Source organism: Ambystoma mexicanum, chromosome 14 (genome assembly GCF_040938575.1).
Source record: "Ambystoma mexicanum isolate Mex_15411 chromosome 14, UKY_AmexF1_1, whole genome shotgun sequence".
In the NCBI taxonomy this organism is placed as follows: domain Eukaryota; kingdom Metazoa; phylum Chordata; class Amphibia; order Caudata; family Ambystomatidae; genus Ambystoma; species Ambystoma mexicanum.
In genome coordinates, this window is record NC_090940.1 from 566,024,796 (window position 1) to 566,096,714 (window position 71,919).

Here is a 71,919-nt window from a genome sequence, read left to right on the forward strand (position 1 = left end):
GTAAGATGCATTTTCCGTGCCCAAAATATTTTTGGGAAATTCAGTCGTCTAGGATGCGGGTTAATGCCCCTTTCAGGCTGCAAATGTTTTTGGGACATTCAGAGCTCTCTGACACAGTTCTTGGGCCACCAACATTTTCTGGACTTTACGGGGTCTAGGATATCTGTAAACCCCTTTTTTGGGCCTCCAAAGTTATCAACCTTTTTGCAGGCCTAAGATGCATTTTAAGGCCTTTTTTGCCTGCTAACATATTCTGAACGTTCACGGGTGTAGGATGCATTTTCCGTGCCCAAAATATTTTTGGGAAATTCAGTCGTCTAGGATGCGGGTTAATGCCCCTTTCAGGCTGCAAATGTTTTTGGAACATTCAGAGCTCTCTGACACAGTTTTTGGGCCACAAATATTTTCTGGACTTTACGGGATCTAGGATGTCTGTAAACCCCTTTTTTAGGCCTCCAAAGTTATGAACCTTTTTGCAGGCCTAAGAAGCATTTTAAGGCCTTTTTTGGGCTGCTAACATATACTGAACTTTCAGGGGTGTAGGATGCATTTTTCGTGCCCAATATATTTTTGGGAATTACAGTGGTCTAGGGTGCGGGTTAATGCTCCTTTCAAGCTGCAAATGTTTTTGGGTCATTCAGAGCTCTCTGACACAGTTTTTGGGCCACCAACATTTTCTGGACTTTAGGGGGTGTAGGATACCTGTAAACCACTTTTTTGGGCCTTCAAAGTTTTCAACCTTTTTGCAGGCCTAAGATGCATTTTAAGGCCTTTTTTGCCTGCTAACATATTCTGAACGTTCACGGGTGTAGGATGCATTTTCCGTGCCCAAAATATTTTTGGGAAATTCAGTCTAGGATGCTGGTTAATGCCCCTTTCAGGCTGCAAATGTTTTTGGGACATTCAGAGCTCTCTGACACAGTTTTTCGGCCACCAACATTTTCTGGACTTTAGGGGGTCTAGGATGCCTGTAAACCCCTTCTTTGGGCATCCAAAGTTTTCAACATTTTTGCAGGGCTAAGATGCATTTTAAGGCCTTTTTTGGGATGCCAACATATTCTGAACTTTCAGGGGTGTAGGATGCATTTTTCATGCCCAAAATATCTTTGGGAATTTCAGTGGTCTAGGATGCGGGTTAATGCCCCTTTCAGGTCATAAATGTTTTTGGGACATTCAGAGCTCTCTGACACAGTTTTTGGACCACCAACATTTTCTAGACTTTAGGTGGTCTAGGATGCCTGTAAACCCCTTCTTTGGGCATCCAAAGTTTTCAATATTTTTTCAGGCCTTAGATGCATTTTAAGGCCTCAGACCCCCATCGACGTGGAGAGGGCAGGAGCCCCCCACCACCGTCCAGGACCGCAGGACGTCCAGGATCTCAGCGGAGCCCTCCCGACTCGACGGAGGCAGCGTGTTCCCCTCACAGGATCCGCAGAAGATTTCTGCCATCTGCCCCCCCTGGGCACCCCCCTGCATGTGGCCATCTGCTCCCCCTGGGCACCTCAGCACAGAAGCCCCTACCGCCTCCTGCGCCCCTAGAAACACGCGCGCCGACATTTTTAAAAAAAACAAAATGTCCGGCGCGATGCGGCCCGAAAGCGAGGCTTGGCATTACACGTTGCCTAGCAACGGTGTGTAGGCTGCTTTTAAGCCCACACATCCGCCGGCAGGCGGAAGCCGGCGGCCACCCAAGGCCAACATAAGGCCGTCTGCCCTGTTTGCCCCCCTCAGACCCCCATCGACGTGGAGAGGGCAGGAGCCCCCCACCACCATCCAGGACCGCAGGACGTCCAGGATCTCAGTGGAGACCTCCCGACTCGACGGAGGCGGCGTGTTCCCCTCACAGGATCCGCAGAAGATTTCTGCCATCTGCCCCCCCTGGGTACCCCCCTGCATCTGGCCATCTGCTCCCCCTGGGCACCTCAGCACAGAAGCCCCTACCGCCTCCTGCGCCCCTAGAAACATGCGCGCCGACATTTTTTTTAAAAACAAAATGTCGGGCGCGATGCGGCCCGAAAGCGAGGCTTGGCATTACACGTTGCCTAGCAACGGTGTGTAGGCTGCTTTTAAGCCCACACATCTGCCGGCAGGCGGAAGCCGGCGGCCACCCAAGGCCAACATAAGGCCGTCTGCCCTGTTTGCCCCTGTTCGCTCCGGGGAGCTACTGTTACTGATAGACCCCTGATTCCCCACGCAAAGTTCACAGGCAAACTCCGCATTAAGGAAAAACTTTTTTAATGCACTGAACGTGGATGATCGTATATATACTGGACATTAATCCACGTGAGTACTGTTACTGTTAAACTGCTATGCTATAACTAGCTACAGTAGTGCTCACCTGTTACCCCTGTCACGTGCTATGCCCCATGCCCTGGATCAGACACCCATTGTCCTATATTGTGCTTTTTGATCGTTACATGGTTCATGCTATGCCTGGTGTTGTGCCTCACGGTAACCCACAAGTGAATTGTGCCCCATGGTCGCCCACAGACCAGTTTAGAATTGTATTGTGCCCTATGGTCGCCCACAGACCACATTTCAGTTGTGTTGTGCCCCATGGTCGCCTACAGACCAGTTTAGAATTGTATTGTGCCCTATGGTCGCCCACAGACCACATTTCAGTTGTGTTGTGCCCCATGGTCGCATACAGACCAGTTTAGAATTGTATTGTGCCCTATGGTCGCCCACAGACCACATTTCAGTTGTGTTGTGCCCCATGGTCGCCTACAGACCAGTTTAGAATTGTATTGTGCCCTATGGTCGCCCACAGACCACATATCAGTTGTGTTGTGCCCCATGGTCAAAATGCTCTTTTGTGATATTGACTGCCCCAAACTGCCCTGATTTACTTTGTGACCTGACCAACAGCGTTTTTGCCCACCTACCTGTACATCTCTTGTTTACCAATGCAGCCCCCTAGCCCACACCCCAAAGCGCCTACATACCTCCCTTCCACTTTTTCCATCTTTCTCACATCCCTCTCCTTTCTGGCCACCTGCAACATGTTGCATGCGCACCCAGACCAACATGCCCACCTTTGCCCTACCCCACCATCTGATCTCATACACAACACACCGTCATATGCACTCCATCCCACACTCAACTTCCTTACCGATCTGGTCGGACACCACCCACTCCACCTCAGGCTCTGTAGACTAAGAACTCGCACCAAACACCTCCTTACTCTCCGCAGTACTCCACACTCCACACTCCTTAGGAACTACAGACTCAGCTCTCTACAGACAAACACCCCTTTTTGCCTTCAGAGAAGTCTCAGAGACGGAAGTCAAGGACCTCCTTAAAAAAATCAAACCCTCCACATGCAAAGGGGATATCTGCCCACCCTCCGTAATCAAAGAGTGCGCAGAATACCTCACCCCCATCATCACAGCTTTTATCAATGCCTCTTTCGCATCTGGAAGTGTACCACAATGCCTAAAAGAAGCTTGGGTCCGCCCGCTCCTAAAAAAACCCTCTCTCGATCCTTCCTCCCCTAACAACTATCGCCCCATCACCACCATCCCCTTTCTCCTTAAAATCCTAGACAAAGCCGCACACAATCAAATCCAACACTACCTGGAAACCAACACCATCCTAGGCAAAAGACAGTCAGGTTTCCGCAAAGGCAATGGGACTGAATCTGCTCTTCTAGATTTAAAAAATCAAATTACTAAAATAATGGACACAGGCACACCTGACCTCCTCCTCCTACTCGACCTTTCTGCAGCATTCGATCTGGTCGACCACAGCATTCTCACATCGCACCTCTCCAATGCTGCACACTTCTCTCACAAGGCTACCACTTGGATCACATCCTTCCTTGAAGGCAGGGCCATGAAAGTGTACTCTGACCAGAATAGCGCCCCCCCCCCCCACCACTATCAATTGTGGAGTCCCACAAGGGTCCTGCACCGCACCGACCCTCTACAACCTATTCACCAAACCCCTCTTTGACTTACTGGACTCCCGCAACATAGCGTACACCAACTACGCTGATGACACGCAAGTCCTCCTCCCCCTCTCTGGAGACTACGACCTTGACTCAGAAGCCCTCCTCAAAATCTACTCGACTATCCAAACATGGATCAATGGTCTCTGCCTAAACGGAGACAAAACCGAAATCATCATCCTAGCCCCTAACGAAACTCTAACCAAACTCAGCCCCGATTATTCGCACATGATCATCGACAGTATTAGCATACCTGTCTACTCTGCCGTCAAGACCTTAGGAGTCTACATTGACGCGACACTCTCAATGACAAGACAAACCAGCGCCATTGCCTCAGCTTCTGCTCTGACCACCAAACTCATCTACGCCATAAAACCCTACCTCACCACGCCCAACTGCCTCTCCATAGCCAGAGCTACGATAGGAGCCAGATTGGACTACTGTAACGCCCTCCTGGCAGGCACTTCGTCAAAAACCTAAACAGGCTCCAAATAGTGCAAAACAATGCCCTCCGTGCTGCACTACACATTCCCAAAACTGAATATATCTCACAGGCCAGAAGACGCGTCCACTGGCTCCCAGTCAAGGAAAGGATCAACTTTAAAATCCTTACCCTCACACACAAATGCATCAACCACACAGCACCCCCCTACCTATCTGAAACTATAACCAAGAACTCCTCCATCCGCCCCAGAAGAAGTCATCACGCCAACCAACTCCAAGTACCCACTGTAAAAAGAGCCAAAGCCGGCGGCATTGGCTTCCCTCGCATAGCACCTAAGCTCTGGAAGGCCCTCCCCAACTCGCTCAGAGCAGAACCATCTCTGTATCTCTTTCGCAAATCCCTCAAAACCACGCTATTCAACTAACTCCACCTTCCCTTCACCCACTTCAGCTCGCACACATCTGATACGAAAAGTGTTCGATACGAAATGTTTCCTGTAATGAAAATTGCTTTGTAACCATCTTCCTTCCATTGCAGCGAGACTATGTATGTATTCATGTAACAGCGCCACGATGCCCCCGGGCTGACGTGCGCTTTAAATAAATCCGAATAAAAATAAATAAATAAATAAATAAAGGTCTTTTTTGGCTGCTAACATATTCTGAACTTTCAGGGGTGTAGGATCATTTTTTGTGCCCAAAATATTTTTGGGAATTTCAGTGGTCTAGGATGCGGGTTAATGCCCCTTTCAGGTTGGAAATGTTTTTGGGACATTCAGAGCTCTCTGACACAGTTTTTCGGCCACCAACATTTTCTGGACTTTAGGGGGTCTAGGATGCCTGTAAACCCCTTCTTTGGGCATCCAAAGTTTTCAACATTTTTATCAGGGCTAAGATGCATTTTAAGGCCTTTTTTTGCCTGCTAACATATACTGAACTTTCAGGGGTGTAGGATGCATTTTTCGTGCCCAATATATTTTTGGGAATTTCAGTGGTCTAGGGTGCGGGTTCATGCTCCTTTCAAGCTGCAAATGTTTTTGGGACATTCAGAGCTCTCTGACAGTTTTTGGTCCAACAACATTTTCTGGACTTTAGGGGGTCTAGGATGTCTGTAAACCCCTTTTTTGGGCCTCCAATGTTTTCAACCTTATTCCAGCCTTAGATGCATTTTAAGGGCTTTTTTGGCTGCTAACATATTCTGAACGTTCATGGGTGTAGGATGCATTTTCCGTGCCCAAAATATTTTTGGGAAATTCAGTGGTCTAGGATGCGGGTTAATGCCCCTTTCAGGCTGCAAATGTTTTTGGGACATTCAGAGCTCTCTGACACAGTTTTTCGGCCACCAACATTTTCTGGACTTTAGGGGGTCTTGGATGCCTGTAAACCCCTTCTTTGGGCATCCAAAGTTTCAACATTTTCGCAGGCGTAAGATGCATTTTAAGGCCTTTTTTGGGCTGCTAACATATTCTGAACGTTCACGGGTGTAGGATGCATTTTCCGTGCCCAAAATATTTTTGGGAAATTCAGTCGTCTAGGATGCGGGTTAATGCCCCTTTCAGGCTGCAAATGTTTTTGGAACATTCAGAGCTCTCTGACACAGTTTTTGGGCCACAAATATTTTCTGGATTTTAGGGGGTCTAGGATGTCTGTAAAGCCCTTTTTTGGGCCTCCAAAGTTTTCAACCTTTTTGCAGGCCTAAGAAGCATTTTAAGGCCTTTTTTGGGCTGCTAAAATATACTGAACTTTCAGGGGTGTAGGATGCATTTTTCGTGCCCAATATATTTTTGGGAATTACAGTGGTCTAGGATGCGGGTTAATGCCCCTTTCAAGCTGCAAATGTTTTTGGGTCATTCAGAGCTCTCTGACACAGTTTTTGGGCCACCAACATTTTCTGGACTTTAGGGGGTGTAGGATACCTGTAAACCACTTTTTTGGGCCTTCAAAGTTTTCAACCTTTTTGCAGGCCTAAGATGCATTGTAAGGCCTTTTTTGCCTGCTAACATATTCTGAACGTTCACGGGTGTAGGATGCATTTTCCGTGCCCAAAATATTTTTGGGAAATTCAGTCTAGGATGCTGGTTAATGCCCCTTTCAGGCTGCAAATGTTTTTGGGCCATTCAGAGCTCTCTGACACAGTGTTGGACCACCAACATTTTCTAGACTTTAGGTGGTCTAGGATGCCTGTAAACCCCTTCTTTGGGCATCCAAAGTTTTCAACATTTTTGCAGGGCTAAGATGCATTTTAAGGCCTTTTTTGGGATGCCAACATATTCTGAACTTTCAGGGGTGTAGGATGCGGGTTAATGCCCCTTTCGGGCTTCAAATGTTTTTGGGACATTCAGAGCTCTCTGGCACAGTTTTTGGGCCACCAACATTTACTGGACTTTAGGGGGGTCTAGGATGCCTGTAAACCCCTTTTTTGGGCCTCCAAAGTTTTCAACCTTTTTGCAGGCCTAAAATGCATTTTAAGGCCTTTTTTGCCAGCTAACATATTCTGAACGTTCATGGGTGTAGAATGCATTTTCCGTGCCCAAAATATTTTTGGGAAATTCAGTCGTTTAGGATGCGGGTTAATGCCCCTATCAGGCTGCAAATGTTTCTGGGACATTCAGCTCTCTCTGGCACAGTTTTTGGGCCACCAACATTTTCTGGACTTTAGGGGGTCTAGGATGCCTGTGAACCCCTTTTTTGGGCCTCTAAAGTTTTCAATATTTTTGCAGGCCTAAGATGCATTTTAAGGCCTTTTTTGGGCTGCTAACACATTCTGAACTTTCAGGGGTGTAGGATCATTTTTTGTGCCCAAAATATTTTTGGGAAATTCAGTGGTCTAGGATGCGCGTTAATGCCCCTTTCAGGTTGGAAATGTTTTTGGGACATTCAGAGCTCTCTGACACCTTTTTTGGGCCACCAACAGTTTCTGGACTTTACGGGGTGTAGGATGCCTGTAAACCTCTTTTTTGGGCCTCCAAAGTTTTCAACAGTTTTGCAGGCCTAAAATGCATTCTAAGGCCTTTTTTGGGCTGATAACATATTCTAAACTGTCAGGGGTGTAGGATACATTTTTTTCGTGCCAAAAATATTTTTGGGAATTTCAGTGTTCTAGAATGCGGGTTAATGCCCCTTTCAGGCTGCAAATGTTTTTGGGACATTCAGAGCTCTATGGCTCAGTTTTTGGGCCACCAACATTTTCTGGACTTCAGGGGTCTAGGATGCCTATAAACCCCTTTTTTCGGCCTCTAATGTTTTCAATATTTTTGCTGGTCTAAGAAGCATTTTAAGGCCTTTTTTGGGCTGCTAACACATTCTGAACTTTCAGGGGTTTAGGATGCATTTTTCGTGCCTAAAATATTTTTGGGAATTTCAGTGGTTTAGGGTGTGGGTTAATGCCCCTTTCACGTTGCAAATGTTTTTGGGACATTCAGAGCTCTCTGACACAGTTTTTGGGCCACCAACATTTTCTGGACTTTAGGGGGTCTACGATGCCTGTAAACCCCTTTTTTGGGCATCCACAGTTTTCAACATTTTTGCAGGGCTAAGATGCATTTTAAGGCCTTTTTTGGGATGCCAAAATATTCTGAACTTTCAGTTGTGTAGGATGCATTTTTCGTGCCCAAAATATTTTTGGGAATTTCAGTGGTCTAGGATGCGGGTTAATGCCCCTTTCGGGCTGCAAATGTTTTTGGGACATTCAGAGCTCTCTGGCACAGTTTTTGGCCACCAACATTTTCTGGACTTAAGGGGGTCTAGGATGCCCATAAACCCCTTTTTTGGGCCTCCAAAGTTTTCAACCTTTTTGCAGGCCTAAGATGCATTTTAAGGCCTTTTTTGCCTGCTAACATATTCTGAACGTTCACGGGTGTAGGATGCATTTTCCGTGCCCAAAATGTTTTTGGGAAATTCAGTCGTCTAGGATGCGGGTTAATGTCCCTTTCAGGCTGCAAATGTTTTTTGGGACATTCAGAGCTCTCTGACACAGTTTTCGGGCCACAAACACTTTCCGGACTTTAGGGGGTCTAGGATGTCTGTAAAGCCCTTTTTTGGGCCTCCAAAGTTTTCAACCTTTTTGCAGGCCTAAGATGCATTTTAAGGCCTTTTTTGCCTGCTAACATATTCTGAAAGTTCACAGGTGTAGGATGCATTTTCCGTGCCCAAAATATTTTTGGGAAATTCAGTTGTCTAGGATGCGGGTTAATGCCCCTTTCAGGCTGCAAATGTTTTTGGGACATTCAGAACTCTCTGACACAGTTTTTGGGCCACCAACATTTTCTGGACTTTACGGGGTCTAGGATGTCTGTAAACCCCTTTTTTGGGCCTCCGAAGTTTTCAACCTTTTTGCAGGCCTAAGATGCATTTTAAGGCCTTTTTTGGGCTGCTAACATATACTGAACTTTCAGGGGTGTAGGATGCATTTTTTGTGCCCAATATATTTTTGGGAATTTCAGTGGTCTAGGGTGCGGGTTAATGCTCCTTTCAGGCTGCAAATGTTTTTGGGACATTCAGAGCTCTCTGACACAGTGTTTGGGCCACAAACATTTTCTGGACTTTAGGGGGTCTAGGATGTCTGTAAAGCCCTTTTTTGGGCCTCCAAAGTTTTCAACCTTTTTGCAGGCCTAAGATGCATGTTAAGGCCTTTTTTGGGCTGCTAACATATACTGAACTTTCAGGGGTGTAGGATGCATTTTTCGTGCACAATATAATGTTGGGAATTTCGGTGGTCTGGGGTGCGGGTTAATGCTCCTTTCAAGCTGCAAATGTTTTTGGGTCATTCAGAGCTCTCTGACAGTTTTTGGGCCACCAACATTTTCTGGACTTTACGGGGTCTAGGATGTCTGTAAACCCCTTTTTTGGGCCTCCAAAGTTTTCAACCTTTTTGCAGGCCTAAGTTGCATTTTAAGACCTTTTTTGCCTGCTAACATATTCTGAATGTTCACGGGTGTAAGATGCATTTTCCGTGCCCAAAATATTTTTGGGAAATTCAGTCGTCTAGGATGCGGGTTAATGCCCCTTTCAGGCTGCAAATGTTTTTGGGACATTCAGAGCTCTCTGACACAGTTCTTGGGCCACCAACATTTTCTGGACTTTACGGGGTCTAGGATATCTGTAAACCCCTTTTTTGGGCCTCCAAAGTTATCAACCTTTTTGCAGGCCTAAGATGCATTTTAAGGCCTTTTTTGCCTGCTAACATATTCTGAACGTTCACGGGTGTAGGATGCATTTTCCGTGCCCAAAATATTTTTGGGAAATTCAGTCGTCTAGGATGCGGGTTAATGCCCCTTTCAGGCTGCAAATGTTTTTGGAACATTCAGAGCTCTCTGACACAGTTTTTGGGCCACAAATATTTTCTGGATTTTAGGGGGTCTAGGATGTCTGTAAAGCCCTTTTTTGGGCCTCCAAAGTTTTCAACCTTTTTGCAGGCCTAAGATGCATGTTAAGGCCTTTTTTGGGCTGCTAACATATACTGAACTTTCAGGGGTGTAGGATGCATTTTTCGTGCCCAATATATTGCTGGGAATTTCAGTAGTCTAGGGTGTGGGTTAATGCTCCTTTCAAGCTGCAAATGTTTTTGGGTCATTCAGAACTCTCTGACAGTTTTTGGGCCACCAACATTTTCTGGACTTTACGGGATCTAGGATGTCTGTAAACCCCTTTTTTAGGCCTCCAAAGTTATGAACCTTTTTGCAGGCCTAAGAAGCATTTTAAGGCCTTTTTTGGGCTGCTAACATATACTGAACTTTCAGGGGTGTAGGATGCATTTTTCGTGCCCAATATATTTTTGGGAATTACAGTGGTCTAGGGTGCGGGTTAATGCCCCTTTCAAGCTGCAAATGTTTTTGGGTCATTCAGAGCTCTCTGTCAGTTTTTGGGCCATCAACATTTTCTGGACTTTAGGGGGTCTAGGATGTCTGTAAACCCCTTTTTTGGGCCTCCAAAGTTTTCAACCTTTTTGCAGGCCTAAGATGCATTTTAAGGCATTTTTTTGGGCTGCTAACATATACTGAACTTTCAGGGGTGTAGGATGCATTTTTCGTGCCCAATATATTTTTGGGAATTTCAGTGGTCTAGGGTGCGGGTTAATGCTCCTTTCAAGCTGCAAATGTTTTTGGGTCATTCAGAGCTCTCTGACACAGTTTTTGGGCCACCAACATTTTCTGGACTTTAGGGGGTGTAGGATACCTGTAAACCACTTTTTTGGGCCTTCAAAGTTTTCAACCTTTTTGCAGGCCTAAGATGCATTTTAAGGCCTTTTTTGCCTGCTAACATATTCTGAACGTTCACGGGTGTAGGATGCATTTTCCGTGCCCAAAATATTTTTGGGAAATTCAGTCTAGGATGCTGGTTAATGCCCCTTTCAGGCTGCAAATGTTTTTGGGACATTCAGAGCTCTCTGACACAGTTTTTCGGCCACCAACATTTTCTGGACTTTAGGGGGTCTAGGATGCCTGTAAACCCCTTCTTTGGGCATCCAAAGTTTTCAACATTTTTGCAGGGCTAAGATGCATTTTAAGGCCTTTTTTGGGATGCCAACATATTCTGAACTTTCAGGGGTGTAGGATGCATTTTTCATGCCCAAAATATCTTTGGGAATTTCAGTGGTCTAGGATGCGGGTTAATGCCCCTTTCAGGTCATAAATGTTTTTGGGACATTCAGAGCTCTCTGACACAGTTTTTGGACCACCAACATTTTCTAGACTTTAGGTGGTCTAGGATGCCTGTAAACCCCTTCTTTGGGCATCCAAAGTTTTCAACATTTTTGCAGGGCTAAGATGCATTTTAAGGCCTTTTTTGGGATGCCAACATATTCTGAACTTTCAGGGGTGTAGGATGCGGGTTAATGCCCCTTTCGGGCTTCAAATGTTTTTGGGACATTCAGAGCTCTCTGGCACAGTTTTTGGGCCACCAACATTTTCTGGACTTTAGGGGGTCTAGGATGCTTGTAAGCCCCTTTTTTGGGCCTCTAAAGTTTTCAATATTTTTGCAGGCCTAAGATGCATTTTAATGTCTTTATTGGCTGCTAACATATTCTGAACGTTCATGGGTGTAGGATGCATTTTCCGTGCCCAAAATATTTTTGGGAAATTCAGTCGTCTAGGATGCGGGATAATGCCCCGATCAGGCTGCAAATGTTTCTGGGACATTCAGCTCTCTCTGGCACAGTTTTTGGGCCACCAACATTTTCTGGACTTTAGGGGGGTCTAGGATGCCTGTAAACCCCTTTTTTGGGCCTCTAAAGTTTTCAATATTTTTTCAGGCCTTAGATGCATTTAAGGCCTCAGACCCCCATCGACGTGGAGAGGGCAGGAGCCCCCCACCACCGTCCAGTTAAAAAAAACAAAATGTCCGGCGCGATGCGGCCCGAAAGCGAGGCTTGGCATTACACGTTGCCTAGCAACGGTGTGTAGGCTGCTTTTAAGCCCACACATCCGCCGGCAGGCGGAAGCCGGCAGCCACCCAAGGCCAACATAAGGCCGTCTGCCCTGTTTGCCCCCCTCAGACCCCCATCGACGTGGAGAGGGCAGGAGCCCCCCACCACCATCCAGGACCGCAGGACGTCCAGGATCTCAGTGGAGACCTCCCGACTCGACGGAGGCGGCGTGTTCCCCTCACAGGATCCGCAGAAGATTTCTGCCATCTGCCCCCCCTGGGTACCCCCCTGCATCTGGCCATCTGCTCCCCCTGGGCACCTCAGCACAGAAGCCCCTACCGCCTCCTGCGCCCCTAGAAACATGCGCGCCGACATTTTTTTAAAAAACAAAATGTCGGGCGCGATGCGGCCCGAAAGCGAGGCTTGGCATTACACGTTGCCTAGCAACGGTGTGTAGGCTGCTTTTAAGCCCACACATCTGCCGGCAGGCGGAAGCCGGCGGCCACCCAAGGCCAACATAAGGCCGTCTGCCCTGTTTGCCCCTGTTCGCTCCGGGGAGCTACTGTTACTGATAGACCCCTGATTCCCCACGCAAAGTTCACAGGCAAACTCCGCATTAAGGAAAAACTTTTTTAATGCACTGAACTCGGATGATCGTATATATACTGGACATTAATCCACGTGAGTACTGTTACTGTTAAACTGCTATGCTATAACTAGCTACAGTAGTGCTCACCTGTTACCCCTGTCACGTGCTATGCCCCATGCCCTGGATCAGACACCCATTGTCCTATATTGTGCTTTTTGATCGTTACATGGTTCATGCTATGCCTGGTGTTGTGCCTCACGGTAACCCACAAGTGAATTGTGCCCCATGGTCGCCCACAGACCAGTTTAGAATTGTATTGTGCCCTATGGTCGCCCACAGACCACATTTCAGTTGTGTTGTGCCCCATGGTCGCCTACAGACCAGTTTAGAATTGTATTGTGCCCTATGGTCGCCCACAGACCACATTTCAGTTGTGTTGTGCCCCATGGTCGCATACAGACCAGTTTAGAATTGTATTGTGCCCTATGGTCGCCCACAGACCACATTTCAGTTGTGTTGTGCCCCATGGTCGCCTACAGACCAGTTTAGAATTGTATTGTGCCCTATGGTCGCCCACAGACCACATATCAGTTGTGTTGTGCCCCATGGTCAAAATGCTCTTTTGTGATATTGACTGCCCCAAACTGCCCTGATTTACTTTGTGACCTGACCAACAGCGTTTTTGCCCACCTACCTGTACATCTCTTGTTTACCAATGCAGCCCCCTAGCCCACACCCCAAAGCGCCTACATACCTCCCTTCCACTTTTTCCATCTTTCTCACATCCCTCTCCTTTCTGGCCACCTGCAACATGTTGCATGCGCACCCAGACCAACATGCCCACCTTTGCCCTACCCCACCATCTGATCTCATACACAACACACCGTCATATGCACTCCATCCCACACTCAACTTCCTTACCGATCTGGTCGGACACCACCCACTCCACCTCAGGCTCTGTAGACTAAGAACTCGCACCAAACACCTCCTTACTCTCCGCAGTACTCCACACTCCACACTCCTTAGGAACTACAGACTCAGCTCTCTACAGACAAACACCCCTTTTTGCCTTCAGAGAAGTCTCAGAGACGGAAGTCAAGGACCTCCTTAAAAAAATCAAACCCTCCACATGCAAAGGGGATATCTGCCCACCCTCCGTAATCAAAGAGTGCGCAGAATACCTCACCCCCATCATCACGGCTTTTATCAATGCCTCTTTCGCATCTGGAAGTGTACCACAATGCCTAAAAGAAGCTTGGGTCCGCCCGCTCCTAAAAAAACCCTCTCTCGATCCTTCCTCCCCTAACAACTATCGCCCCATCACCACCATCCCCTTTCTCCTTAAAATCCTAGACAAAGCCGCACACAATCAAATCCAACACTACCTGGAAACCAACACCATCCTAGGCAAAAGACAGTCAGGTTTCCGCAAAGGCAATGGGACTGAATCTGCTCTTCTAGATTTAAAAAATAAAATTACTAAAATAATGGACACAGGCACACCTGACCTCCTCCTCCTACTCGACCTTTCTGCAGCATTCGATCTGGTCGACCACAGCATTCTCACATCGCACCTCTCCAATGCTGCACACTTCTCTCACAAGGCTACCACTTGGATCACATCCTTCCTTGAAGGCAGGGCCATGAAAGTGTACTCTGACCAGAATAGCGCCCCCCCCCCCCACCACTATCAATTGTGGAGTCCCACAAGGGTCCTGCACCGCACCGACCCTCTACAACCTATTCACCAAACCCCTCTTTGACTTACTGGACTCCCGCAACATAGCGTACACCAACTACGCTGATGACACGCAAGTCCTCCTCCCCCTCTCTGGAGACTACGACCTTGACTCAGAAGCCCTCCTCAAAATCTACTCGACTATCCAAACATGGATCAATGGTCTCTGCCTAAACGGAGACAAAACCGAAATCATCATCCTAGCCCCTAACGAAACTCTAACCAAACTCAGCCCCGATTATTCGCACATGATCATCGACAGTATTAGCATACCTGTCTACTCTGCCGTCAAGACCTTAGGAGTCTACATTGACGCGACACTCTCAATGACAAGACAAACCAGCGCCATTGCCTCAGCTTCTGCTCTGACCACCAAACTCATCTACGCCATAAAACCCTACCTCACCACGCCCAACTGCCTCTCCATAGCCAGAGCTACGATAGGAGCCAGATTGGACTACTGTAACGCCCTCCTGGCAGGCACTTCGTCAAAAACCTAAACAGGCTCCAAATAGTGCAAAACAATGCCCTCCGTGCTGCACTACACATTCCCAAAACTGAATATATCTCACAGGCCAGAAGACGCGTCCACTGGCTCCCAGTCAAGGAAAGGATCAACTTTAAAATCCTTACCCTCACACACAAATGCATCAACCACACAGCACCCCCCTACCTATCTGAAACTATAACCAAGAACTCCTCCATCCGCCCCAGAAGAAGTCATCACGCCAACCAACTCCAAGTACCCACTGTAAAAAGAGCCAAAGCCGGCGGCATTGGCTTCCCTCGCATAGCACCTAAGCTCTGGAAGGCCCTCCCCAACTCGCTCAGAGCAGAACCATCTCTGTATCTCTTTCGCAAATCCCTCAAAACCACGCTATTCAACTAACTCCACCTTCCCTTCACCCACTTCAGCTCGCACACATCTGATACGAAAAGTGTTCGATACGAAATGTTTCCTGTAATGAAAATTGCTTTGTAACCATCTTCCTTCCATTGCAGCGAGACTATGTATGTATTCATGTAACAGCGCCACGATGCCCCCGGGCTGACGTGCGCTTTAAATAAATCCGAATAAATAAATAAATAAATAAATAAATAAAGGTCTTTTTTGGCTGCTAACATATTCTGAACTTTCAGGGGTGTAGGATCATTTTTTGTGCCCAAAATATTTTTGGGAATTTCAGTGGTCTAGGATGCGGGTTAATGCCCCTTTCAGGTTGGAAATGTTTTTGGGACATTCAGAGCTCTCTGACACAGTTTTTCGGCCACCAACATTTTCTGGACTTTAGGGGGTCTAGGATGCCTGTAAACCCCTTCTTTGGGCATCCAAAGTTTTCAACATTTTTATCAGGGCTAAGATGCATTTTAAGGCCTTTTTTTGCCTGCTAACATATACTGAACTTTCAGGGGTGTAGGATGCATTTTTCGTGCCCAATATATTTTTGGGAATTTCAGTGGTCTAGGGTGCGGGTTCATGCTCCTTTCAAGCTGCAAATGTTTTTGGGACATTCAGAGCTCTCTGACACAGTTTTTGGGCCACAAACACTTTCTGGACTTTAGGGGGTCTAGGATGTCTGTAAAGCCCTTTTTTGGGCCTCCAAAGTTTTCAACCTTTTTGCAGGCCTTAGATGCATTTTAAGAGCTTTTTTGGCTGCTAACATATACTGAACGTTCACGGGTGTAGGATGCATTTTCTGTGCCCACAATATTTTTTGGAAATTCCGTCATCTAGGATGCGGGTTAATGCCCCTTTCAGGCTGCAAATGTTTTTGGGACATTCAGAGCTCTCTGACGCAGTTTTTGGGCCACAAACATTTTCTGGACTTTAGGGGGTCTAGGATGTCTGTAAAGCCCTTTTTTGGGCTTTGCAGGCCTAAGATGCATTTTAAGGCCTTTTTGGGCTGCTAACATATACTGAACTTTCAGGGTGTAGGATGCATTTTCCGTGGCCAACATATTTTTGGGAAATTCAGTGGTCTAGGATGCGGGTTAATGCCCCTTTCAAGCTGCAAATGTTTTTGGGTCATTCAGAGCTCTCTGACAGTTTTTGGGCCACCAACATTTTCTGGACTTTAGGGGGTCTAGGATGTCTGTAAACCCCTTTTTTGGGCCTCCAAAGTTTTCAACCTTTTTGCAGGCCTAAGATGCATTTTAAGGGCTTTTTTGGCTGCTAATATATACTGAACGTTCAGGGGTATAGAATTAATTTTTTTGTTCCCAATATATTATTGGTATTTTCAGTGGTCTAGGATGCGGGTTAATGCCCCTTTCAGGCTGCAAATGTTTTTGGGACATTCAGAGCTCTCTGACACAGTTTTTGGGCCACCAACATTTTCTGGACTTTACAGGGTCTAGGATGTCTGTAAACCCCTTTTTTGGGCCTCCAAAGTTATCAACCTTTTTGCAGGCCTAAGATGCATTTTAAGGCCTTTTTTGCCTGCTAACATATTCTGAACGTTCACGGGTGTAGGGTGCATTTTCCGTGCCCAAAATATTTTTGGGAATTTCAGTGGTCTAGGATGCGGGTTAATGCCCCTTTCAGGTTGCAAATGTTTTTGGGACATTCGGAGCTCCCTGGCACAGTTTTTGGGCCACCAACATTTTCTGGACTTTATGGGGTCTAGGATGTCTGTAAACCTCTTTTTTGGGACTCCAAAGTTTTCAACCTTTTTGCAGGCCTTAAATGCATTTTAAGGGTTTTTTTGGCTGCTGACATATACTGAACGTTCAGGGGTATAGGATTCATTTTTTCGTTCCCAATATATTTTTGGGATTTTCAGTGGTCTAGGATGCAGGTTAATGCCCCTTTCAGGCTGCAAATGTTTTTGGGACATTCAGAGCTCTCTGACACAGTTTTTGGGCCACCAACATTTTCTGGACTTTAGGGGGTCTAGGATGTCTGTAAACCCCTTTTTTGGGCCTCCAAAGTTTTCAACCTTTTTGCAGGCCTAAGATGCATTTTAAGGCCTTTTTTGCCTGCTAACATATTCTGAAGGTTCACGGGTGTAGGGTGCATTTTCCGTGCCCAAAATATTTTTGGGAAATTCAGTCTAGGATGCTGGTTAATGCCCCTTTCAGGCTGCAAATGTTTTTGGGACATTCAGAGCTCTCTGACACAGTTTTTCGGCCACCAACATTTTCTGGACTTTAGGGGGTCTAGGATGCCTGTAAACCCCTTCTTTGGGCATCCAAAGTTTTCAACATTTTTGCAGGGCTAAGATGCATTTTAAGGCCTTTTTTGGGATGCCAACATATTCTGAACTTTCAGGGGTGTAGGATGCATTTTTCGTGCCCAAAATATTTTTGGGAATTTCAGTGGTCTAGGATGCGGGTTAATGCCCCTTTCAGGTCATAAATGTTTTTGGGACATTCAGAGCTCTCTGACACCGTTTTTGGGCCACCAACATTTTCTGGACTTTAGGGGGTCTAGGATGTCTGTAAAGCCCTTTTTTGGGCCTCCAAAGTTTTCAACCTTTTTTCAGGCCTTAGATGCATTTTAAGGGCTTTTTTGGCTGCTAACATATACTTAACGTTCAGGGGTATAGGATTCATTTTTTCGTTCCCAATATATTTTTGGGATTTTCAGTGGTCTAGGATGCGGGTTAATGCCCCTTTCAGGCTGCAAATGTTTTTGGGACATTCAGAGCTCTCTGACACAGTTTTTGGGCCACCAATATTTTCTGGACTTAGGGGGTCTAGGATGCCTGTAAACCCCTTTTTTGGGCCTTCAAAGTTTTCAACCTTTTTGCAGGCCTAAGATGCATTTTAAGGCCTTTTTTTGGGCTGCTATCATATTCTGAACTTTCAGGGGTGTAGGATGCATTTTTCGTGCCCAAAATATTTTTGAGAATTTCAGGGGTGTAGGATGCGGGTTAATGCCCCTTTCAGGCTGCAAATGTTTTTGGGACATTCAGAGCTCTCTGACACAGTTTTTAGGCCACCAACATTTTCTTGACTTTAGGGGCTCTAGGATGCCTGTAAACCCCTTTTTTGGGCATCCAAAGTTGTCAACCTTTTTGCAGGCCCAAGATGCATTTTAAGGCCTGTTTTGGGCTGCTAACATATACTGAACTTTCAGGGGTGTAGGATGCATTTTTCGGGCCCAATTTATTTTTGGGAATTACAGTGGTCTAGGGTGCGGGTTAATGCTCCTTTCAAGCTGCAAATGTTTTTGGGTCATTCAGAGCTCTCTGACAGTTTTTGGGCCACCAACATTTTTTGGACTTTAGGGGGTCTAGGATGTCTGTAAACCCCTTTTTTGGGCCTCCAAAGTTTTCAACCTTTTTGCAGACCTAAGATGCATTTTAAGGCCTTTTTTGCCTGCTAACATATTCTGAAAGTTCACGGGTGTAGGATGCATTTTCCGTGCCCAAAATATTTTTGGGAAATTCAGTCGTCTAGGATGCGGGTTAATGTCCCTTTCAGGCTGCAAATGTTTTTGGGACATTCAGAGCTCTCTGACACAGTTTTTGGGCCACCAGCATTTTCTGGACTTTACGGGGTCTAGGTTGTCTGTAAACTCCTTTTTTGGGCCTCCGAAGTTTTCAACCTTTTTGCAGGCCTAAGATGCATTTTAAGGCCTTTTTTGGGCTGCTAACATATAATGAACTTTCGGGGGTGTAGGATGCATTTTTCGTGCCCAATATAATTTTGGGAATTTCAGTGGTCTAGGGTGCGGGTTAATGCTCCTTTCAAGCTACAAATGTGTTTGGGTCATTCAGAGCTCTGACAGTTTTTGGGCCACCAACATTTTCTGGTCTTTAGGGGGTCTGGGATGTCTGTAAACCCCTTTTTTGGGCCTCCAAAGTTTTCAACCTTTTTGCAGGCCTAAGATGCATTTTAAGGGCTTTTTTGGCTGCTAACATATACTGAACGTTCAGGGGTATAGAGTTCATTTTTTTGTTCCCAATATATTATTGGTATTTTCAGTGGTCTAGGATGCGGGTTAATACCCCTTTCAGGCTGCAAATGTTTTTGGGACATTCAGAGCTCTCTGACATAGTTTTTGGGCCACCAACATTTTCTGGACTTTACGGGGTCTAGGATGTCTGTAAAGCCCTTTTTTGGGCCTCCAAAGTTTTCAGCCTTTTTTCAGGCCTTAGATGCATTTTAAGGGCTTTTTTGGCTGCTAACATATACTGAACGTTCAGGGGTATAGGATTCATTTTTTCGTTCCCAATATATTTTTGGGATTTTCAGTGGTCTAGGATGCGGGTTAATGCCCCTTTCAGGCTGCAAATGTTTTTGGGACATTCAGAGCTCTCTGACACAGTTTTTGGGCCACCAATATTTTCTGGACTTTAGGGCGTCTAGGATGTCTGTAAACCCCTTTTTTGGGCCTCCAAAGTTTTCAACCTTTTTGCAGGTCTAAGTTGCATTTTAAGACCTTTTTTGCCTGCTAACATATTCTGAACGTTCACGGGTGTAAGATGCATTTTCCGTGCCCACAATATTTTTGGGAAATTCAGTCGTCTAGGATGCGCGTTAATGCCCCTTTCAGGCTGCAAATGTTTTTGGGACATTCAGAGCTCTCTGACACAGTATTTGGGCCACAAACATTTTCTGGACTTTAGGGGGTCTAGGATGTCTGTAAAGCCCTTTTTTGGGCCTCCAAAGTTTTCAACCTTTTTGCAGGCCTAAGTTGCATTTTAAGACTTTTTTTGCCTGCTAACATATTCTGAACGTTCAGGGGTGTAGGATGCATTTTTCGTGCCCAAAATATTTTTGAGAATTTCAGTGGTCTAGGATGCGGGTTAATGCCCCTATCAGGCTGCAAATGTTTCTGGGACATTCAGCTCTCTCTGGCACAGTTTTTGGGCCACCAACATTTTCTGGACTTTAGGGGGGTCTAGGATGCCTGTAAACCCCTTTTTTGGGCCTCTAAAGTTTTCAATATTTTTGCAGGCCTAAGATGCATTTTAAGGTCTTTTTTGGCTGCTAACACATTCTGAACTTTCTGGGGTGTAGGATGTATTTTTCGTGCCCAAAATATTTTTGGGAATTTCAGTGGTCTAGAATGCGCATTAATGCACCTATCAGGTTGGAAATGTTTTTGGGACATTCAGAGCTCTCTGACACAGTTTTTGGGCCACCAACATTTTCTGGACTTTACGGGGTCTAGGATGTCTGTAAACCCCTTTTTTGGGCCTCCAAAGTCATCAACCTTTTTGCAGGCCTAAGATGCATTTTAAGGCCTTTTTTGCCTGCTAACATATTCTGAACGTTCACGGGTGTAGGGTGCATTTTCCGTGCCCAATATATTTTTGGGAAATTCAGTCGTCTAGGATGCGGGTTAATGCCCCTTTCAGGCTGCAAATGTTTTTGGGACATTCGGAGCTCTCTGACACAGTTTTTGGGCCACAAACATTTTCTGGACGTTAGTGGGTCTAGGATGTCTGTAAAGCCCTTTTTTGGGCCTCCAAAGTTTTCAACCTTTTTGCAGGCCTAAGAAGCATTTTAAGGCCTTTTTTGGCTGCTAACATATACTGAACTTTCAGGGGTATAGGATTCATTTTTTCGTTCCCAATATATTTTTGTGATTTTCAGTGGTCTAGGATGCGGGTTAATGCCTCTTTCAGCCTGCAAATGTTTTTGGGACATTCAGAGCTATCTGACACAGTTTTTGGGCCACCAACATTTTCTGGACTTTACGGGATCTAGGATGTCTGTAAACCCCTTTTTTTAGCCTCCAAAGTTTTCAACCTTTTTGCAGGCCTAAGAAGCATTTTAAGGCCTTTTTTGGGCTGCTAACATATACTGAACTTTCAGGGGTGTAGGATGCATTTTTCGGGCCCAAAATATTTTTGGGAAATTCAGTCGTCTACGATGCGGGTTAATGCCCTTTCAGGCTGCAAATGTTTTTGGGACATTCAGAGCTCTCTGACACAGTTTTTGGGCCACCAACATTTTCTGGACTTTAGGGGGTCTGGGATGTCTGTAAAGCCCTTTTTGGGCCTCCAAAGTTTTCAACCTTTTTGCAGGCCTTAAATGCATTTTAAGGGCTTTTTTGGCTGCTAACATATACTGAACGTTCAGGGGAATAGGATTCATTTTTTTGTTCCCAATATATTTTTGGGATTTTCAGTGGTCTAGGGTGCGGGTTAATGCCCCTTTCAAGCTGCAAATTTTTTTCGGTCATTCAGAACTATCTGACAGTTTTTGGGACACCAAAATATTCTGGACTTTAGGGTGTCTAGGATGTCTGTAAACCCCTTTTTTGGGCCTCCAAAGTTATCAACCTTTTTGCAGGCCTAAGATGCATTTTAAGGCCTTTTTTGCATGCTAACATATCCTGAACGTCCAGGGGTGTAGGATGCATTTTCCGTGCACAAAATGTTTTTGGGAAATTCAGTGGTCTAGGATGCGGGTTAATGCCCCTTTCAAGCTGCAAATGTTTTTGGGTCATTCAGAGCTCTCTGACAGTTTTTGGGCCACCAACATTTTCTGGACTTTAGGGGGTCTAGGATGTCTGTAAACTCCTTTTTTGGGCCTCCAAAGTTTTCAACCTTTTTGCAGGCCTAAGAACCATTTTAAGGCTTTTTTTGGCTGCTAACATATACTGAACTTTCAGGGGTATAGGATTCATTTTGTTGTTCCCAATATATTTTTGGGAATTTCAGTGGTCTAGGGTGCGGGTTAATGCTCCTTTTAAGATACATATGTTTTTGGGTCATTCAGAGCTCTCTGACAGTTTTTGGGCCACCAACATTTTCTGGACACTAGGGCGTCTAGGATGTCTGTAAACCCCTTTTTTGGGCCTCCAAAGTTATCAACCTTTTTGCAGGCCTAAGAAGCATTTTAAGGCCTTTTTTGGGCTGCTAACATATACTGAACTTTCAGGGGTGTATGATGCATTTTTCGGGCCCAAAATATTTTTGGGAAATTCAGTCGTCTACAATGCGGGTTAATGCCCTTTCAGGCTGCAAATGTTTTTGGGACATTCAGAGCTCTCTGACACAGTTTTTGGGCCACCAACATTTTCTGGACTTTAGGGGGTCTGGGATGTCTGTAAAGCCCTTTTTGGGCCTCCAAAGTTTTCAACCTTTTTGCAGGCCTTAAATGCATTTTAAGGGCTTTTTTTGGCTGCTAACATATACTGAACGTTCAGGGGTATAGGATTCATTTTTTTGTTCCCAATATATTTTTGGGATTTTCAGTAGTCTAGGGTGCGGGTTAATGCCCCTTTCAAGCTGCAAATGTTTTTCGGTCATTCAGAACTATCTGACAGTTTTTGGGACACCAAAATATTCTGGACTTTAGGGTGTCTAGGATGTCTGTAAACCCCTTTTTTGGGCCTCCAAAGTTATCAACCTTTTTGCAGGCCTCCGATGCATTTTAAGGCCTTTTTTGCATGCTAACATATTCTGAACGTCCAGGGGTGTAGGATGCATTTTCCGTGCACAAAATGTTTTTGGGAAATTCAGTGGTCTAGGATGCGGGTTAATGCCCCTTTCAAGCTGCAAATGTTTTTGGGTCATTCAGAGCTCTCTGACAGTTTTTGGGCCACCAACATTTTCTGGACTTTAGGGGGTCTAGGATGTCTGTAAACCCCTTTTTTGGGCCTCCAAAGTTTTCAACCTTTTTGCAGGCCTAAGAAGCATTTTAAGGCTTTTTTTGGCTGCTAACATATACTGAACTTTCAGGGGTGTAGGATGCATTTTTCGTGCCCAATATATTTTTGGGAAATTCAGTGGTCTAGGATGCGGGTTAATGCCCCTTCAGGCTGCAAATGTTTTTGGGAAATTCAGAGCTCTCTGACACAGTTTTTGGGCAACCAACATTTTCTGGACTTTACGGAGTCTAGGATGCCTGTACACCCCTTTTTTGGGCCTCCAAAGTTTTCAACCTTTTTGCAGGCCTAAAATGCATTTTAAGGCCTCTATTGGGCTGCTAACATATTCTGAACTTTCAGGGGTGTAGGATGCATTTTCAGTGCCCAAAATATTTTTGGGAAATTCAGTGGTCTAGGATGCGGGTTAATGCCCCTTTCAGGCTGCAAATGTTTTTGGGACATTCAGAGCTCTCTGACACAGTTTTTGGGCCACCAACATTTTCTGGACTTTACGGAGTCTAGGATGCCTGTACACCCCTTTTTTGGGTCTCCAAAGTTTTCAACATTTTTGCAGGCCTAAGATGCATTTTAAGGCCTTTTTTGCATGCTAACATATTCTGAACGTTCACGGGTGTAGGGTGCATTTTCCGTGCCCAAAATATTTTTGGGAAATTCAGTCGTCTAGGATGCAGGTTAATGCCCCTTTCAGGCTGCAAATGTTTTTGGGACATTCAGAGCTCTCTGACACAGTATTTGGGCCACCAACATTTTCTGGACTTTACGGGGTCTAGGATGTCTGTTAACCCCTTTTTTTAGCCTCCAAAGTTTTCAACCTTTTTGCAGGCCTAAGAAGCATTTTAAGGCTTTTTTTGGCTGCTAACATATACTGAACTTTCAGGGGTGTAGTATGCATTTTTCGTGCCCAATATATTTTTGGAAATCTCAGTGGTCTAGGGTGCAGGTTAATGCCCCTTTCAGGCTGCAAATGTTTTTGGGACATTCAGAGCTCTCTGACACAGTGTTTGGGCCACAAACATTTTCTGGACTTTAGGGGGTCTAGGATGTCTGTAAACCCCTTTTTTGGGCCTGCAAAGTTTTAAACCTTTTTACAGGCCTAAGATGCATTTTAAGGCCTTTTGTGGGCTGCTAACAGATACTGAACTTTGAGGGGTGTAGGATGCATTTTTCGTGCCCAAAATATTTTTCAGAATTTCAGTGGTCTAGGATGCGGGTACATGCCCCTTTCAAGCTGCAAATGTTTTTGGGACATTCAGAGCTCTCTGACACAGTTTTTGGGCCACCTACATTTTCTGGACTTTAGGGGGTCTAGGATGACTGTAAACCCCTTTTTTGGGCCTACAAAGTTTTCAACCTTTTTGCAGGCCTATGATGCATTTTAAGGCCTTTTTTGGGCTGCTAACATATACTGAACTTTCAGGGGTGTAGGATGCATTTTTCGTGCCCAATATATTTTTGTGAATTTTAGTGGTCTAGCATGTGGGTTAATGCCCCTTTCAAGCTGCAAATGTTTTTGGGACATTCAGAGATCTCTGACACAGTTTTTGGGCCACCAACATTTTCTGGACTTTAGGGGGGTCTAGGATGTCTGTAAACCCCTTTTTTGGGCCTCCAACGTTTTCAACCTTTTTGCAGGCCTAAGATGCATTTTAAGGCCTTTTTTGCCTGCTAACATATTCTGAACGTTCACAGGTGTGTAGGATGCATTTTCTGTGCCCAAAATATTTTTGGGAAATTCAGTCGTCTAGGATGCGGGTTAATGCCCCTTTCAGGCTGCAAATGTTTTTGGGACATTCAGAGCTCTCTGACACAGTTTTTGGGCCACCAACATTTTCTGGACTTTACGGTGTCTAGGATGTCTGTAAACCCCTTTTTTGGGCCTCCGAAGTTTTCAACCTTTTTGCAGGCCTAAGATGCATTTTAAGGCCTTTTTTCGGCTGCTAACATATACTGAACTTTCAGGGGTGTAGGATGCATTTTTCGTGCCCAATATATTTTTGGGAATTTCAGTGGTCTAGGGTGCGGGTTAATGCTCCTTTCAAGCTACAAATGTGTTTGGGTCATTCAGAGCTCTCTGACAGTTTTTGGGCCACCAACATTTTCTGGATTTTAGGGGGTCTAGGATGTCTGTAAACCCCTTTTTTGGGCCTCCAAAGTTTTCAACCTTTTTGCAGGCCTAAGATGCATTTTAAGGCCTTTTTTGCCTGCTAACATATTCTGAAGGTTCACGGGTGTAGGGTGCATTTTCCGTGCCCAAAATATTTTTGGGAAATTCAGTCTAGGATGCTGGTTAATGCCCCTTTCAGGCTGCAAATGTTTTTGGGACATTCAGAGCTCTCTGACACAGTTTTTCGGCCACCAACATTTTCTGGACTTTAGGGGGTCTAGGATGCCTGTAAACCCCTTCTTTGGGCATCCAAAGTTTTCAACATTTTTGCAGGGCTAAGATGCATTTTAAGGCCTTTTTTGGGATGCCAACATATTCTGAACTTTCAGGGGTGTAGGATGCATTTTTCGTGCCCAAAATATTTTTGGGAATTTCAGTGGTCTAGGATGCGGGTTAATGCCCCTTTCAGGTCATAAATGTTTTTGGGACATTCAGAGCTCTCTGACACCGTTTTTGGGCCACCAACATTTTCTGGACTTTAGGGGGTCTAGGATGCCTGTAAACCCCTATTTAGGGTCTCCAAAGTTTTCAACCTTTTTGCAGGCCTCAGATGCATTTTAAGGCCTTTTTGCCTGCTAACATATTATGAACGTTCACGGGTGTAGGATGCATTCTCCGTGCCCAAAATATTTTTGGGAAATTCAGTCGTCTAGGATGCGGGTTAATGCCCCTTTCAGGCTGCAAATGGTTTTGGGACATTCAGAGCTCTCTGACACAGTTTTTGGGCCACCAACATTTTCTGGACTTTAGGGGGTCTAGGATGTCTGTAAACCCCTATTTTGGGCTTCCAACGTTTTCAACCTTTTTGCAGGCCTCAGATGCATTTTAAGGCCTTTTGCCTGCTAACATATTCTGATCGTTCACGGGTGTAGGATGCATTTTCCGTGCCCAAAATATTTTTGGGAAATTCAGTCGTCTAGGATGCGGGTTAATGCCCCTTTCAGGCTGCAAATGGTTTTGGGACATTCAGAGCTCTCTGACACCGTTTTTGGGCCACAAACATTTTCTGGACTTTAGGGGGTCTAGGATGTCTGTAAAGCCCTTTTTTGGGCCTCCAAAGTTTTCAACTTTTTTGCAGGCATTAGATGCATTTTAAGGGCTTTTTTGGCTGCTAACATATACTGAACGTTCAGGGGTATAGGATTCTTTTTTTTTTTTCCCAATATATTTTTGGGATTTTCAGTGGTCTAGGATGCGGGTTAATGCCCTCTTTCAGGCTGCAAATGTTTTTGGGACATTCAGAGCTCTCTGACACAGTTTTTGGGCCACCAACATTACCTGGACTTTAGGGGGTCTAGGATGCCTGTAAAGCCCTTTTTTGGACCTCCAAAGTTTTCAACCTTTTTGCAGGCCTAAGAAGCATTTTAAGGCTTTTTTTGGCTGCTAACATATACTGAACTTTCAGGGGTGTAGGATGCATTTTTCGTGCCCAATATATTTTTGGGAATTACAGTGGTCTAGGGTGCGGGTTAATGCCCCTTTCAGGCTGCAAATGTTTTTGGGACATTCAGAGCTCTCTGACATAGTTTTTGGGCCACCAACATTTTCTGGACTTTACGGAGTCTAGGATGCCTGTACACCCCTTTTTTGGGCCTCCAAAGTTTTCAACCTTTTTGCAGGCCTAAAATGCATTTCAAGGCCTCTATTGGGCTGCTAACATATTCTGAACTTTCAGGGGTGTAGGATGCATTTTCAGTGCCCAAAATATTTTTGGGAAATTCAGTGGTCTAGGATGCGGGTTAATGCCCCTTTCAGGCTGCAAATGTTTTTGGGACATTCAGAGCTCTCTGACACAGTTTTTGGGCCACCAACATTTTCTGGACTTTAGGGGGTCTAGGATGTCTGTAAACCCCTTTTTTGGGCCTGCAAAGTTTTAAACCTTTTTGCAGGCCTAAGATGCATTTTAAGGCCTTTTTTGGGCTGCCAACAGATACTGAACTTTGAGGGGTGTAGGATGCATTTTTCGTGCCCAATATATTTTTGGGAATTTCAGTGTTCTAGGGTGCGGGTACATGCCCCTTTCAAGCTGCAAATGTTTTTGGGACATTCAGAGATCTCTGACACAGGTTTTGGGCCACCAACATTTTCTGGACTTTAGGGGGTCTAGGATGTCTGTAAACCCCTTTTTTGGGCCTCCAAAGTTTTCAACCTTTTTGCAGGCCTAAGATGCATTTTAAGGCCTTTTTTGCCTGCTAACATATTCTGAACGTTCACAGGTGTAGGATGCATTTTCCGTGCCCAAAATATTTTTGGGAAATTCAGTCGTCTAGGATGCGGGTTAATGCCCCTTTCAGGCTGCAAATGTTTTTGGGACATTCAGAGCTCTCTGACAGTTTTTGGGCCACCAACATTTTCTGGACTTTACGGGGTCAAGGATGTCTATAAACCCCTTTTTTGGGCCTCCAAAGTTTTCAACCTTTTTGCAGGCCTAAGATGCATTTTAAGGCCTTTTTGGCTGCTAACATATACTGAACGTTCAGGGGTATAGAATTCATTTTTTTGTTCCCAATATATTATTGGTATTTTCAGTGGTCTAGGATGCGGGTTAATGCCCCTTTCAGGCTGCAAATGTTTTTCGGACATTCAGAGCTCTCTGACACAGTTTTTGGGCCACCAACATTTTCTGGACTTTACAGGGTGTAGGATGTCTGTAAACCCCTTTTTTGGGCCTCCAAAGTCATCAACCTTTTTGCAGGCCTAAGATGCATTTTAAGGCCTTTTTTGCCTGCTAACATATTCTGAACGTTCACGGGTGTAGGGTGCATTTTCCGTGCCCAAAATATTTTTGGGAAATTCAGTCGTCTAGGATGCGGGTTAATGCCCCTTTCAGGCTGCAAATGTTTTTGGGACATTCAGAGCTCTCTGACACAATTTTTGGGCCACAAACATTTCCTGGACTTTAGTGGGTCTAGGATGTCTGTAAAGCCCTTTTTTGGGCCTCCAAAGTTTTCAACCTTTTTGCAGGCCTAAGAAGCATTTTACGGCCTTTTTTGGGCTGCTAACATATACTGAACTTTCAGGGGTATAGGATTCATTTTTTCGTTCCCAATATATTTTTGTGATTTTCAGTGGTCTAGGATGTGGGTTAATGCCCCTTTCAGGCTGCAAATGTTTTTGGGACATTCAGAGCTCTCTGACACAGTTTTTGGGCCACCAACATTTTTTGGACTTTAGTGGGTCTAGGATGTCTGTAAACCCCTTTTTTTAGCCTCCAAAGTTTTCAACCTTTTTGCAGGCCTAAGAAGCATTTTAAGGCTTTTTTTGGCTGCTAAAATATACTGAACTTTCAGGGGTGTAGTATGCATTTTTCGTGCCCAATATATTTTTGGGATTTTCAGTGGTCTAGGATGCGGGTTAATGCCCCTTTCAGGCTGCAAATGTTTTTGGGACATTCAGAGCTCTCTGACACAGTTTTTGGGCCACCAACATGTTCTGGACTTTACGGGGTCTAGGATATCTGTAAACCCCTTTTTTGGGCCTCCAAAGTTATCAACCTTTTTGCAGGCCTAAGATGCATTTTAAGGCCTTTTTTGCCTGCTAACATATTCTGAACGTTCACGGGTGTAGGATGCATTTTCCGTGCCCAAAATATTTTTGGGAACTTCAGTCGTCTAGGATGCGGGTTAATGCCCCTTTCAGGCTGCAAATGTTTTTGGGACATTCAGAGCTCTCTGACACAGTTTTTGGGCCACCAACATTTTCTGGACTTTAGGGGTTCTAGGATGTCTGTAAACCCCTTTTTTGGGCCTTCAAAGTTTTCAACCTTTTTGCAGGCCTAAGATGCATTTTAAGGCCTTTTTTGCCTGCTAACATATTATGAACGTTCACGGGTGTAGGATGCATTTTCCGTGCCCAAAATATTTTTGGGAAATTCAGTCGTCTAGGATGCGGGTTAATGCCCCTTTCAGGCTGCAAATGTTTTTGGGACATTCAGAGCTCTCTGACACAGTTTTTGGGCCACAAACATTTTCTGGACTTTAGGGGGTCTAGGATGTCTGTAAAGCCCTTTTTTGGGCCTCCAAAGTTTTCAACCTTTTTTCAACCATTAGATGCATTTTAAGGGCTTTTTTGGCTGCTAACATATACTGAACGTTCAGGGGTATAGGATTCATTTTTTCGTTCCCAATATATTTTTGGGATTTTCAGTGGTCTAGGATGCAGGTTAATGCCCCTTTCAGGCTGCAAATGTTTTTGGGACATTCAGAGCTCTCTGACACAGTTTTTGGGCCACCAATATTTTCTGGACTTTAGGGGCTCTAGGATGCCTGTAAACCCCTTTTTTGGGCATCCAAAGTTTTCAACCTTTTTGCAGGCCTAAAATGCATTTTAAGGCCTTTTTTGGGCTGCTAACAGATACTGAACTTTCAGGGGTGTATGATGCATTTTTCGTGCCCTATATATTTTTGGGAATTTCAGTGGTCTAGGGTGCGGGTTAATGCCCCTTTCAAGCTGAAAATGTTTTTGGGTCATTCAGAGCTCTGACAGTTTTTGGGCTACCAACATTTTCTGGACTTTAGGGAGTCTAGGATGTCTGTAAACCCCTATTTTGGGTCTCCAAAGTTTTCAACCTTTTTGCAGGCCTCAGATGCATTTTAAGGCCTTTTTGCCTGCTAACATATTCTGAACGTTCACGGGTGTAGGATGCATTTTCCGTGCCCAAAATATTTTTGGGAAATTCAGTCGTCTAGGATGCTGGTTAATGCCGCTTTCAGGCTGCAAATGTTTTTGGGACATTCAGAGCTCTCTGACACAGTTTTTGGGCCACCAACATTTTCTGGACTTTACAGGGTCTAGGATGTCTGTAAACCCCTTTTTTGGGCCTCCAAAGTTATCAACCTTTTTGCAGGCCTAAGAAGCATTTTAAGGCCTTTTTTGGGCTGCTAATATATACTGAACTTTCAGGGGTGTAGGATGCATTTTTCGTGACCAATATATTTTTGGGAATTTCAGTGGTCTAGGGTGCGGGTTAATGCTCCTTTCAAGCTACAAATGTTTTTGGGTCATTCAGAGCTCTCTGACAGTTTTTGGGCCACCAACATTTTCTGGACTTTAGGGGGTCTAGGATGTCTGTAAACCCCTTTTTTGGGCCTCCAAAGTTTTCAACCTTTTTGCAGGCCTAAGATGCATTTTAAGGCCTTTTTTGGGCTGCTAACATATACTGAACTTTCAGGGGTGTAGGATGCATTTTTCGTGCCCAATAGATTTTTGGTATTTTCAGTGGTCTAGGATGCGGGTTAATGCCCCTTTCAGGCTGCAAATGTTTTTGGGACATTCAGAGCTCTCTGACACAGTTTTTGGGCCACCAACATTTTCTGGACTTTAGGGGGTCTAGGATGTCTGTAAACCCCATTTTTGGGCCTCCAAAGTTATCAACCTTTTTGCAGGCCTAAGATGCATTTTAAGACCTTTTTTGCCTGCTAACATATTCTGAACTTTCACGGGTACAAGATGCATTTTCCGTGCCCAAAATATTTTTGGGAAATTCAGTCGTCTAGGATGCGGGTTAATGCCCTTTCAGGCTGCAAATGTTTTTGGGACATTCAGAGCTCTCTGACACAGTTTTTGGGCCACCAACATTTTCTGGACTTTAGGGGGTCTATGATGCCTGTAGACCCCTTTTTTGGGCCTCCAAAGTTTTCAACATTTTTGCTGGTCTAAGATGCATTTTAAGGCCTTTTTTGGGCTGCTAACACATTCTGAACTTATGGGGTGTAGGATGCATTTTCCGTGCCCAAAATATTTTTGGGAAATTCAGTCGTCTAGGATGCGGGTTAATGCCCTTTCAGGCTGCAAATGTTTTTGGGACATTCAGAGCTCTCTGACACAGTTTTTGGGCCACCAACATTTTCTGGACTTTAGGGGGTCTAGGATGTCTGTAAAGCCCTTTTTTGGGCCTCCAAAGTCTTCAACCTTTTTGCAGGCCTAAGAAGCATTTTAAGGCCTTTTTTGGGCTGCTAACATATACTGAACTTTCAGGGGTATAGGATTCATTTTTTCGTTCCCAATATATTTTTTTGATTTTCAGTGGTCTAGGATGCGGGTTAATGCCTCTTTCAGCCTGCAAATGTTTTTGGGACATTCAGAGCTCTCTGACACAGTTTTTGGGCCACCAACATTTTCTGGACTTTACGGGGTCTAGGGTATCTGTAAACCCCTTTTTTGGGCCTCCAAAGTTATCAACCTTTTTGCAGGCCTAAGATGCATTTTAAGGCATTTTTTGCCTGCTAACATATTCTGAATGTTCACGGGTGTAGGATGCATTTTCCGTGCCCAAAATATTTTTGGGAAATTCAGTCGTCTAGGATGCTGGTTAATGCTCCTTTCAAGCTACAAATGTTTTTGGGTCATTCAGAGCTCTCTGCCAGTTTTTGGGCCACCAACATTTTCTGGACTTTAGGGGGTCTAGGATGTCTGTAAACCCCTTTTTTGGGCCTCCAAAGTTTTCAATCTTTTTGCAGGCCTAAGATGCATTTTAAGGCCTTTTTTGGGCTGCTAACATATACTGAACTTTCAGGGGTGTAGGATGCATTTTTCGTGCCCAATAGATTTTTGGTATTTTCAGTGGTCTAGGATGCGGGTTAATGCCCCTTTCAGGCTGCAAATGTTTTTGGGACATTCAGAGCTCTCTGACAGTTTTTGGGCCACCAATATTTTCTGGACTTTAGGGGGTCTAGGATGTCTGTAAACCCCATTTTTGGGCCTCCAAAGTTATCAACCTTTTTGCAGGCCTAAGATGCATTTTAAGACCTTTTTTGCCTGCTAACATATTCTGAACTTTCACGGGTACAAGATGCATTTTCCGTGCCCAAAATATTTTTGGGAAATTCAGTCGTCTAGGATGCGGGTTAATGCCCTTTCAGGCTGCAAATGTTTTTGGGACATTCAGAGCTCTCTGACACAGTTTTTGGGCCACCAACATTTTCTGGACTTTAGGGGGTCTAGGATGTCTGTAAACCCCTTTTTTGGGCCTCCAAAGTTTTCAAACTTTTTTCAGGCCTTAGATGCATTTTAAGGGCTTTTTTGGCTGCTAACATATACTGAACGTTCAGGGGTATAGGATTCAGTTTTTTGTTCCCAATATATTATTGGTATTTTCAGTGGTCTAGGATGCGGGTTAATGCCCATTTCAGGCTGCAAATGTTTTTGGGACATCCAGAGCTCTCTGACACAGTTTTTGGGCCACCAAGATTTTCTGGACTTTACGGGGTCTAGGATGTCTGTAAACCCCTTTTTTTAGCCTCCAAAGTTTTCAACCTTTTTGCAGGCCTAAGAAGCATTTTAAGGCTTTTTTTGGCTGCTAAAATATACTGAACTTTCAGGGGTGTATGATGCATTTTTCCTGCCCTATATATTTTTGGGAATTTCAGTGGTCTAGGGTGCGGGTTAATGCCCCTTTCAAGCTGAAAATGTTTTTGGGTCATTCAGACCTCTGACAGTTTTTGGGCTACCAACATTTTCTGGACTTTAGGGAGTCTAGGATGTCTGTAAACCCCTATTTAGGGTCTCCAAAGTTTTCAACCTTTTTGCAGGCCTCAGATGCATTTTAAGGCCTTTTTGCCTGCTAACATATTATGAACGTTCACGGGTGTAGGATGCATTCTCCGTGCCCAAAATATTTTTGGGAAATTCAGTCGTCTAGGATGCGGGTTAATGCCCCTTTCAGGCTGCAAATGGTTTTGGGACATTCAGAGCTCTCTGACACAGTTTTTGGGCCACCAACATTTTCTGGACTTTAGGGGGTCTAGGATGTCTGTAAACCCCTATTTTGGGCTTCCAACGTTTTCAACCTTTTTGCAGGCCTCAGATGCATTTTAAGGCCTTTTGCCTGCTAACATATTCTGATCGTTCACGGGTGTAGGATGCATTTTCCGTGCCCAAAATATTTTTGGGAAATTCAGTCGTCTAGGATGCGGGTTAATGCCCCTTTCAGGCTGCAAATGGTTTTGGGACATTCAGAGCTCTCTGACACCGTTTTTGGGCCACAAACATTTTCTGGACTTTAGGGGGTCTAGGATGTCTGTAAAGCCCTTTTTTGGGCCTCCAAAGTTTTCAACTTTTTTGCAGGCATTAGATGCATTTTAAGGGCTTTTTTGGCTGCTAACATATACTGAACGTTCAGGGGTATAGGATTCTTTTTTTTTTTTCCCAATATATTTTTGGGATTTTCAGTGGTCTAGGATGCGGGTTAATGCCCTCTTTCAGGCTGCAAATGTTTTTGGGACATTCAGAGCTCTCTGACACAGTTTTTGGGCCACCAACATTACCTGGACTTTAGGGGGTCTAGGATGCCTGTAAAGCCCTTTTTTGGACCTCCAAAGTTTTCAACCTTTTTGCAGGCCTAAGAAGCATTTTAAGGCTTTTTTTGGCTGCTAACATATACTGAACTTTCAGGGGTGTAGGATGCATTTTTCGTGCCCAATATATTTTTGGGAATTACAGTGGTCTAGGGTGCGGGTTAATGCCCCTTTCAGGCTGCAAATGTTTTTGGGACATTCAGAGCTCTCTGACATAGTTTTTGGGCCACCAACATTTTCTGGACTTTACGGAGTCTAGGATGCCTGTACACCCCTTTTTTGGGCCTCCAAAGTTTTCAACCTTTTTGCAGGCCTAAAATGCATTTTAAGGCCTCTATTGGGCTGCTAACATATTCTGAACTTTCAGGGGTGTAGGATGCATTTTCAGTGCCCAAAATATTTTTGGGAAATTCAGTGGTCTAGGATGCGGGTTAATGCCCCTTTCAGGCTGCAAATGTTTTTGGGACATTCAGAGCTCTCTGACACATTTTTGGGCCACCAACATTTTCTGGACTTTAGGGGGTCTAGGATGTCTGTAAACCCCTTTTTTGGGCCTGCAAAGTTTTAAACCTTTTTGCAGGCCTAAGATGCATTTTAAGGCCTTTTTTGGGCTGCCAACAGATACTGAACTTTGAGGGGTGTAGGATGCATTTTTCGTGCCCAATATATTTTTGGGAATTTCAGTGTTCTAGGGTGCGGGTACATGCCCCTTTCAAGCTGCAAATGTTTTTCGGACATTCAGAGATCTCTGACACAGGTTTTGGGCCACCAACATTTTCTGGACTTTAGGGGGTCTAGGATGTCTGTAAACCCCTTTTTTGGGCCTCCAAAGTCATCAACCTTTTTGCAGGCCTAAGATGCATTTTAAGGCCTTTTTTGCCTGCTAACATATTCTGAACGTTCACGGGTGTAGGGTGCATTTTCCGTGCCCAAAATATTTTTGGGAAATTCAGTCGTCTAGGATGCGGGTTAATGCCCCTTTCAGGCTGCAAATGTTTTTGGGACATTCAGAGCTCTCTGACACAATTTTTGGGCCACAAACATTTCCTGGACTTTAGTGGGTCTAGGATGTCTGTAAAGCCCTTTTTTGGGCCTCCAAAGTTTTCAACCTTTTTGCAGGCCTAAGATGCATTTTAAGGCCTTTTTTGGGCTGCTAACATATACTGAACTTTCAGGGGTATAGGATTCATTTTTTCGTTCCCAATATATTTTTGTGATTTTCAGTGGTCTAGGATGTGGGTTAATGCCCCTTTCAGGCTGCAAATGTTTTTGGGACATTCAGAGCTCTCTGACACAGTTTTTGGGCCACCAACATTTTTTGGACTTTACGGGGTCTAGGATGTCTGTAAAGCCCTTTTTTGGGCCTCCAAAGTTTTCAACCTTTTTGCAGGCCTAAGAAGCATTTTAAGGCCTTTTTTGGGCTGCTAACATATATTGAACTTTCAGGGGTATAGGATTCATTTTTTCGTTCCCAATATATTTTTGTGATTTTCAGTGGTCTAGGATGCGGGTTAATGCCTCTTTCAGCCTGCAAATGTTTTTGGGACATTCAGAGCTCTCTGACACAGTTTTTGGGCCACCAACATTTTCTGGACTTTAGTGGGTCTAGGATGTCTGTAAACCCCTTTTTTTAGCCTCCAAAGTTTTCAACCTTTTTGCAGGCCTAAGAAGCATTTTAAGGCTTTTTTTGGCTGCTAAAATATACTGAACTTTCAGGGGTGTAGTATGCATTTTTCGTGCCCAATATATTTTTGGGATTTTCAGTGGTCTAGGATGCGGGTTAATGCCCCTTTCAGGCTGCAAATGTTTTTGGGACATTCAGAGCTCTCTGACACAGTTTTTGGGCCACCAACATGTTCTGGACTTTACGGGGTCTAGGATATCTGTAAACCCCTTTTTTGGGCCTCCAAAGTTATCAACCTTTTTGCAGGCCTAAGATGCATTTTAAGGCCTTTTTTGCCTGCTAACATATTCTGAACGTTCACGGGTGTAGGATGCATTTTCCGTGCCCAAAATATTTTTGGGAAATTCAGTCGTCTAGGATGCGGGTTAATGCCCCTTTCAGGCTGCAAATGTTTTTGGGACATTCAGAGCTCTCTGACACAGTTTTTGGGCCACCAACATTTTCTGGACTTTAGGGGTTCTAGGATGTCTGTAAACCCCTTTTTTGGGCCTTCAAAGTTTTCAACCTTTTTGCAGGCCTAAGATGCATTTTAAGGCCTTTTTTGCCTGCTAACATATTATGAACGTTCACGGGTGTAGGATGCATTTTCCGTGCCCAAAATATTTTTGGGAAATTCAGTCGTCTAGGATGCGGGTTAATGCCCCTTTCAGGCTGCAAATGTTTTTGGGACATTCAGAGCTCTCTGACACAGTTTTTGGGCCACAAACATTTTCTGGACTTTAGGGGGTCTAGGATGTCTGTAAAGCCCTTTTTTGGGCCTCCAAAGTTTTCAACCTTTTTTCAACCATTAGATGCATTTTAAGGGCTTTTTTGGCTGCTAACATATACTGAACGTTCAGGGGTATAGGATTCATTTTTTCGTTCCCAATATATTTTTGGGATTTTCAGTGGTCTAGGATGCAGGTTAATGCCCCTTTCAGGCTGCAAATGTTTTTGGGACATTCAGAGCTCTCTGACACAGTTTTTGGGCCACCAATATTTTCTGGACTTTAGGGGCTCTAGGATGCCTGTAAACCCCTTTTTTGGGCATCCAAAGTTTTCAACCTTTTTGCAGGCCTAAAATGCATTTTAAGGCCTTTTTTGGGCTGCTAACAGATACTGAACTTTCAGGGGTGTATGATGCATTTTTCGTGCCCTATATATTTTTGGGAATTTCAGTGGTCTAGGGTGCGGGTTAATGCCCCTTTCAAGCTGAAAATGTTTTTGGGTCATTCAGAGCTCTGACAGTTTTTGGGCTACCAACATTTTCTGGACTTTAGGGAGTCTAGGATGTCTGTAAACCCCTATTTTGGGTCTCCAAAGTTTTCAACCTTTTTGCAGGCCTCAGATGCATTTTAAGGCCTTTTTGCCTGCTAACATATTCTGAACGTTCACGGGTGTAGGATGCATTTTCCGTGCCCAAAATATTTTTGGGAAATTCAGTCGTCTAGGATGCTGGTTAATGCCGCTTTCAGGCTGCAAATGTTTTTGGGACATTCAGAGCTCTCTGACACAGTTTTTGGGCCACCAACATTTTCTGGACTTTACAGGGTCTAGGATGTCTGTAAACCCCTTTTTTGGGCCTCCAAAGTTATCAACCTTTTTGCAGGCCTAAGAAGCATTTTAAGGCCTTTTTTGGGCTGCTAATATATACTGAACTTTCAGGGGTGTAGGATGCATTTTTCGTGCCCAATATATTTTTGGGAATTACAGTGGTCTAGGGTGCGGGTTAATGCCCCTTTCAGGCTGCAAATGTTTTTGGGACATTCAGAGCTCTCTGACATAGTTTTTGGGCCACCAACATTTTCTGGACTTTACGGAGTCTAGGATGCCTGTACACCCCTTTTTTGGGCCTCCAAAGTTTTCAACCTTTTTGCAGGCCTAAAATGCATTTCAAGGCCTCTATTGGGCTGCTAACATATTCTGAACTTTCAGGGGTGTAGGATGCATTTTCAGTGCCCAAAATATTTTTGGGAAATTCAGTGGTCTAGGATGCGGGTTAATGCCCCTTTCAGGCTGCAAATGTTTTTGGGACATTCAGAGCTCTCTGACACAGTTTTTGGGCCACCAACATTTTCTGGACTTTAGGGGGTCTAGGATGTCTGTAAACCCCTTTTTTGGGCCTGCAAAGTTTTAAACCTTTTTGCAGGCCTAAGATGCATTTTAAGGCCTTTTTTGGGCTGCCAACAGATACTGAACTTTGAGGGGTGTAGGATGCATTTTTCGTGCCCAATATATTTTTGGGAATTTCAGTGTTCTAGGGTGCGGGTACATGCCCCTTTCAAGCTGCAAATGTTTTTGGGACATTCAGAGATCTCTGACACAGGTTTTGGGCCACCAACATTTTCTGGACTTTAGGGGGTCTAGGATGTCTGTAAACCCCTTTTTTGGGCCTGCAAAGTTTTAAACCTTTTTGCAGGCCTAAGATGCATTTTAAGGCCTTTTTTGGGCTGCCAACAGATACTGAACTTTGAGGGGTGTAGGATGCATTTTTCGTGCCCAATATATTTTTGGGAATTTCAGTGTTCTAGGGTGCGGGTACATGCCCCTTTCAAGCTGCAAATGTTTTTGGGACATTCAGAGATCTCTGACACAGGTTTTGGGCCACCAACATTTTCTGGACTTTAGGGGGTCTAGGATGTCTGTAAACCCCTTTTTTGGGCCTCCAAAGTTTTCAACCTTTTTGCAGGCCTAAGATGCATTTTAAGGCCTTTTTTGCCTGCTAACATATTCTGAACGTTCACAGGTGTAGGATGCATTTTCCGTGCCCAAAATATTTTTGGGAAATTCAGTCGTCTAGGATGCGGGTTAATGCCCCTTTCAGGCTGCAAATGTTTTTGGGACATTCAGAGCTCTCTGACAGTTTTTGGGCCACCAACATTTTCTGGACTTTACGGGGTCAAGGATGTCTATAAACCCCTTTTTTGGGCCTCCAAAGTTTTCAACCTTTTTGCAGGCCTAAGATGCATTTTAAGGCCTTTTTGGCTGCTAACATATACTGAACGTTCAGGGGTATAGAATTCATTTTTTTGTTCCCAATATATTATTGGTATTTTCAGTGGTCTAGGATGCGGGTTAATGCCCCTTTCAGGCTGCAAATGTTTTTCGGACATTCAGAGCTCTCTGACACAGTTTTTGGGCCACCAACATTTTCTGGACTTTACGGGGTGTAGGATGTCTGTAAACCCCTTTTTTGGGCCTCCAAAGTCATCAACCTTTTTGCAGGTCTAAGATGCATTTTAAGGCCTTTTTTGCCTGCTAACATATTCTGAACGTTCACGGGTGTAGGGTGCATTTTCCGTGCCCAAAATATTTTTGGGAAATTCAGTCGTCTAGGATGCGGGTTAATGCCCCTTTCAGGCTGCAAATGTTTTTGGGACATTCAGAGCTCTCTGACACAATTTTTGGGCCACAAACATTTCCTGGACTTTAGTGGGTCTAGGATGTCTGTAAAGCCCTTTTTTGGGCCTCCAAAGTTTTCAACCTTTTTGCAGGCCTAAGAAGTATTTTACGGCCTTTTTTGGGCTGCTAACATATACTGAACTTTCAGGGGTATAGGATTCATTTTTTCGTTCCCAATATATTTTTGTGATTTTCAGTGGTCTAGGATGTGGGTTAATGCCCCTTTCAGGCTGCAAATGTTTTTGGGACATTCAGAGCTCTCTGACACAGTTTTTGGGCCACCAACATTTTTTGGACTTTACGGGGTCTAGGATGTCTGTAAAGCCCTTTTTTGGGCCTCCAAAGTTTTCAACCTTTTTGCAGGCCTAAGAAGCATTTTAAGGCCTTTTTTGGGCTGCTAACATATATTGAACTTTCAGGGGTATAGGATTCATTTTTTCGTTCCCAATATATTTTTGTGATTTTCAGTGGTCTAGGATGCGGGTTAATGCCTCTTTCAGCCTGCAAATGTTTTTGGGACATTCAGAGCTCTCTGACACAGTTTTTGGGCCACCAACATTTTCTGGACTTTAGTGGGTCTAGGATGTCTGTAAACCCCTTTTTTTAGCCTCCAAAGTTTTCAACCTTTTTGCAGGCCTAAGAAGCATTTTAAGGCTTTTTTTGGCTGCTAAAATATACTGAACTTTCAGGGGTGTAGTATGCATTTTTCGTGCCCAATATATTTTTGGGATTTTCAGTGGTCTAGGATGCGGGTTAATGCCCCTTTCAGGCTGCAAATGTTTTTGGGACATTCAGAGCTCTCTGACACAGTTTTTGGGCCACCAACATGTTCTGGACTTTACGGGGTCTAGGATATCTGTAAACCCCTTTTTTGGGCCTCCAAAGTTATCAACCTTTTTGCAGGCCTAAGATGCATTTTAAGGCCTTTTTTGCCTGCTAACATATTCTGAACGTTCACGGGTGTAGGATGCATTTTCCGTGCCCAAAATATTTTTGGGAAATTCAGTCGTCTAGGATGCGGGTTAATGCCCCTTTCAGGCTGCAAATGTTTTTGGGACATTCAGAGCTCTCTGACACAGTTTTTGGGCCACCAACATTTTCTGGACTTTAGGGGTTCTAGGATGTCTGTAAACCCCTTTTTTGGGCCTTCAAAGTTTTCAACCTTTTTGCAGGCCTAAGATGCATTTTAAGGCCTTTTTTGCCTGCTAACATATTATGAACGTTCACGGGTGTAGGATGCATTTTCCGTGCCCAAAATATTTTTGGGAAATTCAGTCGTCTAGGATGCGGGTTAATGCCCCTTTCAGGCTGCAAATGTTTTTGGGACATTCAGAGCTCTCTGACACAGTTTTTGGGCCACAAACATTTTCTGGACTTTAGGGGGTCTAGGATGTCTGTAAAGCCCTTTTTTGGGCCTCCAAAGTTTTCAACCTTTTTTCAACCATTAGATGCATTTTAAGGGCTTTTTTGGCTGCTAACATATACTGAACGTTCAGGGGTATAGGATTCATTTTTTCGTTCCCAATATATTTTTGGGATTTTCAGTGGTCTAGGATGCAGGTTAATGCCCCTTTCAGGCTGCAAATGTTTTTGGGACATTCAGAGCTCTCTGACACAGTTTTTGGGCCACCAATATTTTCTGGACTTTAGGGGCTCTAGGATGCCTGTAAACCCCTTTTTTGGGCATCCAAAGTTTTCAACCTTTTTGCAGGCCTAAAATGCATTTTAAGGCCTTTTTTGGGCTGCTAACAGATACTGAACTTTCAGGGGTGTATGATGCATTTTTCGTGCCCTATATATTTTTGGGAATTTCAGTGGTCTAGGGTGCGGGTTAATGCCCCTTTCAAGCTGAAAATGTTTTTGGGTCATTCAGAGCTCTGACAGTTTTTGGGCTACCAACATTTTCTGGACTTTAGGGAGTCTAGGATGTCTGTAAACCCCTATTTTGGGTCTCCAAAGTTTTCAACCTTTTTGCAGGCCTCAGATGCATTTTAAGGCCTTTTTGCCTGCTAACATATTCTGAACGTTCACGGGTGTAGGATGCATTTTCCGTGCCCAAAATATTTTTGGGAAATTCAGTCGTCTAGGATGCTGGTTAATGCCGCTTTCAGGCTGCAAATGTTTTTGGGACATTCAGAGCTCTCTGACACAGTTTTTGGGCCACCAACATTTTCTGGACTTTACAGGGTCTAGGATGTCTGTAAACCCCTTTTTTGGGCCTCCAAAGTTATCAACCTTTTTGCAGGCCTAAGAAGCATTTTAAGGCCTTTTTTGGGCTGCTAATATATACTGAACTTTCAGGGGTGTAGGATGCATTTTTCGTGACCAATATATTTTTGGGAATTTCAGTGGTCTAGGGTGCGGGTTAATGCTCCTTTCAAGCTACAAATGTTTTTGGGTCATTCAGAGCTCTCTGACAGTTTTTGGGCCACCAACATTTTCTGGACTTTAGGGGGTCTAGGATGTCTGTAAACCCCTTTTTTGGGCCTCCAAAGTTTTCAACCTTTTTGCAGGCCTAAGATGCATTTTAAGGCCTTTTTTGGGCTGCTAACATATACTGAACTTTCAGGGGTGTAGGATGCATTTTTCGTGCCCAATAGATTTTTGGTATTTTCAGTGGTCTAGGATGCGGGTTAATGCCCCTTTCAGGCTGCAAATGTTTTTGGGACATTCAGAGCTCTCTGACACAGTTTTTGGGCCACCAACATTTTCTGGACTTTAGGGGGTCTAGGATGTCTGTAAACCCCATTTTTGGGCCTCCAAAGTTATCAACCTTTTTGCAGGCCTAAGATGCATTTTAAGACCTTTTTTGCCTGCTAACATATTCTGAACTTTCACGGGTACAAGATGCATTTTCCGTGCCCAAAATATTTTTGGGAAATTCAGTCGTCTAGGATGCGGGTTAATGCCCTTTCAGGCTGCAAATGTTTTTGGGACATTCAGAGCTCTCTGACACAGTTTTTGGGCCACCAACATTTTCTGGACTTTAGGGGGTCTAGGATGTCTGTAAACCCGTTTTTTGGGCCTCCAAAGTTTTCAAACTTTTTTCAGGCCTTAGATGCATTTTAAGGGCTTTTTTGGCTGCTAACATATACTGAACGTTCAGGGGTATAGGATTCATTTTTTTGTTCCCAATATATTATTGGTATTTTCAGTGGTCTAGGATGCGGGTTAATGCCCATTTCAGGCTGCAAATGTTTTTGGGACATCCAGAGCTCTCTGACACAGTTTTTGGGCCACCAACATTTTCTGGACTTTACGGGGTCTAGGATGTCTGTAAACCCCTTTTTTGGGCCTCCAAAGTTATCAACCTTTTTGCGGGCCTAAGAAGCATTTTTAGGCCTTTTTTGCCTGCTAACATATTCTGAATGTTCACGGGTGTAAGATGCATTTTCCATGCCCAAAATATTTTTGGGAAATTCAGTCGTCTAGGATGCGGGTTAATGCCCCTTTCAGGCTGCAAATGTTTTTGGGACATTCAGAGCTCTCTGACACAGTTTTTGGGCCACCAACATTTTCTGGACTTTAGGGGGTCTAGGATGTCTGTAAAGCCCTTTTTTGGGCCTCCAAAGTCTTCAACCTTTTTGCAGGCCTAAGAAGCATTTTAAGGCCTTTTTTGGGCTGCTAACATATACTGAACTTTCAGGGGCATAGGATTCATTTTTTCGTTCCCAATATATTTTTTTGATTTTCAGTGGTCTAGGATGCGGGTTAATGCCTCTTTCAGCCTGCAAATGTTTTTGGGACATTCAGAGCTCTCTGACACAGTTTTTGGGCCACCAACATTTTCTGGACTTTACGGGGTCTAGGGTATCTGTAAACCCCTTTTTTGGGCCTCCAAAGTTATCAACCTTTTTGCAGGCCTAAGAAGCATTTTAAGGCATTTTTTGGCTGCTAAAATATACTGAACTTTCAGGGGTGTAGGATGCATTTTTCCTGCCCTATATATTTTTGGGAATTTCAGTGGTCTAGGGTGCGGGTTAATGCCCCTTTCAAGCTGAAAATGTTTTTGGGTCATTCAGACCTCTGACAGTTTTTGGGCTACCAACATTTTCTGGACTTTAGGGAGTCTAGGATGTCTGTAAACCCCTATTTAGGGTCTCCAAAGTTTTCAACCTTTTTGCAGGCCTCAGATGCATTTTAAGGCCTTTTTGCCTGCTAACATATTATGAACGTTCACGGGTGTAGGATGCATTCTCCGTGCCCAAAATATTTTTGGGAAATTCAGTCGTCTAGGATGCGGGTTAATGCCCCTTTCAGGCTGCAAATGGTTTTGGGACATTCAGAGCTCTCTGACACAGTTTTTGGGCCACCAACATTTTCTGGACTTTAGGGGGTCTAGGATGTCTGTAAACCCCTATTTTGGGCTTCCAACGTTTTCAACCTTTTTGCAGGCCTCAGATGCATTTTAAGGCCTTTTGCCTGCTAACATATTCTGATCGTTCACGGGTGTAGGATGCATTTTCCGTGCCCAAAATATTTTTGGGAAATTCAGTCGTCTAGGATGCGGGTTAATGCCCCTTTCAGGCTGCAAATGGTTTTGGGACATTCAGAGCTCTCTGACACCGTTTTTGGGCCACAAACATTTTCTGGACTTTAGGGGGTCTAGGATGTCTGTAAAGCCCTTTTTTGGGCCTCCAAAGTTTTCAACTTTTTTGCAGGCATTAGATGCATTTTAAGGGCTTTTTTGGCTGCTAACATATACTGAACGTTCAGGGGTATAGGATTCTTTTTTTTTTTTCCCAATATATTTTTGGGATTTTCAGTGGTCTAGGATGCGGGTTAATGCCCTCTTTCAGGCTGCAAATGTTTTTGGGACATTCAGAGCTCTCTGACACAGTTTTTGGGCCACCAACATTACCTGGACTTTAGGGGGTCTAGGATGCCTGTAAAGCCCTTTTTTGGACCTCCAAAGTTTTCAACCTTTTTGCAGGCCTAAGAAGCATTTTAAGGCTTTTTTTGGCTGCTAACATATACTGAACTTTCAGGGGTGTAGGATGCATTTTTCGTGCCCAATATATTTTTGGGAATTACAGTGGTCTAGGGTGCGGGTTAATGCCCCTTTCAGGCTGCAAATGTTTTTGGGACATTCAGAGCTCTCTGACATAGTTTTTGGGCCACCAACATTTTCTGGACTTTACGGAGTCTAGGATGCCTGTACACCCCTTTTTTGGGCCTCCAAAGTTTTCAACCTTTTTGCAGGCCTAAAATGCATTTTAAGGCCTCTATTGGGCTGCTAACATATTCTGAACTTTCAGGGGTGTAGGATGCATTTTCAGTGCCCAAAATATTTTTGGGAAATTCAGTGGTCTAGGATGCGGGTTAATGCCCCTTTCAGGCTGCAAATGTTTTTGGGACATTCAGAGCTCTCTGACACAGTTTTTGGGCCACCAACATTTTCTGGACTTTAGGGGGTCTAGGATGTCTGTAAACCCCTTTTTTGGGCCTGCAAAGTTTTAAACCTTTTTGCAGGCCTAAGATGCATTTTAAGGCCTTTTTTGGGCTGCCAACAGATACTGAACTTTGAGGGGTGTAGGATGCATTTTTCGTGCCCAATATATTTTTGGGAATTTCAGTGTTCTAGGGTGCGGGTACATGCCCCTTTCAAGCTGCAAATGTTTTTCGGACATTCAGAGATCTCTGACACAGGTTTTGGGCCACCAACATTTTCTGGACTTTAGGGGGTCTAGGATGTCTGTAAACCCCTTTTTTGGGCCTCCAAAGTCATCAACCTTTTTGCAGGCCTAAGATGCATTTTAAGGCCTTTTTTGCCTGCTAACATATTCTGAACGTTCACGGGTGTAGGGTGCATTTTCCGTGCCCAAAATATTTTTGGGAAATTCAGTCGTCTAGGATGCGGGTTAATGCCCCTTTCAGGCTGCAAATGTTTTTGGGACATTCAGAGCTCTCTGACACAATTTTTGGGCCACAAACATTTCCTGGACTTTAGTGGGTCTAGGATGTCTGTAAAGCCCTTTTTTGGGCCTCCAAAGTTTTCAACCTTTTTGCAGGCCTAAGATGCATTTTAAGGCCTTTTTTGGGCTGCTAACATATACTGAACTTTCAGGGGTATAGGATTCATTTTTTCGTTCCCAATATATTTTTGTGATTTTCAGTGGTCTAGGATGTGGGTTAATGCCCCTTTCAGGCTGCAAATGTTTTTGGGACATTCAGAGCTCTCTGACACAGTTTTTGGGCCACCAACATTTTTTGGACTTTACGGGGTCTAGGATGTCTGTAAAGCCCTTTTTTGGGCCTCCAAAGTTTTCAACCTTTTTGCAGGCCTAAGAAGCATTTTAAGGCCTTTTTTGGGCTGCTAACATATATTGAACTTTCAGGGGTATAGGATTCATTTTTTCGTTCCCAATATATTTTTGTGATTTTCAGTGGTCTAGGATGCGGGTTAATGCCTCTTTCAGCCTGCAAATGTTTTTGGGACATTCAGAGCTCTCTGACACAGTTTTTGGGCCACCAACATTTTCTGGACTTTAGTGGGTCTAGGATGTCTGTAAACCCCTTTTTTTAGCCTCCAAAGTTTTCAACCTTTTTGCAGGCCTAAGAAGCATTTTAAGGCTTTTTTTGGCTGCTAAAATATACTGAACTTTCAGGGGTGTAGTATGCATTTTTCGTGCCCAATATATTTTTGGGATTTTCAGTGGTCTAGGATGCGGGTTAATGCCCCTTTCAGGCTGCAAATGTTTTTGGGACATTCAGAGCTCTCTGACACAGTTTTTGGGCCACCAACATGTTCTGGACTTTACGGGGTCTAGGATATCTGTAAACCCCTTTTTTGGGCCTCCAAAGTTATCAACCTTTTTGCAGGCCTAAGATGCATTTTAAGGCCTTTTTTGCCTGCTAACATATTCTGAACGTTCACGGGTGTAGGATGCATTTTCCGTGCCCAAAATATTTTTGGGAAATTCAGTCGTCTAGGATGCGGGTTAATGCCCCTTTCAGGCTGCAAATGTTTTTGGGACATTCAGAGCTCTCTGACACAGTTTTAGGGCCACCAATATTTTCTGGACTTTAGGGGCTCTAGGATGCCTGTAAACCCCTTTTTTGGGCATCCAAAGTTTTCAACCTTTTTGCAGGCCTAAAATGCATTTTAAGGCCTTTTTTGGGCTGCTAACAGATACTGAACTTTCAGGGGTGTATGATGCATTTTTCGTGCCCTATATATTTTTGGGAATTTCAGTGGTCTAGGGTGCGGGTTAATGCCCCTTTCAAGCTGAAAATGTTTTTGGGTCATTCAGAGCTCTGACAGTTTTTGGGCTACCAACATTTTCTGGACTTTAGGGAGTCTAGGATGTCTGTAAACCCCTATTTTGGGTCTCCAAAGTTTTCAACCTTTTTGCAGGCCTCAGATGCATTTTAAGGCCTTTTTGCCTGCTAACATATTCTGAACGTTCACGGGTGTAGGATGCATTTTCCGTGCCCAAAATATTTTTGGGAAATTCAGTCGTCTAGGATGCGGGTTAATGCCCCTTTCAGGCTGCAAATGGTTTTGGGACATTCAGAGCTCTCTGACACAGTTTTTGGGCCACCAACATTTTCTGGACTTTACGGGGTCTAGGATGTCTGTAAACCCCTTTTTTGGGCCTCCAAAGTTATCAACCTTTTTGCAGGCCTCAGAAGCATTTTAAGGCCTTTTTTGGGCTGCTAACATATACTGAACTTTCAGGGGTGTAGGATGCATTTTTCGTGACCAATATATTTTTGGGAATTTCAGTGGTCTAGGGTGCGGGTTAATGCTCCTTTCAAGCTACAAATGTTTTTGGGTCATTCAAAGCTCTCTGACAGTTTTTGGGCCACCAACATTTTCTGGACTTTAGGGGGTCCAGGATGTCTGTAAACCCCTTTTTTGGGCCTCCAAAGTTTTCAACCTTTTTGCAGGCCTAAGATGCATTTTAAGGCCTTTTTTGGGCTGCTAACATATACTGAACTTTCAGGGGTGTAGGATGCATTTTTCGTGCCCAATAGATTTTTGGTATTTTCAGTGGTCTAGGATGCGGGTTAATGCCCCCTTCAGGCTGCAAATGTTTTTGGGACATTCAGAGCTCTCTGACACAGTTTTTGGGCCACCAACATTTTCTGGACTTTAGGGGGTCTAGGATGTCTGTAAACCCCTTTTTTGGGCCTCCAAAGTTATCAACCTTTTTGCAGGCCTAAAATGCATTTTAAGGCCTTTTTTTGGGCTGCTATCATATTCTGAACTTTCAGGGGTGTAGGATGCATTTTTCGTGCCCAAAATATTTTTGAGAATTTCAGTGGTCTAGGATGCGGGTTAATGCCCCTTTCAGGCTGCAAATGGTTTTGGGACATTCAGAGCTCTCTGACATAGTTTTTGGGCCGCCAGCATTTTCTGGAGTTTAGGGGGTCTAGGATGTCTGTAAACCCCTTTTTTGGGCCTGCAAAGTTTTAAACCTTTTTGCAGGCCTAAGATACATTTTAAGGCCTTTTTTGGGCTGCTAACAGATACTGAACTTTCAGGGGTGTATGATGCATTTTTCGTGCCCTATATATTTTTGGGAATTTCAGTGGTCTAGGGTGCGGGTTAATGCCCCTTTCAGGGTGCAAATGTTTTTGGGACATTCAGAGCTCTCTGACATAGTTTTTGGGCCACCAACATTTTCTGGACTTTACGGAGTCTAGGATGCCTGTACACCCCTTTTTTGGGCCTCCAAAGTTTTCAACCTTTTTGCAGGCCTAAAATGCATTTTAAGGCCTCTATTGGGCTGCTAACATATTCTGAACTTTCAGGGGTGTAGGATGCATTTTCAGTGCCCAGAATATTTTTGGGAAATTCAGTGGTCTAGGATGCGGGTTAATGCCCCTTTCAGGCTGCAAATGTTTTTGGGACATTCAGAGCTCTCCGACACAGTTTTCTGGGCCACCAACATTTTCTGGACTTTAGGGGGTCTGGGATGTCTGTAAACCCCTTTTTTGGGCCTCCAAAGTTTTCGACCTTTTTGCAGGCATAAGAAGCATTTAAAGGCTGTTTTTGGCTGCTAACATATACTGAACTTTCAGGGGTGTAGGATGCATTTTTCGTGCCCAATATATTTTTGGGAATTTCAGTGGTCTAGGGTGCGGGTTAATGCCCCTTTCAAGCTGCAAATGTTTTTGGGTCATTCAGAACTCTCTGACAGTTTTTGGGACACCAACATTTTCTGGACTTTAGGGGGTCTAGGATGTCTGTAAACCCCTTTTTTGGGCCTCCAAAGTTTTCAACCTTTTTGCAGGCCTAAGATGCATTTTAAGGCCTTTTTTGCATGCTAACATATTCTGAACGTCCAGGGGTGTAGGATGCATTTTCCGTGCACAAAATATTTTTCAGAATTTCAGTGGTCTAGGATGCGGGTTAATGCCCCTTTCAGGCTGCAAATGTTTTTGGGACATTCAGAGCTCTCTGACACAGTATTTGGGCCACCAACATTTTCTGGACTTTAGGGGGTCTAGGATGGCTGTAAACCCCTTTTTTGGGCCTGCAACGTTTTAAACCTTTTTGCAGGTCTAAGATGCATTTTAAGGCCTTTTTTGCCTGCTAACATATTCTGAACGTTCACAGGTGTAGGATGCATTTTCCGTGCCCAAAATATTTTTGGGAAATTCAGTCGTCTAGGATGCGGGTTAATGCCCCTTTCAGGCTGCAAATGTTTTTGGGACATTCAGAGCTCTCTGACACAGTTTTTGGGCCACCAACATTTTCTGGACTTTACGGGGTGTAGGATGTCTGTAAACCCCTTTTCTGGGCCTCCAAAGTCATCAACCTTTTTGCAGGCCTAAGATGCATTTTAAGGCCTTTTTTGCCTGCTAACATATTCTGAACGTTCACGGGTGTAGGGTGCATTTTCCGTGCCCAAAATATTTTTGGGAAATTCAGTCGTCTAGGATGCGGGTTAATGCCCCTTTCAGGCTGCAAATGTTTTTGGGACATTCAGAGCTCTCTGACACAGTTTTTGGGCCACAAACATTTTCTGGACTTTAGGGGGTCTAGGATGTCTGTAAAGCCCTTTTTTGGGCCTCCAAAGTTTTCAACCTTTTTTCAGGCCTTAGATGCATTTTAAGGGCTTTTTTGGCTGCTAACATATACTGAACGTTCAGGGGTATAGGATTCATTTTTTCGTTCCCAATATATTTTTGGGATTTTCAGTGGTCTAGGATGCAGGTTAATGCCCCTTTCAGGCTGCAAATGTTTTTGGGACATTCAGAGCTCTCTGACACAGTTTTTGGGCCACCAATATTTTCTGGACTTTAGGGGCTCTAGGATGCCTGTAAACCCCTTTTTTGGGCCTCCGAAGTTTTCAACCTTTTTGCAGGCCTAAGATGCATTTTAAGGCCTTTTTTGGGCTGCTAACATATACTGAACTTTCAGGGGTATAGAATTCATTTTTTTGTTCCCAATATATTATTGGTATTTTCAGTGGTCTAGGATGCGGGTTAATGCCCCTTTCAGGCTGCAAATGTTTTTGGGCCATTCAGAGCTCTCTGACACAGTTTTTGGGCCACCAACATTTTCTGGACTTTACGGGGTCTAGGATGTCTGTAAACCCCTTTTTTGGGCCTCCAAAGTCATCAACCTTTTTGCAGGCCTAAGATGCATTTTAAGGCCTTTTTTGGCTGCTAACATATTCTGAACGTTCACGGGTGTAGGGTGCATTTTCCGTGCCCAAAATATTTTTGGGAAATTCAGTCGTCTAGGATGCGGGTTAATGTCCCTTTCAGGCTGCAAATGTTTTTGGGACATTCAGAGCTCTCTGACACAGTTTTTGGGCCACAAACATTTTCTGGACTTTAGTGGGTCTAGGATGTCTGTAAAGCCCTTTTTTGGGCCTCCAACGTTTTCAACCTTTTTGCAGGCCTAAGAAGCATGTTAAGGCCTTTTTTGGGCTGCTAACATATACTGAACTTTCAGGGGTGTAGGATGCATTTTTCGTGCCCAATATATTGTTGGGAATTTCAGTGGTCTAGGGTGTGGGTTAATGCTCCTTTCAAGCTACAAATGTGTTTGGGTCATTCAGAGCTCTCTGACAGTTTTTGGGCCACCAACATTTTCTGGACATTAGGGCGTCTAGGATGTCTGTAAACCCCTTTTTTGGGCCTCCAAAGTTTTCAACCTTTTTGCAGGCCTAAGTTGCATTTTAAGGCCTTTTTTGGGCTGCTAACATATACTGAACTTTCAGGGGTGTAGGATGCATTTTTCGTGCCCAATATATTTTTGGGAATTTCAGTGGTCTAGGGTGCGGGTTAATGCTCCTTTCAAGCTACAAATGTGTTTGGGTCATTCAGAGCTCTCTGACAGTTTTTGGGCCACCAACATTTTCTGGACTTTAGGGGGTCTAGGATGTCTGTAAACCCCTTTTTTGGGCCTCCAAAGTTTTCAACCTTTTTGCAGGCCTAAGATGCATTTTAAGGGCTTTTTTGGCTGCTAACATATACTGAACGTTCAGGGGTATAGAATTCATTTTTTTGTTCCCAATATATTATTGGTATTTTCAGTGGTCTAGGATGCGGGTTAATGCCCCTTTCAGGCTGCAAATGTTTTTGGGCCATTCAGAGCTCTCTGACACAGTTTTTGGGCCACCAACATTTTCTGGACTTTACGGGGTCTAGGATGTCTGTAAACCCCTTTTTTGGGCCTCCAAAGTCATCAACCTTTTTGCAGGCCTAAGATGCATTTTAAGGCCTTTTTTGGCTGCTAACATATTCTGAACGTTCACGGGTGTAGGGTGCATTTTCCGTGCCCAAAATATTTTTGGGAAATTCAGTCGTCTAGGATGCGGGTTAATGTCCCTTTCAGGCTGCAAATGTTTTTGGGACATTCAGAGCTCTCTGACACAGTTTTTGGGCCACAAACATTTTCTGGACTTTAGTGGGTCTAGGATGTCTGTAAAGCCCTTTTTTGGGCCTCCAACGTTTTCAACCTTTTTGCAGGCCTAAGAAGCATTTTAAGGCCTTTTTTGGGCTGCTAACATATACTGAACTTTCAGGGGTGTAGGATGCATTTTTCGTGCCCAATATATTTTTGGGAATTTCAGTGGTCTAGGGTGCAGGTTAATGCCCCTTTCAGGCTGCAAATGTTTTTGGGACATTCAGAGCTCTCTGACACAGTGTTTGGGCCACAAACATTTTCTGGACTTTAGGGGGTCTAGGATGTCTGTAAAGCCCTTTTTTGGGCCTCCAAAGTTTTCAACCTTTTTGCAGGCCTAAGATCCTTTTTTGGGCTGCTAACATATACTGAACTTTCAGGGGTGTAGGATGCATTTTTCGTGCCCAATATATTGTTGGGAATTTCAGTGGTCTAGGGTGTGGGTTAATGCTCCTTTCAAGCTACAAATGTTTTTGGGTCATTCAGAGCTCTCTGACAGTTTTTGGGCCACCAACATTTTCTGGACATTAGGGCGTCTAGGATGTCTGTAAACCCCTTTTTTGGGCCTCCAAAGTTTTCAACCTTTTTGCAGGCCTAAGTTGCATTTTAAGACCTTTTTTGCCTGCTAACATATTCTGAACTTTCACAGGTGTAAGATGCATTTTCCGTGACCAAAATATTTTTGGGAAATTCAGTCGTCTAGGATGCGGGTAATGCCCCTTTCAGGCTGCAAATGTTTTTGGGACATTCAGAGCTCTCTGACACAGTGTTTGGCCACAAACATTTTCTGGACTTTAGGGGGTCTAGGATGTCTGTAAAGCCCTTTTTTGGGCCTCCAAAGTTTTCAACCTTTTTGCAGGCCTTAGATGCATTTTAAGGCCTTTTTTGCCTGCTAACATATTCTAAACGTTCACGGGTGTAGGATGCATTTTCCGTGCCCAAAAGATTTTTGGGAAATTCAGTCGTCTAGGATGCGGGTTAATGCCCCTTTCAGGCTGCAAATGTTTTTGGGACATTCAGAGCTCTCTGACACAGTTTTTGGGCCACCAACATTTTCTGGACTTTACGGGGTCTAGGATGTCTGTAAACCCCTTTTTTGGGCCTCCAAAGTTATCAACCTTTTTGCAGGCCTAAGAAGCATTTTAAGGCCTTTTTTGGGCTGCTAACATATACCGAACTTTCAGGGGTGTAGGATGCATTTTTCGTGACCAATATATTTTTGGGAATTTCAGTGGTCTAGGGTGCGGGTTAATGCTCCTTTCAAGCTACAAATGTTTTTGGGTCATTCAAAGCTCTCTGACAGTTTTTGGGCCACCAACATTTTCTGGACTTTAGGGGGTCTAGGATGTCTGTAAACCCCTTTTTTGGGCCTCCAAAGTTTTCAACCTTTTTGCAGGCCTAAGTTGCATTTTAAGACCTTTTTTGCCTGCTAACATATTCTGAACTTTCACAGGTGTAAGATGCATTTTCCGTGACCAAAATATTTTTGGGAAATTCAGTCGTCTAGGATGCGGGTAATGCCCCTTTCAGGCTGCAAATGTTTTTGGGACATTCAGAGCTCTCTGACACAGTGTTTGGGCCACAAACATTTTCTGGACTTTAGGGGGTCTAGGATGTCTGTAAACCCCTTTTTTGGGCCTTCAAAGTTTTCAACCTTTTTGCAGGCCTAAGATGCATTTTAAGGCCTTTTTTGCCTGCTAACATATTCTGAACGTTAACGGGTGTAGGATGCATTTTCCGTGCCCAAAATATTTTTGGGAAATTCAGTCGTCTAGGATGCGGGTTAATGCCCCTTTCAGTCTGCAAATGTTTTTGGGACATTCAGAGCTCTCTGACACAGTTTTTGGGCCACAAACATTTTCTGGACTTTAGGGGGTCTAGGATGTCTGTAAAGCCCTTTTTTGGGCCTCCAAAGTTTTCAACCTTTTTTCAACCATTAGATGCATTTTAAGGGCTTTTCTGGCTGCTAACATATACTGAACGTTCAGGGGTATAGGATTCATTTTTTCGTTCCCAATATATTTTTGGGATTTTCAGTGGTCTAGGATGCAGGTTAATGCCCCTTTCAGGCTGCAAATGTTTTTGGGACATTCAGAGCTCTCTGACACAGTTTTTGGGCCACCAATATTTTCTGGACTTTAGGGGCTCTAGGATGCCTGTAAACCCCTTTTTTGGGCATCCAAAGTTTTCAACCTTTTTGCAGGCCTAAAATGCATTTTAAGGCCTTTTTTTGGGCTGCTATCATATTCTGAACTTTCAGGGGTGTAGGATGCATTTTTCGTGCCCAAAATATTTTTGAGAATTTCAGTGGTCTAGGATGCGGGTTAATGCCCCTTTCAGGCTGCAAATGGTTTTGGGACATTCAGAGCTCTCTGACACAGTTTTTGGGCCGCCAGCATTTTCTGGAGTTTAGGGGGTCTAGGATGTCTGTAAACCCCTTTTTTGGGCCTGCAAAGTTTTAAACCTTTTTGCAGGCCTAAGATACATTTTAAGGCCTTTTTTGGGCTGCTAACAGATACTGAACTTTCAGGGGTGTATGATGCATTTTTCTTGCCCTATATATTTTTGGGAATTTCAGTGGTCTAAGGTGCGGGTTAATGCCCCTTTCAAGCTGAAAATGGTTTTGGGACATTCAGAGCTCTCTGACACAGTTTTTGGGCCACCAACATTTTCTGGACTTTAGGGGGTCTAGGATGTCTGTAAACCCCTATTTTGGGCTTCCAACGTTTTCAACCTTTTTGCAGGCCTCAGATGCATTTTAAGGCCTTTTTGCCTGCTAACATATTCTGATCGTTCACGGGTGTAGGATGCATTTTCCGTGCTCCAAAATATTTTTGGGAAATTCAGTCGTCTAGGATGCGGGTTAATGCCCCTTTCAGGCTGCAAATGGTTTTGGGACATTCAGAGCTCTCCGACACAGTTTTCTGGGCCACCAACATTTTCTGGACTTTAGGGGGTCTGGGATGTCTGTAAACCCCTTTTTTGGGCCTCCAAAGTTTTCGACCTTTTTGCAGGCATAAGAAGCATTTAAAGGCTGTTTTTGGCTGCTAACATATACTGAACTTTCAGGGGTGTAGGATGCATTTTTCGTGCCCAATATATTTTTGGGAATTTCAGTGGTCTAGGGTGCGGGTTAATGCCCCTTTCAAGCTGCAAATGTTTTTGGGTCATTCAGAGCTCTCTGACACAGTATTTGGGCCACCAACATTTTCTGGACTTTAGGGGGTCTAGGATGGCTGTAAACCCCTTTTTTGGGCCTGCAAAGTTTTAAACCTTTTTGCAGGCCTAAGATGCATTTTAAGGCCTTTTTTGCCTGCTAACATATTCTGAACGTTCACGGGTGTAGGGTGCATTTTCAGTGCCCATGCGGGTTAATGCCCCTTTCAGGCTGCAAATGTTTTTGGGACATTCAGAGCTCTCTGACACAGTTTTTGGGCCACAAACATTTTCTGGACTTTAGTGGGTCTAGGATGTCTGTAAAGCCCTTTTTTGGGCCTCCAAAGTTTTCAACCTTTTTGCAGGCCTAAGAAGCATTTTAAGGTCTTTTTTGGGCTGCTAACATATACTGAACTTTCAGGGGTATAGGATTCATTTTTTCGTTCCCAATATATTTTTGTGATTTTCAGTGGTCTAGGATGCGGGTTAATGCCTCTTTCAGCCTGCAAATGTTTTTGGGACATTCAGAGCTCTCTGACAAAGTTTTTGGGCCACCAACATTTTCTGGACTTTACGGGGTCTAGGATGTCTGTAAACCCCTTTTTTTAGCCTCCAAAGTTTTCAACCTTTTTGCAGGCCTAAGAAGCATTTTAAGGCTTTTTTTTGCTGCTAACATATACTTAACTTTCAGGGGTGTAGTATGCATTTTTCGTGCCCAATATATTTTTGGGATTTTCAGTGGTCTAGGATGCGGGTTAATGCCCCTTTCAGGCTGCAAATGTTTTTGGGACATTCAAAGCTCTCTGACACAGTTTTTGGGCCACCAACATGTTCTGGACTTTACGGGGTCTAGGATATCTGTAAACCCCTTTTTTGGGCCTCCAAAGTTATCAACCTTTTTGCAGGCCTAAGATGCATTTTAAGGCCTTTTTTGCCTGCTAACATATTCTGAACGTTCACGGGTGTAGGATGCATTTTCCGTGCCCAAAATATTTTTGGGAAATTCAGTCGTCTAGGATGCTGGTTAATGCCCCTTTCAGGCTGCAAATGTTTTTGGGACATTCAGAGCTCTCTGACACAGTTTTTGGGCCACCAACATTTTCTGGACTTTAGGGGGTCTAGGATGTCTGTAAACCCCTTTTTTGGGCCTTCAAAGTTTTCAACCTTTTTGCAGGCCTAAGATGCATTTTAAGGCCTTTTTTGCCTGCTAACATATTCTGAACGTTCACGGGTGTAGGATGCATTTTCCGTGCCCAAAATATTTTTGGGAAATTCAGTCATCTAGGATGCGGGTTAATGCCCCTTTCAGGCTGCAAATGTTTTTGGGACATTCAGAGCTCTCTGACACAGTTTTTGGGCCACAAACATTTTCTGGACTTTAGGGGGTCTAGGATGTCTGTAAAGCCCTTTTTTGGGCCTCCAAAGTTTTCAACCTTTTTTCAGGCCTTAGATGCATTTTAAGGGCTTTTTTGGCTGCTAACATATACTGAACGTTCAGGGGTATAGGATTCATTTTTTCGTTCCCAATATATTTTTGGGATTTTCAGTGGTCTAGGATGCAGGTTAATGCCCCTTTCAGGCTGCAAATGTTTTTGGGACATTCAGAGCTCTCTGACACAGTTTTTGGGCCACCAATATTTTCTGGACTTTAGGGGCTCTAGGATGCCTGTAAACCCCTTTTTTGGGCATCCAAAGTTTTCAACCTTTTTGCAGACCTAAAATGCATTTTAAGGCCTTTTTGGGCTGCTAATATATACTGAACTTTCAGGGTGTAGGATGCATTTTCCGTGCCCAAAATATTTTTGGGAAATTCAGTGGTCTAGGATGCGGGTTAATGCCCCTTTCAGGCTGCAAATGTTTTTGGGACATTCAGAGCTCTCTGACACAGTTTTTGGGCCACCATCATTTTCTGGACTTTACGGGGTCTAGGATGTCTGTAAACCCCTTTTTTGGGCCTCCGAAGTTTTCAACCTTTTTGCAGGCCTAAGATGCATTTTAAGGCCTTTTTTGGGCTGCTAACATATACTGAACTTTCAGGGGTGTAGGATGCATTTTTCGTGCCCAATATATTTTTGGGAATTTCAGTGGTCTAGGGTGCGGGTTAATGCTCCTTTCAAGCTACAAATGTGTTTGGGTCATTCAGAGCTCTCTGACAGTTTTTGGGCCACCAACATTTTCTGGACTTTAGGGGGTCTAGGATGTCTGTAAACCCCTTTTTTGGGCCTCCAAAGTTTTCAACCTTTTTGCAGGCCTAAGATGCATTTTAAGGGCTTTTTTGGCTGCTAACATATACTGAACGTTCAGGGGTATAGAATTCATTTTTTTGTTCCCAATATATTATTGGTATTTTCAGTGGTCTAGGATGCGGGTTAATGCCCCTTTCAGGCTGCAAATGTTTTTGGGCCATTCAGAGCTCTCTGACACAGTTTTTGGCCCACCAACATTTTCTGGACTTTACGGGGTCTAGGATGTCTGTAAACCCCTTTTTTGGGCCTCCAAAGTCATCAACCTTTTTGCAGGCCTAAGATGCATTTTAAGGCCTTTTTTGGCTGCTAACATATTCTGAACGTTCACGGGTGTAGGGTGCATTTTCCGTGCCCAAAATATTTTTGGGAAATTCAGTCGTCTAGGATGCAGGTTAATGTCCCTTTCAGGCTGCAAATGTTTTTGGGACATTCAGAGCTCTCTGACACAGTTTTTGGGCCACAAACATTTTCTGGACTTTAGTGGGTCTAGGATGTCTGTAAAGCCCTTTTTTGGGCCTCCAACGTTTTCAACCTTTTTGCAGGCCTTAGATGCATTTTAAGGCCTTTTTTGCCTGCTAACATATTCTAAACGTTCACGGGTGTAGGATGCATTTTCCGTGCCCAAAATATTTTTGGGAAATTCAGTCGTCTAGGATGCGGGTTAATGCCCCTTTCAGGCTGCAAATGTTTTTGGGACAGTCAGAGCTCTCTGACACAGTTTTTGGGCCACCAACATTTTCTGGACTTTACAGGGTCTAGGATGTCTGTAAACCCCTTTTTTGGGCCTCCAAAGTTATCAACCTTTTTGCAGGCCTAAGAAGCATTTTAAGGCCTTTTTTGGGCTGCTAACATATACCGAACTTTCAGGGGTGTAGGATGCATTTTTCGTGACCAATATATTTTTGGGAATTTCAGTGGTCTAGGGTGCGGGTTAATGCTCCTTTCAAGCTACAAATGTTTTTGGGTCATTCAGAGCTCTCTGACAGTTTTTGGGCCACCAACATTTTCTGGACTTTAGGGGGTCTAGGATGTCTGTAAACCCCTTTTTTGGGCCTCCAAAGTTTTCAACCTTTTTGCAGGCCTAAGTTGCATTTTAAGACCTTTTTTGCCTGCTAACATATTCTGAACTTTCGCAGGTGTAAGATGCATTTTCCGTGACCAAAATATTTTTGGGAAATTCAGTCGTCTAGGATGCGGGTAATGCCCCTTTCAGGCTGCAAATGTTTTTGGGACATTCAGAGCTCTCTGACACAGTGTTTGGGCCACAAACATTTTCTGGACTTTAGGGGGTCTAGGATGTCTGTAAAGCCCTTTTTTGGGCCTCCAAAGTTTTCAACCTTTTTGCAGGCCTAAAATGCATGTTAAGGCCTTTTTTGGGCTGCTAACATATACTGAACTTTCAGGGGTGTAGGATGCATTTTTCGTGCCCAATATATTGTTGGGAATTTCAGTGGTCTAGGGTGCGGGTTAATGCTCCTTTCAAGCTACAAATGTTTTTGGGTCATTCAGAGCTCTCTGACAGTTTTTGGGCCACCAACATTTTCTGGACATTAGGGCGTCTAGGATGTCTGTAAACCCCTTTTTTGGGCCTCCAAAGTTTTCAACCTTTTTGCAGGCCTAAGTTGCATTTTAAGACCTTTTTTGCCTGCTAACATATTCTGAACTTTCACAGGTGTAAGATGCATTTTCCGTGACCAAAATATTTTTGGGAAATTCAGTCGTCTAGGATGCGGGTAATGCCCCTTTCAGGCTGCAAATGTTTTTGGGACATTCAGAGCTCTCTGACACAGTGTTTGGGCCACAAACATTTTCTGGACTTTAGGGGGTCTAGGATGTCTGTAAAGCCCTTTTTTGGGCTTCCAAAGTTTTCAACCTTTTTGCAGGCCTTAGATGCATTTTAAGGCCTTTTTTGCCTGCTAACATATTCTAAACGTTCACGGGTGTAGGATGCATTTTCCGTGCCCAAAATATTTTTGGGAAATTCAGTCGTCTAGGATGCGGGTTAATGCCCCTTTCAGGCTGCACATTTTTTTGGGACATTCAGAGCTCTCTGACACAGTTTTTGGGCCACCAACATTTTCTGGACTTTACGGGGTCTAGGATGTCTGTAAACCCCTTTTTTGGGCCTCCAAAGTTATCAACCTTTTTGCAGGCCTAAGAAGCATTTTAAGGCCTTTTTTGGGCTGCTAACATATACCGAACTTTCAGGGGTGTAGGATGCATTTTTCGTGACCAATATATTTTTGGGAATTGCAGTGGTCTAGGGTGCGGGTTAATGCTCCTTTCAAGCTACAAATGTTTTTGGGTCATTCAGAGCTCTCTGACAGTTTTTGGGCCACCAACATTTTCTGGACTTTAGGGGGTCTAGGATGTCTGTAAACCCCTTTTTTGGGCCTCCAAAGTTTTCAACCTTTTTGCAGGCCTAAGATGCATTTTAAGGCCTTTTTTGCCTGCTAACATATTCTGAACGTTCACGGGTGTAGGATGCATTTTCCGTGCCCAAAATATTTTTGGGAAATTCAGTCGTCTAGGATGCGGGTTAATGCCCCTTTCAGGCTGCAAATGTTTTTGGGACATTCAGAGCTCTCTGACACAGTTTTTGGGCCACCAACATTTTCTGGACTTTACAGGGTCTAGGATGTCTGTAAACCCCTTTTTTGGGCCTCCAAAGTTATCAACCTTTTTGCAGGCCTAAGAAGCATTTTAAGGCCTTTTTTGGGCTGCTAACATATACTGAACTTTCAGGGGTGTAGGATGCATTTTTCGGGTTCTTTTATTTTTGGGAATTACAGTGGTCTAGGGTGCGGGTTAATGCCCCTTTCAAGCTGCAAATGTTTTTGGGTCGTTCAGATCTCTGTCAGTTTTTGTGCCACCAACATTTTCTGGACTTTAGGGGGTCTAGGATGTCTGTAAACCCCTTTTTTGGGCCTCCAAAGTTTTCAACCTTTTTGCAGGCCTAAGATGCATTTTAAGGCCTTTTTTGGGCTGCTAACATATACTGAACTTTCAGGGGTGTAGGATGCATTTTTCGTGCCCAATATATTTGTGGGAATTTCAGTGGTCTAGGGTGCGGGTTAATGCTCCTTTCAAGCTACAAATGTTTTTGGGTCATTCAGAGCTCTCTGACAGTTTTTGGGCCACCAACATTTTCTGGACTTTAGGGGGTCTAGGATGTCTGTAAACCCCTTTTCTGGGCCTCCAAAGTTTTCAACCTTTTTGCAGGCCTAAGATGCATTTTAAGGCCTTTTTTGCCTGCTAACATATTCTGAAGGTTCACGGGTGTAGGATGCATTTTCCGTGCTCAAAATATTTTTGGGAAATTCAGTCGTCTAGGATGCTGGTTAATGCCCTTTCAGGCTGCAAATGTTTTTGGGACATTCAGAGCTCTCTGACACAGTTTTTGGGCCACCAACATTTTCTGGACTTTAGGGGGTCTAGGATGTCTGTAAACCCCTTTTTTGGGCCTCCAAAGTTTTCAACCTTTTTGCAGGCCTAAGAAACATTTTAAGGCTTTTTTTGGCTGCTAACATATACTGAACTTTCAGGGGAGTAGGATGCATTTTCTGTGCCCAAAATATTTTTGGGAAATTCAGTCGTCTAGGATGCGGGTTAATGCCCCTTTCAGGCTGCAAATGGTTTTGGGACATTCAGAGCTCTCTGACACAGTTTTTGGGCCACCAACATTTTCTGGACTTTAGGGGGTCTAGGATGTCTGTAAAGGCCTTTTTTGGGCCTCCAAAGTTTTCAACCTTTTTGCAGGCATTAGATGCATTTTAAGGGCTTTTTTGGCTGCTAACATATACTGAACGTTCAGGGGTATAGGAATCTTTTTTTTCCCAATATATTTTTGGGATTTTCAGTGGTCTAGGATGCGGGTTAATGCCCCTTTCAGGCTGCAAATGTTTTTGGGACATTCAGAGCTCTCTGACACAGTTTTTGGGCCACCAACATTTCCTGGACTTTAGGGGGTCTAGGATGCCTGTAAACCCCTTTTTTGGGCCTCCAAAGTTTTCAACCTTTTTGCAGGCCTAAGAAGCATTTTAAGGCTTTTTTTGGCTGCTAACATATACTGAACTTTCAGGGGTGTAGGACGCATTTTTCGTGCCCAATATATTTTTGGGAAATTCAGTGGTCTAGGATGCGGGTTAATGCCCCTTCAGGCTGCAAATGTTTTTGGGAAATTCAGAGCTCTCTGACACAGTTTTTGGGCAACCAACATTTTCTGGACTTTACGGGGTCTAGGATGTCTGTAAACCCCTTTATTGGGCCTCCAAAGTTTTCAACCTTTTTGCAGGCCTAAGAAGCATTTTAAGGCTTTTTTTGGCTGCTAACATATTCTGAACTTTCAGGGGTGTAGGATGCATTTTCAGTGCCCAAAATATTTTTGGGAAATTCAGTGGTCTAGGATGCGGGTTAATGCCCCTTTCAAGCTGCAAATATCTTTGGGTCATTCAGAACTCTCTGACAGTTTTTGGGACACCAACATTTTCTGGACTTTAGGGGGTCTAGGATGTCTGTAAACCCCTTTTTTGGGCCTCCAAAGTTTTCAACCTTTTTGCAGGCCTAAGATGCATTTTAAGGCCTTTTGTGCATGCTAACATATTCTGAACGTCCAGGGGTGTAGTATGCATTTTTCGTGCCCAATATATTTTTGTGAATTTCAGTGGTCTAGCATGTGGGTTAATGTCCCTTTCAGGCTGCAAATGTTTTTGGGACATTCAGAGCTCTCTGACACAGTTTTTGGGCCACCAACATTTTCTGGACTTTAGGGGGTCTAGGATGTCTGTAAACCCCTTTTTTGGGCCTTCAAAGTTTTCAACCTTTTTGCAGGCCTAAGATACATTTTAAGGCCTTTTTTGCCTGCTAACATATTCTGAACGTTCAGGGGTATAGGATTCATTTTTTCGTTCCCAATATATTTTTGGGATTTTCAGTGGTCTAGGATGCAGGTTAATGCCCCTTTCAGGCTGCAAATGTTTTTGGGACATTCAGAGCTCTCTGACACAGTTTTTGGGCCACCAATATTTTCTGGACTTTAGGGGCTCTAGGATGCCTGTAAACCCCTTTTTTGGGCATCCAAAGTTTTCAACCTTTTTGCAGGCCTAAAATGCATTTTAAGGCCTTTTTGGGCTGCTAACATATACTGAACTTTCAGGGTGTAGGATGCATTTTCCGTGCCCAAAATATTTTTGGGAAATTCAGTGGTCTAGGATGCGGGTTAATGCCCCTTTCAGGCTGCAAATATTTTTGGGACATCCAGAGCTCTCTGACACAGTTTTTGGGCCACCAACATTTTCTGGACTTTAGGGGGTCTAGGATGCCTGTAAACCCCTTTTTTGGGCCTTCAAAGTTTTCAACCTTTTTGCAGGCCTAAAATGCATTTTAAGGCCTTTTTTGGGCTGCTAACATATACTGAACTTTCAGGGGTGTAGGATGCATTTTTCGTGCCCAATATATTTTTGGGAATTTCAGTGGTCTATGGTGCGGGTTAATGCTCCTTTCAAGCTACAAATGTGTTTGGGTCATTCAGAGCTCTCTGCCAGTTTTTGGGCCACCAACATTTTCTGGACTTTAGGGGGTCTAGGATGTCTGTAAAACCCCTTTTTTGGGCCTCCAAAGTTTTCAACCTTTTTGCAGGCCTAAGATGCATTTTAAGGCCTTTTTTGCCTGCTAACATATTCTGAAAGTTCACAGGTGTAGGATGCATTTTCCGTGCCCAAAATATTTTTGCAAAATTCAGTCGTCTAGGATGCGGGTTAATGCCCCTTTCAGGCTGCAAATGTTTTTGGGACATTCAGAGCTCTCTGACACAGTTTTTGGGCCTCCAACATTTTCTGGACTTTATGGGGTCTAGGATGTCTGTAAACCCCTTTTTTGGGCCTCCGAAGTTTTCAACCTTTTTGCAGGCCTAAGATGCATTTTAAGGCCTTTTTTGGGCTGCTAACATATACTGAACTTTCAGGGGTGTAGGATGCATTTTTCGTGTCCAATATATTTTTGGGAATTTCAGTGGTCTAGGTGCGGGTTAATGCTCCTTTCAAGCTACAAATGTGTTTGGGTCATTCAGAGCTCTCTGACAGTTTTTGGGCCACCAACATTTTCTGGACTTTAGGGGGTCTAGGATGTCTGTAAACCCCTTTTTTGGGCCTCCAAAGTTTTCAACCTTTTTGCAGGCCTAAGATGCATTTTAAGGGCTTTTTTGGCTGCTAACATATACTGAACGTTCAGGGGTATAGAATTCATTTTTTTGTTCCCAATATATTATTCGTATTTTCAGTGGTCTAGGATGCGGGTTAATGCCCCTTTCAGGCTGCAAATGTTTTTGGGACATTCAGAGCTCTCTGACACAGTTTTTGGGCCACCAACATTTTCTGGACTTTACGGGGTCTAGGATGTCGGTAAACCCCTTTTTTGGGCCTCCAAAGTCATCAACCTTTTTGCAGGCCTAAGATGCATTTTAAGGCCTTTTTTGCCTGCTAACATATTCTGAACGTTCACGTGTGTAGGGTGCATTTTCCGTGCCCAAAATATTTTTGGGAAACTCAGTCGTCTAGGATGCGGGTTAATGCCCCTTTCAGGCTGCAAATGTTTTTGGGACATTCAGAGCTCTCTGACACAGTTTTTGGGCCACAAACATTTTCTGGACTTTAGTGGGTCTAGGATGTCTGTAAAGCCCTTTTTTGGGCCTCCAAAGTTTTCAAACTTTTTGCAGGCCTAAGAAGCATTTTAAGGCCTTTTTTGGGCTGCTAACATGTACTGAACTTTCAGGGGTATAGGATTCATTTTTTCGTTCCCAATATATTTTTGTGATTTTCAGTGGTCTAGGATGCGGGTTAATGCCTCTTTCAGCCTGCAAATGTTTTTGGGACATTCAGAGCTCTCTGACACAGTTTTTGGGCCACCAACATTTTCTGGACTTTACGGGGTCTAGGATGTCTGTAAACCCCTTTTCTGGGCCTCCAAAGTTTTCAACCTTTTTGCAGGCCTAAGTTGCATTTTAAGACCTTTTTTGCCTGCTAACATATTCTGAACTTTCACGGGTGTAAGATGCATTTTCCGTGCCCAAAATATTTTTGGGAAATTCAGTCGTCTAGGATGCGGGTAATGCCCCTTTCAGGCTGCAAATGTTTTTGGGACATTCAGAGCTCTCTGACACAGTGTTTGGGCCACCAACATTTTCTGGACTTTAGGGGGTCTAGGATGTCTGTAAACCCCTTTTTTGGGCCTCCAAAGTTTTCAACCTTTTTGCAGGCCTAAGATGCATTTTAAGGGCTTTTTTGGCTGCTAACATATACTGAACGTTCAGGGGTATAGAATTCATTTTTTTGTTCCCAATATATTATTCGTATTTTCAGTGGTCTAGGATGCGGGTTAATGCCCCTTTCAGGCTGCAAATGTTTTTGGGACATTCAGAGCTCTCTGACACAGTTTTTGGGCCACCAACATTTTCTGGACTTTATGGGGTCTAGGATGTCTGTAAACCCCTTTTTTGGGCCTCCAAAGTCATCAACCTTTTTGCAGGCCTAAGATGCATTTTAAGGCCTTTTTTGCCTGCTAACATATTCTGAACGTTCACGTGTGTAGGGTGCATTTTCCGTGCCCAAAATATTTTTGGGAAACTCAGTCGTCTAGGATGCGGGTTAATGCCCCTTTCAGGCTGCAAATGTTTTTGGGACATTCAGAGCTCTCTGACACAGTTTTTGGGCCACAAACATTTTCTGGACTTTAGTGGGTCTAGGATGTCTGTAAAGCCCTTTTTTGGGCCTCCAAAGTTTTCAAACTTTTTGCAGGCCTAAGAAGCATTTTAAGGCCTTTTTTGGGCTGCTAACATATACTGAACTTTCAGGGGTATAGGATTCATTTTTTCGTTCCCAATATATTTTTGTGATTTTCAGTGGTCTAGGATGCGGGTTAATGCCTCTTTCAGCCTGCAAATGTTTTTGGGACATTCAGAGCTCTCTGACACAGTTTTTGGGCCACCAATATTTTCTGGACTTTACGGGGTCTAGGATGTCTGTAAACCCCTTTTCTGGGCCTCCAAAGTTTTCAACCTTTTTGCAGGCCTAAGTTGCATTTTAAGACCTTTTTTGCCTGCTAACATATTCTGAACTTTCACGGGTGTAAGATGCATTTTCCGTGCCCAAAATATTTTTGGGAAATTCAGTCGTCTATGATGCGGGTAATGCCCCTTTCAGGCTGCAAATGTTTTTGGGACATTCAGAGCTCTCTGACACAGTGTTTGGGCCACAAACATTTTCTGGACTTTAGGGGGTCTAGGATGTCTGTAACGCCCTTTTTTGGGCCTCCAAAGTTTTCAACCATTTTGCAGGCCTTAGATGCATTTTAAGGGTTTTTTTGGCTGCTAACATATACTGAACGTTCACGGGTGTAGGATGCATTTTTCGTGACCAATATATTTTTGGGAATTTCAGTGGTCTAGGATGCGGGTTAATGCCCCTTTCAGGCTGCAAATGTTTTTGGGACATTCAGAGCTCTCTGACACAGTTTTTGGGCCACCAACATTTTCTGGACTTTAGGGGGTCTAGGATGTCTGTAAACCCCTTTTTTGGGCCTCCAAAGTTTTCAAACATTTTTCAGGCCTTAGATGCATTTTAAGGGCTTTTTTGGCTGCCAACATATACTGAACGTTCAGGGGTATAGGATTCATTTTTTTGTTCCCAATATATTATTGGTATTTTCAGTGGTCTAGGATGCGGGTTAATGCCCCTTTCAGGCTGCAAATGTTTTTGGGACATTCAGAGCTCTCTGACACAGTTTTTGGCCCACCAACATTTTCTGGACTTTACAGGGTCTAGGATGTCTGTAAACCCCTTTTTTGGGCCTCCAAGGTTTTCAACCTTTTTGCAGGCCTTAAATGCATTTTAAGGGCTTTTTTGGCTGCTAACATATACTGAACGTTCAGGGGTATAGGATTCATTTTTTCGTTCCCAATATATTTTTGTGATTTTCAGTGGTCTAGGATGCGGGTTAATGCCTCTTTCAGCCTGCAAATGTTTTTGGGACATTCAGAGCTCTCTGACAAAGTTTTTGGGCCACCAACATTTTCTGGACTTTACGGGGTCTAGGATGTCTGTAAACCCCTTTTTTTTAGCCTCCAAAGTTTTCAACCTTTTTGCAGGCCTAAGAAGCATTTTAAGGCTTTTTTTTGCTGCTAACATATACTTAACTTTCAGGGGTGTAGTATGCATTTTTCGTGCCCAATATATTTTTGGGATTTTCAGTGGTCTAGGATGCGGGTTAATGCCCCTTTCAGGCTGCAAATGTTTTTGGGACATTCAAAGCTCTCTGACACAGTTTTTGGGCCACCAACATGTTCTGGACTTTACGGGGTCTAGGATATCTGTAAACCCCTTTTTTGGGCCTCCAAAGTTATCAACCTTTTTGCAGGCCTAAGATGCATTTTAAGGCCTTTTTTGCCTGCTAACATATTCTGAACGTTCACGGGTGTAGGATGCATTTTCCGTGCCCAAAATATTTTTGGGAAATTCAGTCGTCTAGGATGCTGGTTAATGCCCCTTTCAGGCTGCAAATGTTTTTGGGACATTCAGAGCTCTCTGACACAGTTTTTGGGCCACCAACATTTTCTGGACTTTAGGGGGTCTAGGATGTCTGTAAACCCCTTTTTTGGGCCTTCAAAGTTTTCAACCTTTTTGCAGGCCTAAGATGCATTTTAAGGCCTTTTTTGCCTGCTAACATATTCTGAACGTTCACGGGTGTAGGATGCATTTTCCGTGCCCAAAATATTTTTGGGAAATGCAGTCATCTAGGATGCGGGTTAATGCCCCTTTCAGGCTGCAAATGTTTTTGGGACATTCAGAGCTCTCTGACACAGTTTTTGGGCCACAAACATTTTCTGGACTTTAGGGGGTCTAGGATGTCTGTAAAGCCCTTTTTTGGGCCTCCAAAGTTTTCAACCTTTTTTCAGGCCTTAGATGCATTTTAAGGGCTTTTTTGGCTGCTAACATATACTGAACGTTCAGGGGTATAGGATTCATTTTTTCGTTCCCAATATATTTTTGGGATTTTCAGTGGTCTAGGATGCAGGTTAATGCCCCTTTCAGGCTGCAAATGTTTTTGGGACATTCAGAGCTCTCTGACACAGTTTTTGGGCCACCAATATTTTCTGGACTTTAGGGGCTCTAGGATGCCTGTAAACCCCTTTTTTGGGCATCCAAAGTTTTCAACCTTTTTGCAGACCTAAAATGCATTTTAAGGCCTTTTTGGGCTGCTAATATATACTGAACTTTCAGGGTGTAGGATGCATTTTCCGTGCCCAAAATATTTTTGGGAAATTCAGTGGTCTAGGATGCGGGTTAATGCCCCTTTCAGGCTGCAAATGTTTTTGGGACATTCAGAGCTCTCTGACACAGTTTTTGGGCCACCATCATTTTCTGGACTTTACGGGGTCTAGGATGTCTGTAAACCCCTTTTTTGGGCCTCCGAAGTTTTCAACCTTTTTGCAGGCCTAAGATGCATTTTAAGGCCTTTTTTGGGCTGCTAACATATACTGAACTTTCAGGGGTGTAGGATGCATTTTTCGTGCCCAATATATTTTTGGGAATTTCAGTGGTCTAGGGTGCGGGTTAATGCTCCTTTCAAGCTACAAATGTGTTTGGGTCATTCAGAGCTCTCTGACAGTTTTTGGGCCACCAACATTTTCTGGACTTTAGGGGGTCTAGGATGTCTGTAAACCCCTTTTTTGGGCCTCCAAAGTTTTCAACCTTTTTGCAGGCCTAAGATGCATTTTAAGGGCTTTTTTGGCTGCTAACATATACTGAACGTTCAGGGGTATAGAATTCATTTTTTTGTTCCCAATATATTATTGGTATTTTCAGTGGTCTAGGATGCGGGTTAATGCCCCTTTCAGGCTGCAAATGTTTTTGGGCCATTCAGAGCTCTCTGACACAGTTTTTGGCCCACCAACATTTTCTGGACTTTACGGGGTCTAGGATGTCTGTAAACCCCTTTTTTGGGCCTCCAAAGTCATCAACCTTTTTGCAGGCCTAAGATGCATTTTAAGGCCTTTTTTGGCTGCTAACATATTCTGAACGTTCACGGGTGTAGGGTGCATTTTCCGTGCCCAAAATATTTTTGGGAAATTCAGTCGTCTAGGATGCAGGTTAATGTCCCTTTCAGGCTGCAAATGTTTTTGGGACATTCAGAGCTCTCTGACACAGTTTTTGGGCCACAAACATTTTCTGGACTTTAGTGGGTCTAGGATGTCTGTAAAGCCCTTTTTTGGGCCTCCAACGTTTTCAACCTTTTTGCAGGCCTTAGATGCATTTTAAGGCCTTTTTTGCCTGCTAACATATTCTAAACGTTCACGGGTGTAGGATGCATTTTCCGTGCCCAAAATATTTTTGGGAAATTCAGTCGTCTAGGATGCGGGTTAATGCCCCTTTCAGGCTGCAAATGTTTTTGGGACAGTCAGAGCTCTCTGACACAGTTTTTGGGCCACCAACATTTTCTGGACTTTACAGGGTCTAGGATGTCTGTAAACCCCTTTTTTGGGCCTCCAAAGTTATCAACCTTTTTGCAGGCCTAAGAAGCATTTTAAGGCCTTTTTTGGGCTGCTAACATATACCGAACTTTCAGGGGTGTAGGATGCATTTTTCGTGACCAATATATTTTTGGGAATTTCAGTGGTCTAGGGTGCGGGTTAATGCTCCTTTCAAGCTACAAATGTTTTTGGGTCATTCAGAGCTCTCTGACAGTTTTTGGGCCACCAACATTTTCTGGACTTTAGGGGGTCTAGGATGTCTGTAAACCCCTTTTTTGGGCCTCCAAAGTTTTCAACCTTTTTGCAGGCCTAAGTTGCATTTTAAGACCTTTTTTGCCTGCTAACATATTCTGAACTTTCGCAGGTGTAAGATGCATTTTCCGTGACCAAAATATTTTTGGGAAATTCAGTCGTCTAGGATGCGGGTAATGCCCCTTTCAGGCTGCAAATGTTTTTGGGACATTCAGAGCTCTCTGACACAGTGTTTGGGCCACAAACATTTTCTGGACTTTAGGGGTCTAGGATGTCTGTAAAGCCCTTTTTTGGGCCTCCAAAGTTTTCAACCTTTTTGCAGGCCTAAAATGCATGTTAAGGCCTTTTTTGGGCTGCTAACATATACTGAACTTTCAGGGGTGTAGGATGCATTTTTCGTGCCCAATATATTGTTGGGAATTTCAGTGGTCTAGGGTGCGGGTTAATGCTCCTTTCAAGCTACAAATGTTTTTGGGTCATTCAGAGCTCTCTGACAGTTTTTGGGCCACCAACATTTTCTGGACATTAGGGCGTCTAGGATGTCTGTAAACCCCTTTTTTGGGCCTCCAAAGTTTTCAACCTTTTTGCAGGCCTAAGTTGCATTTTAAGACCTTTTTTGCCTGCTAACATATTCTGAACTTTCACAGGTGTAAGATGCATTTTCCGTGACCAAAATATTTTTGGGAAATTCAGTCGTCTAGGATGCGGGTAATGCCCCTTTCAGGCTGCAAATGTTTTTGGGACATTCAGAGCTCTCTGACACAGTGTTTGGGCCACAAACATTTTCTGGACTTTAGGGGGTCTAGGATGTCTGTAAAGCCCTTTTTTGGGCTTCCAAAGTTTTCAACCTTTTTGCAGGCCTTAGATGCATTTTAAGGCCTTTTTTGCCTGCTAACATATTCTAAACGTTCACGGGTGTAGGATGCATTTTCCGTGCCCAAAATATTTTTGGGAAATTTAGTCGTCTAGGATGCGGGTTAATGCCCCTTTCAGGCTGCACATTTTTTTGGGACATTCAGAGCTCTCTGACACAGTTTTTGGGCCACCAACATTTTCTGGACTTTACGGGGTCTAGGATGTCTGTAAACCCCTTTTTTGGGCCTCCAAAGTTATCAACCTTTTTGCAGGCCTAAGAAGCATTTTAAGGCCTTTTTTGGGCTGCTAACATATACCGAACTTTCAGGGGTGTAGGATGCATTTTTCGTGACCAATATATTTTTGGGAATTGCAGTGGTCTAGGGTGCGGGTTAATGCTCCTTTCAAGCTACAAATGTTTTTGGGTCATTCAGAGCTCTCTGACAGTTTTTGGGCCACCAACATTTTCTGGACTTTAGGGGGTCTAGGATGTCTGTAAACCCCTTTTTTGGGCCTCCAAAGTTTTCAACCTTTTTGCAGGCCTAAGATGCATTTTAAGGCCTTTTTTGCCTGCTAACATATTCTGAACGTTCACGGGTGTAGGATGCATTTTCCGTGCCCAAAATATTTTTGGGAAATTCAGTCGTCTAGGATGCGGGTTAATGCCCCTTTCAGGCTGCAAATGTTTTTGGGACATTCAGAGCTCTCTGACACAGTTTTTGGGCCACCAACATTTTCTGGACTTTACAGGGTCTAGGATGTCTGTAAACCCCTTTTTTGGGCCTCCAAAGTTATCAACCTTTTTGCAGGCCTAAGAAGCATTTTAAGGCCTTTTTTGGGCTGCTAACATATACTGAACTTTCAGGGGTGTAGGATGCATTTTTCGGGTTCTTTTATTTTTGGGAATTACAGTGGTCTAGGGTGTGGGTTAATGCCCCTTTCAAGCTGCAAATGTTTTTGGGTCGTTCAGATCTCTGTCAGTTTTTGTGCCACCAACATTTTCTGGACTTTAGGGGGTCTAGGATGTCTGTAAACCCCTTTTTTGGGCCTCCAAAGTTTTCAACCTTTTTGCAGGCCTAAGATGCATTTTAAGGCCTTTTTTGGGCTGCTAACATATACTGAACTTTCAGGGGTGTAGGATGCATTTTTCGTGCCCAATATATTTGTGGGAATTTCAGTGGTCTAGGGTGCGGGTTAATGCTCCTTTCAAGCTACAAATGTTTTTGGGTCATTCAGAGCTCTCTGACAGTTTTTGGGCCACCAACATTTTCTGGACTTTAGGGGGTCTAGGATGTCTGTAAACCCCTTTTCTGGGCCTCCAAAGTTTTCAACCTTTTTGCAGGCCTAAGATGCATTTTAAGGCCTTTTTTGCCTGCTAACATATTCTGAAGGTTCACGGGTGTAGGATGCATTTTCCGTGCTCAAAATATTTTTGGGAAATTCAGTCGTCTAGGATGCTGGTTAATGCCCTTTCAGGCTGCAAATGTTTTTGGGACATTCAGAGCTCTCTGACACAGTTTTTGGGCCACCAACATTTTCTGGACTTTAGGGGGTCTAGGATGTCTGTAAACCCCTTTTTTGGGCCTCCAAAGTTTTCAACCTTTTTGCAGGCCTAAGAAACATTTTAAGGCTTTTTTTGGCTGCTAACATATACTGAACTTTCAGGGGAGTAGGATGCATTTTCTGTGCCCAAAATATTTTTGGGAAATTCAGTCGTCTAGGATGCGGGTTAATGCCCCTTTCAGGCTGCAAATGGTTTTGGGACATTCAGAGCTCTCTGACACAGTTTTTGGGCCACCAACATTTTCTGGACTTTAGGGGGTCTAGGATGTCTGTAAAGGCCTTTTTTGGGCCTCCAAAGTTTTCAACCTTTTTGCAGGCATTAGATGCATTTTAAGGGCTTTTTTGGCTGCTAACATATACTGAACGTTCAGGGGTATAGGAATCTTTTTTTTCCCAATATATTTTTGGGATTTTCAGTGGTCTAGGATGCGGGTTAATGCCCCTTTCAGGCTGCAAATGTTTTTGGGACATTCAGAGCTCTCTGACACAGTTTTTGGGCCACCAACATTTCCTGGACTTTAGGGGGTCTAGGATGCCTGTAAACCCCTTTTTTGGGCCTCCAAAGTTTTCAACCTTTTTGCAGGCCTAAGAAGCATTTTAAGGCTTTTTTTGGCTGCTAACATATACTGAACTTTCAGGGGTGTAGGACGCATTTTTCGTGCCCAATATATTTTTGGGAAATTCAGTGGTCTAGGATGCGGGTTAATGCCCCTTCAGGCTGCAAATGTTTTTGGGAAATTCAGAGCTCTCTGACACAGTTTTTGGGCAACCAACATTTTCTGGACTTTACGGGGTCTAGGATGTCTGTAAACCCCTTTATTGGGCCTCCAAAGTTTTCAACCTTTTTGCAGGCCTAAGAAGCATTTTAAGGCTTTTTTTGGCTGCTAACATATTCTGAACTTTCAGGGGTGTAGGATGCATTTTCAGTGCCCAAAATATTTTTGGGAAATTCAGTGGTCTAGGATGCGGGTTAATGCCCCTTTCAAGCTGCAAATATCTTTGGGTCATTCAGAACTCTCTGACAGTTTTTGGGACACCAACATTTTCTGGACTTTAGGGGGTCTAGGATGTCTGTAAACCCCTTTTTTGGGCCTCCAAAGTTTTCAACCTTTTTGCAGGCCTAAGATGCATTTTAAGGCCTTTTGTGCATGCTAACATATTCTGAACGTCCAGGGGTGTAGTATGCATTTTTCGTGCCCAATATATTTTTGTGAATTTCAGTGGTCTAGCATGTGGGTTAATGTCCCTTTCAGGCTGCAAATGTTTTTGGGACATTCAGAGCTCTCTGACACAGTTTTTGGGCCACCAACATTTTCTGGACTTTAGGGGGTCTAGGATGTCTGTAAACCCCTTTTTTGGGCCTTCAAAGTTTTCAACCTTTTTGCAGGCCTAAGATACATTTTAAGGCCTTTTTTGCCTGCTAACATATTCTGAACGTTCAGGGGTATAGGATTCATTTTTTCGTTCCCAATATATTTTTGGGATTTTCAGTGGTCTAGGATGCAGGTTAATGCCCCTTTCAGGCTGCAAATGTTTTTGGGACATTCAGAGCTCTCTGACACAGTTTTTGGGCCACCAATATTTTCTGGACTTTAGGGGCTCTAGGATGCCTGTAAACCCCTTTTTTGGGGCATCCAAAGTTTTCAACCTTTTTGCAGGCCTAAAATGCATTTTAAGGCCTTTTTGGGCTGCTAACATATACTGAACTTTCAGGGTGTAGGATGCATTTTCCGTGCCCAAAATATTTTTGGGAAATTCAGTGGTCTAGGATGCGGGTTAATGCCCCTTTCAGGCTGCAAATATTTTTGGGACATCCAGAGCTCTCTGACACAGTTTTTGGGCCACCAACATTTTCTGGACTTTAGGGGGTCTAGGATGCCTGTAAACCCCTTTTTTGGGCCTTCAAAGTTTTCAACCTTTTTGCAGGCCTAAAATGCATTTTAAGGCCTTTTTTGGGCTGCTAACATATACTGAACTTTCAGGGGTGTAGGATGCATTTTTCGTGCCCAATATATTTTTGGGAATTTCAGTGGTCTATGGTGCGGGTTAATGCTCCTTTCAAGCTACAAATGTGTTTGGGTCATTCAGAGCTCTCTGCCAGTTTTTGGGCCACCAACATTTTCTGGACTTTAGGGGGTCTAGGATGTCTGTAAAACCCCTTTTTTGGGCCTCCAAAGTTTTCAACCTTTTTGCAGGCCTAAGATGCATTTTAAGGGCTTTTTTGCCTGCTAACATATACTGAACGTTCAGGGGTATAGAATTCATTTTTTTGTTCC